Here is a 72089-nt window from a genome sequence, read left to right on the forward strand (position 1 = left end):
GTGTTTTAACAGAATACTCACTCAGCTTGCGATCTAACAGAATATTTACTCAGTCTAGGTTTAAAGTTCACTCACTGAGTCTGTGTTCTAACAGAATATAAACTCAGTCTATGTTTAAACAATACTCACTAAACCTGTGTTTTAACAAAGTACTCGCTCAGCCTGCGTTCTAATAGAATAGTTACTCAACCTGTGTTCTAACAGAATATGGACTTAGTTTATGTTTAAAAATAGTGACAGACTGCGTTCTAACAGAATACACACTCAGCCTTTGTTCTAACTGAATATGGACTCAGTCTATGTTTAAAGAATACTGCCTCAGCCTGTGTTTTAACAGATTATGAACTCAGCCTGTGTTCCGAATAAATATGGACTCAGTCTATGTTTAAAGAAAACTCACTCAGCAAGTGTTCTAACAGAATACTCAGTAAACCAGTGTTTTAACAGAATATGGACTCAGTCTATGTTTAAAACATACTCACTCTCCTGTGTTCTAACAGAAATTGGATTTAGTCTATGTTTGAAAAGAACTCACTCGGCCCGTGTTCTAAATGAATAAGGACTCAGTCTACGTTTAGAGAATACTCAATGAGTACATGTTTATAGAATACCCACTCAGCCTTTGTTCTAACAGAATATGGACTCAGTCTATGTTTCAAGAATACTAACTCAGCCTGTGTTCTAACAGAATATGAACTCAGGCTATGTTTAGGGAATACACGCTCAGCCTGTATTTTAACAGAATCTGGACTCAGTCTATGTTTAAAAAATACTGCCTCAGCCTGTGTTCTAACAGAATACACACTCAGCCGGTGTTCTAACAGAATATGTACTCAGCCTGTGTTCTACCAGTGTACGGACTCAGTCTAGGTTTAAAGTATACACATTCAGCCTGTGTTCTAACAGAATATGGACTCACTCTATTTTTAAAGAATACTCACTCATCCTGTGTTTTAACAGAATACTCACTCAGCTTGCGATCTAACAGAATATTTACTCAGTCTAGGTTTAAAGTTCACTCACTGAGTCTGTGTTCTAACAGAATATAAACTCAGTCTATGTTTAAACAATACTCACTAAACCTGTGTTTTAACAAAGTACTCGCTCAGCCTGCGTTCTAATAGAATAGTTACTCAACCTGTGTTCTAACAGAATATGGACTTAGTTTATGTTTAAAAATAGTGACAGACTGCGTTCTAACAGAATACACACTCAGCCTTTGTTCTAACTGAATATGGACTCAGTCTATGTTTAAAGAATACTGCCTCAGCCTGTGTTTTAACAGATTATGAACTCAGCCTGTGTTCCGAATAAATATGGACTCAGTCTATGTTTAAAGAAAACTCACTCAGCAAGTGTTCTAACAGAATACTCAGTAAACCAGTGTTTTAACAGAATATGGACTCAGTCTATGTTTAAAACATACTCACTCTCCTGTGTTCTAACAGAAATTGGATTTAGTCTATGTTTGAAAAGAACTCACTCGGCCCGTGTTCTAAATGAATAAGGACTCAGTCTACGTTTAGAGAATACTCAATGAGTACATGTTTATAGAATACCCACTCAGCCTTTGTTCTAACAGAATATGGACTCAGTCTATGTTTCAAGAATACTAACTCAGCCTGTGTTCTAACAGAATATGAACTCAGGCTATGTTTAGGGAATACACGCTCAGCCTGTATTTTAACAGAATCTGGACTCAGTCTATGTTTAAAAAATACTGCCTCAGCCTGTGTTCTAACAGAATACACACTCAGCCGGTGTTCTAACAGAATATGTACTCAGCCTGTGTTCTACCAGTGTACGGACTCAGTCTAGGTTTAAAGTATACACATTCCTCCTGTGTTCTAACAGAATATGGACTCACTCTATTTTTAAAGAATACTCACTCATCCTGTGTTTTAACAGAATACTCACTCAGCTTGCGATCTAACAGAATATCTACTCAGTCTAGGTTTAAAGTATACACATTCAGCCTGTGTTCTAACAGAATATGGGCTCACTCTATTTTTAAAGAATACTCACTCATCCTGTGTTTTAACAGAATACTCACTCAGCTTGCGATCTAACAGAATATTTACGCAGTCTAGGTTTAAAGTTCACTCACTGAGTCTGTGTTCTAACAGAATATAAACTCAGTCTATGTTTAAACAATACTCACTAAACCTGTGTTTTAACAAAGTACTCGCTCAGCCTGCGTTCTAATAAAATAGTTACTCAACCTGTGTTCTAACAGAATATGGACTTAGTTTATGTTTAAAAATAGTGACAGCCTGCGTTCTAACAGAATACACACTCAGCCTTTGTTCTAACTGAATATGGACTCAGTCTATGTTTAAAGAATACTGCCTCAGCCTGTGTTTTAACAGATTATGAACTCAGCCTGTGTTCCGAATAAATATGGACTCAGTCTATGTTTAAAGAAAACTCACTCAGCAAGTGTTCTAACAGAATACTCAGTAAACCAGTGTTTTAACAGAATATGGACTCCGTCTATGTTTAAAACATACTCACTCTCCTGTGTTCTAACAGAAATTGGATTTAGTCTATGTTTGAAAAGAACTCACTCGGCCCGTGTTCTAAATGAATAAGGACTCAGTCTACGTTTAGAGAATACTCAATGAGTACATGTTTATAGAATACCCACTCAGCCTTTGTTCTAACAGAATATGGACTCAGTCTATGTTTCAAGAATACTAACTCAGCCTGTGTTCTAACAGAATATGAACTCAGGCTATGTTTAGGGAATACACCCTCAGCCTGTATTTTAACAGAATCTGGACTCAGTCTATGTTTAAAAAATACTGCCTCAGCCTGTGTTCTAACAGAATACACACTCAGCCGGTGTTCTAACAGAATATGTACTCAGCCTGTGTTCTACCAGTGTACGGACTCAGTCTAGGTTTAAAGTATACACATTCCTCCTGTGTTCTAACAGAATATGGACTCACTCTATTTTTAAAGTATACTCACTCATCCTGTGTTTTAACAGAATACTCACTCAGCTTGCGATCTAACAGAATATCTACTCAGTCTAGGTTTAAAGTTTACACATTCAGCCTGTGTTCTAACAGAATATGGACTCACTCTATTTTTAAAGAATACTCACTCATCCTGTGTTTTAACAGAATACTCACTCAGCTTGCGATCTAACAGAATATTTACTCAGTCTAGGTTTAAAGTTCACTCACTGAGTCTGTGTTCTAACAGAATATAAACTCAGTCTATGTTTAAACAATACTCACTAAACCTGTGTTTTAACAAAGTACTCGCTCAGCCTGCGTTCTAATAGAATAGTTACTCAACCTGTGTTCTAACAGAATATGGACTTAGTTTATGTTTAAAAATAGTGACAGACTGCGTTCTAACAGAATACACACTCAGCCTTTGTTCTAACTGAATATGGACTCAGTCTATGTTTAAAGAATACTGCCTCAGCCTGTGTTTTAACAGATTATGAACTCAGCCTGTGTTCCGAATAAATATGGACTCAGTCTATGTTTAAAGAAAACTCACTCAGCAAGTGTTCTAACAGAATACTCAGTAAACCAGTGTTTTAACAGAATATGGACTCAGTCTATGTTTAAAACATACTCACTCTCCTGTGTTCTAACAGAAATTGGATTTAGTCTATGTTTGAAAAGAACTCACTCGGCCCGTGTTCTAAATGAATAAGGACTCAGTCTACGTTTAGAGAATACTCAATGAGTACATGTTTATAGAATACCCACTCAGCCTTTGTTCTAACAGAATATGGACTCAGTCTATGTTTCAAGAATACTAACTCAGCCTGTGTTCTAACAGAATATGAACTCAGGCTATGTTTAGGGAATACACGCTCAGCCTGTATTTTAACAGAATCTGGACTCAGTCTATGTTTAAAAAATACTGCCTCAGCCTGTGTTCTAACAGAATACACACTCAGCCGGTGTTCTAACAGAATATGTACTCAGCCTGTGTTCTACCAGTGTACGGACTCAGTCTAGGTTTAAAGTATACACATTCAGCCTGTGTTCTAACAGAATATGGACTCACTCTATTTTTAAAGAATACTCACTCATCCTGTGTTTTAACAGAATACTCACTCAGCTTGCGATCTAACAGAATATTTACTCAGTCTAGGTTTAAAGTTCACTCACTGAGTCTGTGTTCTAACAGAATATAAACTCAGTCTATGTTTAAACAATACTCACTAAACCTGTGTTTTAACAAAGTACTCGCTCAGCCTGCGTTCTAATAGAATAGTTACTCAACCTGTGTTCTAACAGAATATGGACTTAGTTTATGTTTAAAAATAGTGACAGACTGCGTTCTAACAGAATACACACTCAGCCTTTGTTCTAACTGAATATGGACTCAGTCTATGTTTAAAGAATACTGCCTCAGCCTGTGTTTTAACAGATTATGAACTCAGCCTGTGTTCCGAATAAATATGGACTCAGTCTATGTTTAAAGAAAACTCACTCAGCAAGTGTTCTAACAGAATACTCAGTAAACCAGTGTTTTAACAGAATATGGACTCAGTCTATGTTTAAAACATACTCACTCTCCTGTGTTCTAACAGAAATTGGATTTAGTCTATGTTTGAAAAGAACTCACTCGGCCCGTGTTCTAAATGAATAAGGACTCAGTCTACGTTTAGAGAATACTCAATGAGTACATGTTTATAGAATACCCACTCAGCCTTTGTTCTAACAGAATATGGACTCAGTCTATGTTTCAAGAATACTAACTCAGCCTGTGTTCTAACAGAATATGAACTCAGGCTATGTTTAGGGAATACACCCTCAGCCTGTATTTTAACAGAATCTGGACTCAGTCTATGTTTAAAAAATACTGCCTCAGCCTGTGTTCTAACAGAATACACACTCAGCCGGTGTTCTAACAGAATATGTACTCAGCCTGTGTTCTACCAGTGTACGGACTCAGTCTAGGTTTAAAGTATACACATTCCTCCTGTGTTCTAACAGAATATGGACTCACTCTATTTTTAAAGAATACTCACTCATCCTGTGTTTTAACAGAATACTCACTCAGCTTGCGATCTAACAGAATATCTACTCAGTCTAGGTTTAAAGTATACACATTCAGCCTGTGTTCTAACAGAATATGGGCTCACTCTATTTTTAAAGAATACTCACTCATCCTGTGTTTTAACAGAATACTCACTCAGCTTGCGATCTAACAGAATATTTACGCAGTCTAGGTTTAAAGTTCACTCACTGAGTCTGTGTTCTAACAGAATATAAACTCAGTCTATGTTTAAACAATACTCACTAAACCTGTGTTTTAACAAAGTACTCGCTCAGCCTGCGTTCTAATAAAATAGTTACTCAACCTGTGTTCTAACAGAATATGGACTTAGTTTATGTTTAAAAATAGTGACAGCCTGCGTTCTAACAGAATACACACTCAGCCTTTGTTCTAACTGAATATGGACTCAGTCTATGTTTAAAGAATACTGCCTCAGCCTGTGTTTTAACAGATTATGAACTCAGCCTGTGTTCCGAATAAATATGGACTCAGTCTATGTTTAAAGAAAACTCGCTCAGCAAGTGTTCTAAGAGAATACTCAGTAAACCAGTGTTTTAACAGAATATGGACTCAGTCTATGTTTAAAACATACTCACTCTCCTGTGTTCTAACAGAAATTGGATTTAGTCTATGTTTGAAAAGAACTCACTCGGCCCGTGTTCTAAATGAATAAGGACTCAGTCTACGTTTAGAGAATACTCAATGAGTACATGTTTATAGAATACCCACTCAGCCTTTGTTCTAACAGAATATGGACTCAGTCTATGTTTCAAGAATACTAACTCAGCCTGTGTTCTAACAGAATATGAACTCAGGCTATGTTTAGGGAATACACCCTCAGCCTGTATTTTAACAGAATCTGGACTCAGTCTATGTTTAAAAAATACTGCCTCAGCCTGTGTTCTAACAGAATACACACTCAGCCGGTGTTCTAACAGAATATGTACTCAGCCTGTGTTCTACCAGTGTACGGACTCAGTCTAGGTTTAAAGTATACACATTCCTCCTGTGTTCTAACAGAATATGGACTCACTCTATTTTTAAAGAATACTCACTCATCCTGTGTTTTAACAGAATACTCACTCAGCTTGCGATCTAACAGAATATCTACTCAGTCTAGGTTTAAAGTATACACATTCAGCCTGTGTTCTAACAGAATATGGGCTCACTCTATTTTTAAAGAATACTCACTCATCCTGTGTTTTAACAGAATACTCACTCAGCTTGCGATCTAACAGAATATTTACTCAGTCTAGGTTTAAAGTTCACTCACTGAGTCTGTGTTCTAACAGAATATAAACTCAGTCTATGTTTAAACAATACTCACTAAACCTGTGTTTTAACAAAGTACTCGCTCAGCCTGCGTTCTAATAGAATAGTTACTCAACCTGTGTTCTAACAGAATATGGACTTAGTTTATGTTTAAAAATAGTGACAGACTGCGTTCTAACAGAATACACACTCAGCCTTTGTTCTAACTGAATATGGACTCAGTCTATGTTTAAAGAATACTGCCTCAGCCTGTGTTTTAACAGATTATGAACTCAGCCTGTGTTCCGAATAAATATGGACTCAGTCTATGTTTAAAGAAAACTCACTCAGCAAGTGTTCTAACAGAATACTCAGTAAACCAGTGTTTTAACAGAATATGGACTCAGTCTATGTTTAAAACATACTCACTCTCCTGTGTTCTAACAGAAATTGGATTTAGTCTATGTTTGAAAAGAACTCACTCGGCCCGTGTTCTAAATGAATAAGGACTCAGTCTACGTTTAGAGAATACTCAATGAGTACATGTTTATAGAATACCCACTCAGCCTTTGTTCTAACAGAATATGGACTCAGTCTATGTTTCAAGAATACTAACTCAGCCTGTGTTCTAACAGAATATGAACTCAGGCTATGTTTAGGGAATACACCCTCAGCCTGTATTTTAACAGAATCTGGACTCAGTCTATGTTTAAAAAATACTGCCTCAGCCTGTGTTCTAACAGAATACACACTCAGCCGGTGTTCTAACAGAATATGTACTCAGCCTGTGTTCTACCAGTGTACGGACTCAGTCTAGGTTTAAAGTATACACATTCCTCCTGTGTTCTAACAGAATATGGACTCACTCTATTTTTAAAGAATACTCACTCATCCTGTGTTTTAACAGAATACTCACTCAGCTTGCGATCTAACAGAATATCTACTCAGTCTAGGTTTAAAGTTCACTCACTGAGCCTGTGTTCTAACAGAATATAAACTCAGTCTATGTTTAATCAGTACTCACTAAACCTGTGTTTTAACAAAGTACTCGCTCAGCCTGCGTTCTAACAGAATAGTTACTCAACCTGTGTTCTAACAGAATATGGACTTAGTTTATGTTGAAAAAATAGTGACAGCCTGCGTTCTAACAGAATACACACTCAGCCTTTGTTCTAACTGAATATGGACTCAGTCTATGTTTTAAGAATACTGCCTCAGCCTGTGTTTTAACAGATTATGAACTCAGCCTGTGTTCCGAATAAATCTGGACTCAGTCTATGTTTAAAGAAAACTCACTCAGCAAGTGTTCTAACAGAATACTCAGTAAACCAGTGTTTTAACAGAATATGGACTCAGTCTATGTTTAAAACATACTCACTCTCCTGTGTTCTAACAGAAATTGGATTTAGTCTATGTTTGAAAAGAACTCACTCGGCCCGTGTTCTAAATGAATAAGGACTCAGTCTACGTTTAGAGAATACTCAATGAGTACATGTTTATAGAATACCCACTCAGCCTTTGTTCTAACAGAATATGGACTCAGTCTATGTTTCAAGAATACTAACTCAGCCTGTGTTCTAACAGAATATGAACTCAGGCTATGTTTAGGGAATACACCCTCAGCCTGTATTTTAACAGAATCTGGACTCAGTCTATGTTTAAAAAATACTGCCTCAGCCTGTGTTCTAACAGAATACACACTCAGCCGGTGTTCTAACAGAATATGTACTCAGCCTGTGTTCTACCAGTGTACGGACTCAGTCTAGGTTTAAAGTATACACATTCCTCCTGTGTTCTAACAGAATATGGACTCACTCTATTTTTAAAGAATACTCACTCATCCTGTGTTTTAACAGAATACTCACTCAGCTTGCGATCTAACAGAATATCTACTCAGTCTAGGTTTAAAGTATACACATTCAGCCTGTATTCTAACAGAATATGGACTCAGTCTATGTTTCAAGAATACTAACTCAGCCTGTGTTCTAACAGAATATGAACTCAGGCTATGTTTAGGGAATACACGCTCAGCCTGTATTTTAACAGAATCTGGACTCAGTCTATGTTTAAAAAATACTGCCTCAGCCTGTGTTCTAACAGAATACACACTCAGCCGGTGTTCTAACAGAATATGTACTCAGCCTGTGTTCTACCAGGGTACGGACTCAGTCTAGGTTTAAAGTATACACATTCAGCCTGTGTTCTAACAGAATATGGACTCACTCTATTTTTAAAGAATACTCACTCATCCTGTGTTTTAACAGAATACTCACTCAGCTTGCGATCTAACAGAATATTTACGCAGTCTAGGTTTAAAGTTCACTCACTGAGTCTGTGTTCTAACAGAATATAAACTCAGTCTATGTTTAAACAATACTCACTAAACCTGTGTTTTAACAAAGTACTCGCTCAGCCTGCGTTCGAATAAAATAGTTACTCAACCTGTGTTCTAACAGAATATGGACTTAGTTTATGTTTAAAAATAGTGACAGCCTGCGTTCTAACAGAATACACACTCAGCCTTTGTTCTAACTGAATATGGACTCAGTCTATGTTTAAAGAATACTGCCTCAGCCTGTGTTTTAACAGATTATGAACTCAGCCTGTGTTCCGAATAAATATGGACTCAGTCTATGTTTAAAGAAAACTCGCTCAGCAAGTGTTCTAAGAGAATACTCAGTAAACCAGTGTTTTAACAGAATATGGACTCAGTCTATGTTTAAAACATACTCACTCTCCTGTGTTCTAACAGAAATTGGATTTAGTCTATGTTTGAAAAGAACTCACTCGGCCCGTGTTCTAAATGAATAAGGACTCAGTCTACGTTTAGAGAATACTCAATGAGTACATGTTTATAGAATACCCACTCAGCCTTTGTTCTAACAGAATATGGACTCAGTCTATGTTTCAAGAATACTAACTCAGCCTGTGTTCTAACAGAATATGAACTCAGGCTATGTTTAGGAAATACACCCTCAGCCTGTATTTTAACAGAATCTGGACTCAGTCTATGTTTAAAAAATACTGCCTCAGCCTGTGTTCTAACAGAATACACACTCAGCCGGTGTTCTAACAGAATATGTACTCAGCCTGTGTTCTACCAGTGTACGGACTCAGTCTAGGTTTAAAGTATACACATTCCTCCTGTGTTCTAACAGAATATGGACTCACTCTATTTTTAAAGAATACTCACTCATCCTGTGTTTTAACAGAATACTCACTCAGCTTGCGATCTAACAGAATATCTACTCAGTCTAGGTTTAAAGTTCACTCACTGAGCCTGTGTTCTAACAGAATATAAACTCAGTCTATGTTTAATCAGTACTCACTAAACCTGTGTTTTAACAAAGTACTCGCTCAGCCTGCGTTCTAACAGAATAGTTACTCAACCTGTGTTCTAACAGAATATGGACTTAGTTTATGTTGAAAAAATAGTGACAGCCTGCGTTCTAACAGAATACACACTCAGCCTTTGTTCTAACTGAATAGGGACTCAGTCTATGTTTTAAGAATACTGCCTCAGCCTGTGTTTTAACAGATTATGAACTCAGCCTGTGTTCCGAATAAATCTGGACTCAGTCTATGTTTAAAGAAAACTCACTCAGCAAGTGTTCTAACAGAATACTCAGTAAACCAGTGTTTTAACAGAATATGGACTCAGTCTATGTTTAAAACATACTCACTCTCCTGTGTTCTAACAGAAATTGGATTTAGTCTATGTTTGAAAAGAACTCACTCGGCCCGTGTTCTAAATGAATAAGGACTCAGTCTACGTTTAGAGAATACTCAATGAGTACATGTTTATAGAATACCCACTCAGCCTTTGTTCTAACAGAATATGGACTCAGTCTATGTTTCAAGAATACTAACTCAGCCTGTGTTCTAACAGAATATGAACTCAGGCTATGTTTAGGGAATACACCCTCAGCCTGTATTTTAACAGAATCTGGACTCAGTCTATGTTTAAAAAATACTGCCTCAGCCTGTGTTCTAACAGAATACACACTCAGCCGGTGTTCTAACAGAATATGTACTCAGCCTGTGTTCTACCAGTGTACGGACTCAGTCTAGGTTTAAAGTATACACATTCCTCCTGTGTTCTAACAGAATATGGACTCACTCTATTTTTAAAGAATACTCACTCATCCTGTGTTTTAACAGAATACTCACTCAGCTTGCGATCTAACAGAATATCTACTCAGTCTAGGTTTAAAGTATACACATTCAGCCTGTGTTCTAACAGAATATGGGCTCACTCTATTTTTAAAGAATACTCACTCATCCTGTGTTTTAACAGAATACTCACTCAGCTTGCGATCTAACAGAATATTTACTCAGTCTAGGTTTAAAGTTCACTCACTGAGTCTGTGTTCTAACAGAATATAAACTCAGTCTATGTTTAAACAATACTCACTAAACCTGTGTTTTAACAAAGTACTCGCTCAGCCTGCGTTCTAATAGAATAGTTACTCAACCTGTGTTCTAACAGAATATGGACTTAGTTTATGTTTAAAAATAGTGACAGACTGCGTTCTAACAGAATACACACTCAGCCTTTGTTCTAACTGAATATGGACTCAGTCTATGTTTAAAGAATACTGCCTCAGCCTGTGTTTTAACAGATTATGAACTCAGCCTGTGTTCCGAATAAATATGGACTCAGTCTATGTTTAAAGAAAACTCACTCAGCAAGTGTTCTAAGAGAATACTCAGTAAACCAGTGTTTTAACAGAATATGGACTCAGTCTATGTTTAAAACATACTCACTCTCCTGTGTTCTAACAGAAATTGGATTTAGTCTATGTTTGAAAAGAACTCACTCGGCCCGTGTTCTAAATGAATAAGGACTCAGTCTACGTTTAGAGAATACTCAATGAGTACATGTTTATAGAATACCCACTCAGCCTTTGTTCTAACAGAATATGGACTCAGTCTATGTTTCAAGAATACTAACTCAGCCTGTGTTCTAACAGAATATGAACTCAGGCTATGTTTAGGGAATACACCCTCAGCCTGTATTTTAACAGAATCTGGACTCAGTCTATGTTTAAAAAATACTGCCTCAGCCTGTGTTCTAACAGAATACACACTCAGCCGGTGTTCTAACAGAATATGTACTCAGCCTGTGTTCTACCAGTGTACGGACTCAGTCTAGGTTTAAAGTATACACATTCCTCCTGTGTTCTAACAGAATATGGACTCACTCTATTTTTAAAGAATACTCACTCATCCTGTGTTTTAACAGAATACTCACTCAGCTTGCGATCTAACAGAATATCTACTCAGTCTAGGTTTAAAGTTCACTCACTGAGCCTGTGTTCTAACAGAATATAAACTCAGTCTATGTTTAATCAGTACTCACTAAACCTGTGTTTTAACAAAGTACTCGCTCAGCCTGCGTTCTAACAGAATAGTTACTCAACCTGTGTTCTAACAGAATATGGACTTAGTTTATGTTGAAAAAATAGTGACAGCCTGCGTTCTAACAGAATACACACTCAGCCTTTGTTCTAACTGAATAGGGACTCAGTCTATGTTTTAAGAATACTGCCTCAGCCTGTGTTTTAACAGATTATGAACTCAGCCTGTGTTCCGAATAAATCTGGACTCAGTCTATGTTTAAAGAAAACTCACTCAGCAAGTGTTCTAACAGAATACTCAGTAAACCAGTGTTTTAACAGAATATGGACTCAGTCTATGTTTAAAACATACTCACTCTCCTGTGTTCTAACAGAAATTGGATTTAGTCTATGTTTGAAAAGAACTCACTCGGCCCGTGTTCTAAATGAATAAGGACTCAGTCTACGTTTAGAGAATACTCAATGAGTACATGTTTATAGAATACCCACTCAGCCTTTGTTCTAACAGAATATGGACTCAGTCTATGTTTCAAGAATACTAACTCAGCCTGTGTTCTAACAGAATATGAACTCAGGCTATGTTTAGGGAATACACCCTCAGCCTGTATTTTAACAGAATCTGGACTCAGTCTATGTTTAAAAAATACTGCCTCAGCCTGTGTTCTAACAGAATACACACTCAGCCGGTGTTCTAACAGAATATGTACTCAGCCTGTGTTCTACCAGTGTACGGACTCAGTCTAGGTTTAAAGTATACACATTCCTCCTGTGTTCTAACAGAATATGGACTCACTCTATTTTTAAAGAATACTCACTCATCCTGTGTTTTAACAGAATACTCACTCAGCTTGCGATCTAACAGAATATCTACTCAGTCTAGGTTTAAAGTATACACATTCAGCCTGTGTTCTAACAGAATATGGGCTCACTCTATTTTTAAAGAATACTCACTCATCCTGTGTTTTAACAGAATACTCACTCAGCTTGCGATCTAACAGAATATTTACTCAGTCTAGGTTTAAAGTTCACTCACTGAGTCTGTGTTCTAACAGAATATAAACTCAGTCTATGTTTAAACAATACTCACTAAACCTGTGTTTTAACAAAGTACTCGCTCAGCCTGCGTTCTAATAGAATAGTTACTCAACCTGTGTTCTAACAGAATATGGACTTAGTTTATGTTTAAAAATAGTGACAGACTGCGTTCTAACAGAATACACACTCAGCCTTTGTTCTAACTGAATATGGACTCAGTCTATGTTTAAAGAATACTGCCTCAGCCTGTGTTTTAACAGATTATGAACTCAGCCTGTGTTCCGAATAAATATGGACTCAGTCTATGTTTAAAGAAAACTCACTCAGCAAGTGTTCTAAGAGAATACTCAGTAAACCAGTGTTTTAACAGAATATGGACTCAGTCTATGTTTAAAACATACTCACACTCCTGTGTTCTAACAGAAATTGGATTTAGTCTATGTTTGAAAAGAACTCACTCGGCCCGTGTTCTAAATGAATAAGGACTCAGTCTACGTTTAGAGAATACTCAATGAGTACATGTTTATAGAATACCCACTCAGCCTTTGTTCTAACAGAATATGGACTCAGTCTATGTTTCAAGAATACTAACTCAGCCTGTGTTCTAACAGAATATGAACTCAGGCTATGTTTAGGGAATACACACTCAGCCTGTATTTTAACAGAATCTGGACTCAGTCTATGTTTAAAAAATACTGCCTCAGCCTGTGTTCTAACAGAATACACACTCAGCCGGTGTTCTAACAGAATATGTACTCAGCCTGTGTTCTACCAGTGTACGGACTCAGTCTAGGTTTAAAGTATACACATTCCTCCTGTGTTCTAACAGAATATGGACTCACTCTATTTTTAAAGTATACTCACTCATCCTGTGTTTTAACAGAATACTCACTCAGCTTGCGATCTAACAGAATATCTACTCAGTCTAGGTTTAAAGTTTACACATTCAGCCTGTGTTCTAACAGAATATGGACTCACTCTATTTTTAAAGAATACTCACTCATCCTGTGTTTTAACAGAATACTCACTCAGCTTGCGATCTAACAGAATATTTACTCAGTCTAGGTTTAAAGTTCACTCACTGAGTCTGTGTTCTAACAGAATATAAACTCAGTCTATGTTTAAACAATACTCACTAAACCTGTGTTTTAACAAAGTACTCGCTCAGCCTGCGTTCTAATAGAATAGTTACTCAACCTGTGTTCTAACAGAATATGGACTTAGTTTATGTTTAAAAATAGTGACAGACTGCGTTCTAACAGAATACCCACTCAGCCTTTGTTCTAACAGAATATGGACTCAGTCTATGTTTCAAGAATACTAACTCAGCCTGTGTTCTAACAGAATATGAACTCAGGCTATGTTTAGGGAATACACCCTCAGCCTGTATTTTAACAGAATCTGGACTCAGTCTATGTTTAAAAAATACTGCCTCAGCCTGTGTTCTAACAGAATACACACTCAGCCGGTGTTCTAACAGAATATGTACTCAGCCTGTGTTCTACCAGTGTACGGACTCAGTCTAGGTTTAAAGTATACACATTCCTCCTGTGTTCTAACAGAATATGGACTCACTCTATTTTTAAAGAATACTCACTCATCCTGTGTTTTAACAGAATACTCACTCAGCTTGCGATCTAACAGAATATCTACTCAGTCTAGGTTTAAAGTTCACTCACTGAGCCTGTGTTCTAACAGAATATAAACTCAGTCTATGTTTAATCAGTACTCACTAAACCTGTGTTTTAACAAAGTACTCGCTCAGCCTGCGTTCTAACAGAATAGTTACTCAACCTGTGTTCTAACAGAATATGGACTTAGTTTATGTTGAAAAAATAGTGACAGCCTGCGTTCTAACAGAATACACACTCAGCCTTTGTTCTAACTGAATAGGGACTCAGTCTATGTTTTAAGAATACTGCCTCAGCCTGTGTTTTAACAGATTATGAACTCAGCCTGTGTTCCGAATAAATCTGGACTCAGTCTATGTTTAAAGAAAACTCACTCAGCAAGTGTTCTAACAGAATACTCAGTAAACCAGTGTTTTAACAGAATATGGACTCAGTCTATGTTTAAAACATACTCACTCTCCTGTGTTCTAACAGAAATTGGATTTAGTCTATGTTTGAAAAGAACTCACTCGGCCCGTGTTCTAAATGAATAAGGACTCAGTCTACGTTTAGAGAATACTCAATGAGTACATGTTTATAGAATACCCACTCAGCCTTTGTTCTAACAGAATATGGACTCAGTCTATGTTTCAAGAATACTAACTCAGCCTGTGTTCTAACAGAATATGAACTCAGGCTATGTTTAGGGAATACACCCTCAGCCTGTATTTTAACAGAATCTGGACTCAGTCTATGTTTAAAAAATACTGCCTCAGCCTGTGTTCTAACAGAATACACACTCAGCCGGTGTTCTAACAGAATATGTACTCAGCCTGTGTTCTACCAGTGTACGGACTCAGTCTAGGTTTAAAGTATACACATTCCTCCTGTGTTCTAACAGAATATGGACTCACTCTATTTTTAAAGAATACTCACTCATCCTGTGTTTTAACAGAATACTCACTCAGCTTGCGATCTAACAGAATATCTACTCAGTCTAGGTTTAAAGTATACACATTCAGCCTGTGTTCTAACAGAATATGGACTCAGTCTATGTTTCAAGAATACTAACTCAGCCTGTGTTCTAACAGAATATGAACTCAGGCTATGTTTAGGGAATACACGCTCAGCCTGTATTTTAACAGAATCTGGACTCAGTCTATGTTTAAAAAATACTGCCTCAGCCTGTGTTCTAACAGAATACACACTCAGCCGGTGTTCTAACAGAATATGTACTCAGCCTGTGTTCTACCAGGGTACGGACTCAGTCTAGGTTTAAAGTATACACATTCAGCCTGTGTTCTAACAGAATATGGACTCACTCTATTTTTAAAGAATACTCACTCATCCTGTGTTTTAACAGAATACTCACTCAGCTTGCGATCTAACAGAATATTTATGCAGTCTAGGTTTAAAGTTCACTCACTGAGTCTGTGTTCTAACAGAATATAAACTCAGTCTATGTTTAAACAATACTCACTAAACCTGTGTTTTAACAAAGTACTCGCTCAGCCTGCGTTCGAATAAAATAGTTACTCAACCTGTGTTCTAACAGAATATGGACTTAGTTTATGTTTAAAAATAGTGACAGCCTGCGTTCTAACAGAATACACACTCAGCCTTTGTTCTAACTGAATATGGACTCAGTCTATGTTTAAAGAATACTGCCTCAGCCTGTGTTTTAACAGATTATGAACTCAGCCTGTGTTCCGAATAAATATGGACTCAGTCTATGTTTAAAGAAAACTCGCTCAGCAAGTGTTCTAAGAGAATACTCAGTAAACCAGTGTTTTAACAGAATATGGACTCAGTCTATGTTTAAAACATACTCACTCTCCTGTGTTCTAACAGAAATTGGATTTAGTCTATGTTTGAAAAGAACTCACTCGGCCCGTGTTCTAAATGAATAAGGACTCAGTCTACGTTTAGAGAATACTCAATGAGTACATGTTTATAGAATACCCACTCAGCCTTTGTTCTAACAGAATATGGACTCAGTCTATGTTTCAAGAATACTAACTCAGCCTGTGTTCTAACAGAATATGAACTCAGGCTATGTTTAGGGAATACACCCTCAGCCTGTATTTTAACAGAATCTGGACTCAGTCTATGTTTAAAAAATACTGCCTCAGCCTGTGTTCTAACAGAATACACACTCAGCCGGTGTTCTAACAGAATATGTACTCAGCCTGTGTTCTACCAGTGTACGGACTCAGTCTAGGTTTAAAGTATACACATTCCTCCTGTGTTCTAACAGAATATGGACTCACTCTATTTTTAAAGAATACTCACTCATCCTGTGTTTTAACAGAATACTCACTCAGCTTGCGATCTAACAGAATATCTACTCAGTCTAGGTTTAAAGTTCACTCACTGAGCCTGTGTTCTAACAGAATATAAACTCAGTCTATGTTTAATCAGTACTCACTAAACCTGTGTTTTAACAAAGTACTCGCTCAGCCTGCGTTCTAACAGAATAGTTACTCAACCTGTGTTCTAACAGAATATGGACTTAGTTTATGTTGAAAAAATAGTGACAGCCTGCGTTCTAACAGAATACACACTCAGCCTTTGTTCTAACTGAATAGGGACTCAGTCTATGTTTTAAGAATACTGCCTCAGCCTGTGTTTTAACAGATTATGAACTCAGCCTGTGTTCCGAATAAATCTGGACTCAGTCTATGTTTAAAGAAAACTCACTCAGCAAGTGTTCTAACAGAATACTCAGTAAACCAGTGTTTTAACAGAATATGGACTCAGTCTATGTTTAAAACATACTCACTCTCCTGTGTTCTAACAGAAATTGGATTTAGTCTATGTTTGAAAAGAACTCACTCGGCCCGTGTTCTAAATGAATAAGGACTCAGTCTACGTTTAGAGAATACTCAATGAGTACATGTTTATAGAATACCCACTCAGCCTTTGTTCTAACAGAATATGGACTCAGTCTATGTTTCAAGAATACTAACTCAGCCTGTGTTCTAACAGAATATGAACTCAGGCTATGTTTAGGGAATACACCCTCAGCCTGTATTTTAACAGAATCTGGACTCAGTCTATGTTTAAAAAATACTGCCTCAGCCTGTGTTCTAACAGAATACACACTCAGCCGGTGTTCTAACAGAATATGTACTCAGCCTGTGTTCTACCAGTGTACGGACTCAGTCTAGGTTTAAAGTATACACATTCCTCCTGTGTTCTAACAGAATATGGACTCACTCTATTTTTAAAGAATACTCACTCATCCTGTGTTTTAACAGAATACTCACTCAGCTTGCGATCTAACAGAATATCTACTCAGTCTAGGTTTAAAGTATACACATTCAGCCTGTGTTCTAACAGAATATGGGCTCACTCTATTTTTAAAGAATACTCACTCATCCTGTGTTTTAACAGAATACTCACTCAGCTTGCGATCTAACAGAATATTTACTCAGTCTAGGTTTAAAGTTCACTCACTGAGTCTGTGTTCTAACAGAATATAAACTCAGTCTATGTTTAAACAATACTCACTAAACCTGTGTTTTAACAAAGTACTCGCTCAGCCTGCGTTCTAATAGAATAGTTACTCAACCTGTGTTCTAACAGAATATGGACTTAGTTTATGTTTAAAAATAGTGACAGACTGCGTTCTAACAGAATACACACTCAGCCTTTGTTCTAACTGAATATGGACTCAGTCTATGTTTAAAGAATACTGCCTCAGCCTGTGTTTTAACAGATTATGAACTCAGCCTGTGTTCCGAATAAATATGGACTCAGTCTATGTTTAAAGAAAACTCACTCAGCAAGTGTTCTAAGAGAATACTCAGTAAACCAGTGTTTTAACAGAATATGGACTCAGTCTATGTTTAAAACATACTCACACTCCTGTGTTCTAACAGAAATTGGATTTAGTCTATGTTTGAAAAGAACTCACTCGGCCCGTGTTCTAAATGAATAAGGACTCAGTCTACGTTTAGAGAATACTCAATGAGTACATGTTTATAGAATACCCACTCAGCCTTTGTTCTAACAGAATATGGACTCAGTCTATGTTTCAAGAATACTAACTCAGCCTGTGTTCTAACAGAATATGAACTCAGGCTATGTTTAGGGAATACACCCTCAGCCTGTATTTTAACAGAATCTGGACTCAGTCTATGTTTAAAAAATACTGCCTCAGCCTGTGTTCTAACAGAATACACACTCAGCCGGTGTTCTAACAGAATATGTACTCAGCCTGTGTTCTACCAGTGTACGGACTCAGTCTAGGTTTAAAGTATACACATTCCTCCTGTGTTCTAACAGAATATGGACTCACTCTATTTTTAAAGTATACTCACTCATCCTGTGTTTTAACAGAATACTCACTCAGCTTGCGATCTAACAGAATATCTACTCAGTCTAGGTTTAAAGTTTACACATTCAGCCTGTGTTCTAACAGAATATGGACTCACTCTATTTTTAAAGAATACTCACTCATCCTGTGTTTTAACAGAATACTCACTCAGCTTGCGATCTAACAGAATATTTACTCAGTCTAGGTTTAAAGTTCACTCACTGAGTCTGTGTTCTAACAGAATATAAACTCAGTCTATGTTTAAACAATACTCACTAAACCTGTGTTTTAACAAAGTACTCGCTCAGCCTGCGTTCTAATAGAATAGTTACTCAACCTGTGTTCTAACAGAATATGGACTTAGTTTATGTTTAAAAATAGTGACAGCCTGCGTTCTAACAGAATACACACTCAGCCTTTGTTCTAACTGAATATGGACTCAGTCTATGTTTAAAGAATACTGCCTCAGCCTGTGTTTTAACAGATTATGAACTCAGCCTGTGTTCCGAATAAATATGGACTCAGTCTATGTTTAAAGAAAACTCGCTCAGCAAGTGTTCTAAGAGAATACTCAGTAAACCAGTGTTTTAACAGAATATGGACTCAGTCTATGTTTAAAACATACTCACTCTCCTGTGTTCTAACAGAAATTGGATTTAGTCTATGTTTGAAAAGAACTCACTCGGCCCGTGTTCTAAATGAATAAGGACTCAGTCTACGTTTAGAGAATACTCAATGAGTACATGTTTATAGAATACCCACTCAGCCTTTGTTCTAACAGAATATGGACTCAGTCTATGTTTCAAGAATACTAACTCAGCCTGTGTTCTAACAGAATATGAACTCAGGCTATGTTTAGGGAATACACGCTCAGCCTGTATTTTAACAGAATCTGGACTCAGTCTATGTTTAAAAAATACTGCCTCAGCCTGTGTTCTAACAGAATACACACTCAGCCGGTGTTCTAACAGAATATGTACTCAGCCTGTGTTCTACCAGTGTACGGACTCAGTCTAGGTTTAAAGTATACACATTCAGCCTGTGTTCTAACAGAATATGGACTCACTCTATTTTTAAAGAATACTCACTCATCCTGTGTTTTAACAGAATACTCACTCAGCTTGCGATCTAACAGAATATTTACGCAGTCTAGGTTTAAAGTTCACTCACTGAGTCTGTGTTCTAACAGAATATAAACTCAGTCTATGTTTAAACAATACTCACTAAACCTGTGTTTTAACAAAGTACTCGCTCAGCCTGCGTTCTAATAGAATAGTTACTCAACCTGTGTTCTAACAGAATATGGACTTAGTTTATGTTTAAAAATAGTGACAGACTGCGTTCTAACAGAATACACACTCAGCCTTTGTTCTAACTGAATATGGACTCAGTCTATGTTTAAAGAATACTGCCTCAGCCTGTGTTTTAACAGATTATGAACTCAGCCTGTGTTCCGAATAAATATGGACTCAGTCTATGTTTAAAGAAAACTCACTCAGCAAGTGTTCTAAGAGAATACTCAGTAAACCAGTGTTTTAACAGAATATGGACTCAGTCTATGTTTAAAACATACTCACACTCCTGTGTTCTAACAGAAATTGGATTTAGTCTATGTTTGAAAAGAACTCACTCGGCCCGTGTTCTAAATGAATAAGGACTCAGTCTACGTTTAGAGAATACTCAATGAGTACATGTTTATAGAATACCCACTCAGCCTTTGTTCTAACAGAATATGGACTCAGTCTATGTTTCAAGAATACTAACTCAGCCTGTGTTCTAACAGAATATGAACTCAGGCTATGTTTAGGGAATACACCCTCAGCCTGTATTTTAACAGAATCTGGACTCAGTCTATGTTTAAAAAATACTGCCTCAGCCTGTGTTCTAACAGAATACACACTCAGCCGGTGTTCTAACAGAATATGTACTCAGCCTGTGTTCTACCAGTGTACGGACTCAGTCTAGGTTTAAAGTATACACATTCCTCCTGTGTTCTAACAGAATATGGACTCACTCTATTTTTAAAGTATACTCACTCATCCTGTGTTTTAACAGAATACTCACTCAGCTTGCGATCTAACAGAATATCTACTCAGTCTAGGTTTAAAGTTTACACATTCAGCCTGTGTTCTAACAGAATATGGACTCACTCTATTTTTAAAGAATACTCACTCATCCTGTGTTTTAACAGAATACTCACTCAGCTTGCGATCTAACAGAATATTTACTCAGTCTAGGTTTAAAGTTCACTCACTGAGTCTGTGTTCTAACAGAATATAAACTCAGTCTATGTTTAAACAATACTCACTAAACCTGTGTTTTAACAAAGTACTCGCTCAGCCTGCGTTCTAATAGAATAGTTACTCAACCTGTGTTCTAACAGAATATGGACTTAGTTTATGTTTAAAAATAGTGACAGACTGCGTTCTAACAGAATACACACTCAGCCTTTGTTCTAACTGAATATGGACTCAGTCTATGTTTAAAGAATACTGCCTCAGCCTGTGTTTTAACAGATTATGAACTCAGCCTGTGTTCCGAATAAATATGGACTCAGTCTATGTTTAAAGAAAACTCACTCAGCAAGTGTTCTAACAGAATACTCAGTAAACCAGTGTTTTAACAGAATATGGACTCAGTCTATGTTTAAAACATACTCACTCTCCTGTGTTCTAACAGAAATTGGATTTAGTCTATGTTTGAAAAGAACTCACTCGGCCCGTGTTCTAAATGAATAAGGACTCAGTCTACGTTTAGAGAATACTCAATGAGTACATGTTTATAGAATACCCACTCAGCCTTTGTTCTAACAGAATATGGACTCAGTCTATGTTTCAAGAATACTAACTCAGCCTGTGTTCTAACAGAATATGAACTCAGGCTATGTTTTGGGAATACACGCTCAGCCTGTATTTTAACAGAATCTGGACTCAGTCTATGTTTAAAAAATACTGCCTCAGCCTGTGTTCTAACAGAATACACACTCAGCCGGTGTTCTAACAGAATATGTACTCAGCCTGTGTTCTACCAGTGTACGGACTCAGTCTAGGTTTAAAGTATACACATTCAGCCTGTGTTCTAACAGAATATGGACTCACTATATTTTTAAAGAATACTCACTCATCCTGTGTTTTAACAGAATACTCACTCAGCTTGCGATCTAACAGAATATTTACGCAGTCTACGTTTAAAGTTCACTCACTGAGTCTGTGTTCTAACAGAATATAAACTCAGTCTATGTTTAAACAATACTCACTAAACCTGTGTTTTAACAAAGTACTCGCTCAGCCTGCGTTCGAATAAAATAGTTACTCAACCTGTGTTCTAACAGAATATGGACTTAGTTTATGTTTAAAAATAGTGACAGCCTGCGTTCTAACAGAATACACACTCAGCCTTTGTTCTAACTGAATATGGACTCAGTCTATGTTTAAAGAATACTGCCTCAGCCTGTGTTTTAACAGATTATGAACTCAGCCTGTGTTCCGAATAAATATGGACTCAGTCTATGTTTAAAGAAAACTCGCTCAGCAAGTGTTCTAAGAGAATACTCAGTAAACCAGTGTTTTAACAGAATATGGACTCAGTCTATGTTTAAAACATACTCACTCTCCTGTGTTCTAACAGAAATTGGATTTAGTCTATGTTTGAAAAGAACTCACTCGGCCCGTGTTCTAAATGAATAAGGACTCAGTCTACGTTTAGAGAATACTCAATGAGTACATGTTTATAGAATACCCACTCAGCCTTTGTTCTAACAGAATATGGACTCAGTCTATGTTTCAAGAATACTAACTCAGCCTGTGTTCTAACAGAATATGAACTCAGGCTATGTTTAGGGAATACACCCTCAGCCTGTATTTTAACAGAATCTGGACTCAGTCTATGTTTAAAAAATACTGCCTCAGCCTGTGTTCTAACAGAATACACACTCAGCCGGTGTTCTAACAGAATATGTACTCAGCCTGTGTTCTACCAGTGTACGGACTCAGTCTAGGTTTAAAGTATACACATTCCTCCTGTGTTCTAACAGAATATGGACTCACTCTATTTTTAAAGAATACTCACTCATCCTGTGTTTTAACAGAATACTCACTCAGCTTGCGATCTAACAGAATATGTACTCAGTCTAGGTTTAAAGTATACACATTCAGCCTGTGTTCTAACAGAATATGGGCTCACTCTATTTTTAAAGAATACTCACTCATCCTGTGTTTTAACAGAATACTCACTCAGCTTGCGATCTAACAGAATATTTACTCAGTCTAGGTTTAAAGTTCACTCACTGAGTCTGTGTTCTAACAGAATATAAACTCAGTCTATGTTTAAACAATACTCACTAAACCTGTGTTTTAACAAAGTACTCGCTCAGCCTGCGTTCTAATAGAATAGTTACTCAACCTGTGTTCTAACAGAATATGGACTTAGTTTATGTTTAAAAATAGTGACAGACTGCGTTCTAACAGAATACACACTCAGCCTTTGTTCTAACTGAATATGGACTCAGTCTATGTTTAAAGAATACTGCCTCAGCCTGTGTTTTAACAGATTATGAACTCAGCCTGTGTTCCGAATAAATATGGACTCAGTCTATGTTTAAAGAAAACTCACTCAGCAAGTGTTCTAAGAGAATACTCAGTAAACCAGTGTTTTAACAGAATATGGACTCAGTCTATGTTTAAAACATACTCACTCTCCTGTGTTCTAACAGAAATTGGATTTAGTCTATGTTTGAAAAGAACTCACTCGGCCCGTGTTCTAAATGAATAAGGACTCAGTCTACGTTTAGAGAATACTCAATGAGTACATGTTTATAGAATACCCACTCAGCCTTTGTTCTAACAGAATATGGACTCAGTCTATGTTTCAAGAATACTAACTCAGCCTGTGTTCTAACAGAATATGAACTCAGGCTATGTTTAGGGAATACACGCTCAGCCTGTATTTTAACAGAATCTGGACTCAGTCTATGTTTAAAAAATACTGCCTCAGCCTGTGTTCTAACAGAATACACACTCAGCCGGTGTTCTAACAGAATATGTACTCAGCCTGTGTTCTACCAGTGTACGGACTCAGTCTAGGTTTAAAGTATACACATTCCTCCTGTGTTCTAACAGAATATGGACTCACTCTATTTTTAAAGTATACTCACTCATCCTGTGTTTTAACAGAATACTCACTCAGCTTGCGATCTAACAGAATATCTACTCAGTCTAGGTTTAAAGTTTACACATTCAGCCTGTGTTCTAACAGAATATGGACTCACTCTATTTTTAAAGAATACTCACTCATCCTGTGTTTTAACAGAATACTCACTCAGCTTGCGATCTAACAGAATATTTACTCAGTCTAGGTTTAAAGTTCACTCACTGAGTCTGTGTTCTAACAGAATATAAACTCAGTCTATGTTTAAACAATACTCACTAAACCTGTGTTTTAACAAAGTACTCGCTCAGCCTGCGTTCTAATAGAATAGTTACTCAACCTGTGTTCTAACAGAATATGGACTTAGTTTATGTTTAAAAATAGTGACAGACTGCGTTCTAACAGAATACACACTCAGCCTTTGTTCTAACTGAATATGGACTCAGTCTATGTTTAAAGAATACTGCCTCAGCCTGTGTTTTAACAGATTATGAACTCAGCCTGTGTTCCGAATAAATATGGACTCAGTCTATGTTTAAAGAAAACTCACTCAGCAAGTGTTCTAACAGAATACTCAGTAAACCAGTGTTTTAACAGAATATGGACTCAGTCTATGTTTAAAACATACTCACTCTCCTGTGTTCTAACAGAAATTGGATTTAGTCTATGTTTGAAAAGAACTCACTCGGCCCGTGTTCTAAATGAATAAGGACTCAGTCTAGGTTTAGAGAATACTCAATGAGTACATGTTTATAGAATACCCACTCAGCCTTTGTTCTAACAGAATATGGACTCAGTCTATGTTTCAAGAATACTAACTCAGCCTGTGTTCTAACAGAATATGAACTCAGGCTATGTTTAGGGAATACACCCTCAGCCTCTATTTTAAGAGAATCTGGACTCAGTCTATGTTTAAAAAATACTGCCTCAGCCTGTGTTCTAACAGAATACACACTCAGCCGGTGTTCTAACAGAATATGTACTCAGCCTGTGTTCTACCAGTGTACGGACTCAGTCTAGGTTTAAAGTATACACGTTCAGCCTGTGTTCTAACAGAATATGGACTCACTCTATTTTTAAAGAATACTCACTCATCCTGTGTTTTAACAGAATACTCACTCAGCATGCGATCTAACAGAATATTTACGCAGTCTAGGTTTAAAGTTCATTCACTGAGTCAGTGTTCTAACAGAATATAAACTCAGTCTATGTTTAAACAATACTCACAAAACCTGTGTTTTAACAAAGTACTCGCTCAGCCTGCGTTCTAATAGAATAGTTACTCAACCTGTGTTCTAACAGAATATGGACTTAGTTTATGTTTAAAAATAGTGACAGACTGCGTTCTAACAGAATACACACTCAGCCTTTGTTCTAACTGAATACGGACTCAGTCTATGTTTAAAGAATACTGCCTCAGCCTGTGTTTTAACAGATTATGAACTCAGCCTGTGTTCCGAATAAATATGGACTCAGTCTATGTTTAAAGAAAACTCACTCAGCAAGTGTTCTAAGAGAATACTCAGTAAACCAGTGTTTTAACAGAATATGGACTCAGTCTATGTTTAAAACATACTCACTCTCCTGTGTTCTAACAGAAATTGGATTTAGTCTATGTTTGAAAAGAACTCACTCGGCCCGTGTTCTAAATGAATAAGGACTCAGTCTACGTTTAGAGAATGCTCAATGAGTACATGTTTATAGAATACCCACTCAGCCTTTGTTCTAACAGAATATGGACTCAGTCTATGTTTCAAGAATACTAACTCAGCCTGTGTTCTAACAGAATATGAACTCAGGCTATGTTTAGGGAATACACCCTCAGCCTGTATTTTAACAGAATCTGGACTCAGTCTATGTTTAAAAAATACTGCCTCAGCCTGTGTTCTAACAGAATACACACTCAGCCGGTGTTCTAACAGAATATGTACTCAGCCTGTGTTCTACCAGTGTACGGACTCAGTCTAGGTTTAAAGTATACACATTCCTCCTGTGTTCTAACAGAATATGGACTCACTCTATTTTTAAAGTATACTCACTCATCCTGTGTTTTAACAGAATACTCACTCAGCTTGCGATCTAACAGAATATCTACTCAGTCTAGGTTTAAAGTTTACACGTTCAGCCTGTGTTCTAACAGAATATGGACTCACTCTATTTTTAAAGAATACTCACTCATCCTGTGTTTTAACAGAATACTCACTCAGCTTGCGATCTAACAGAATATTTACTCAGTCTAGGTTTAAAGTTCACTCACTGAGTCTGTGTTCTAACAGAATATAAACTCAGTCTATGTTTAAACAATACTCACTAAACCTGTGTTTTAACAAAGTACTCGCTCAGCCTGCGTTCTAATAGAATAGTTACTCAACCTGTGTTCTAACAGAATATGGACTTAGTTTATGTTTAAAAATAGTGACAGACTGCGTTCTAACAGAATACACACTCAGCCTTTGTTCTAACTGAATATGGACTCAGTCTATGTTTAAAGAATACTGCCTCAGCCTGTGTTTTAACAGATTATGAACTCAGCCTGTGTTCCGAATAAATATGGACTCAGTCTATGTTTAAAGAAAACTCACTCAGCAAGTGTTCTAACAGAATACTCAGTAAACCAGTGTTTTAACAGAATATGGACTCAGTCTATGTTTAAAACATACTCACTCTCCTGTGTTCTAACAGAAATTGGATTTAGTCTATGTTTGAAAAGAACTCACTCGGCCCGTGTTCTAAATGAATAAGGACTCAGTCTACGTTTAGAGAATACTCAATGAGTACATGTTTATAGAATACCCACTCAGCCTTTGTTCTAACAGAATATGGACTCAGTCTATGTTTCAAGAATACTAACTCAGCCTGTGTTCTAACAGAATATGAACTCAGGCTATGTTTAGGGAATACACGCTCAGCCTGTATTTTAACAGAATCTGGACTCAGTCTATGTTTAAAAAATACTGCCTCAGCCTGTGTTCTAACAGAATACACACTCAGCCGGTGTTCTAACAGAATATGTACTCAGCCTGTGTTCTACCAGTGTACGGACTCAGTCTAGGTTTAAAGTATACACATTCCTCCTGTGTTCTAACAGAATATGGACTCACTCTATTTTTAAAGTATACTCACTCATCCTGTGTTTTAACAGAATACTCACTCAGCTTGCGATCTAACAGAATATCTACTCAGTCTAGGTTTAAAGTTTACACATTCAGCCTGTGTTCTAACAGAATATGGACTCACTCTATTTTTAAAGAATACTCACTCATCCTGTGTTTTAACAGAATACTCACTCAGCTTGCGATCTAACAGAATATTTACTCAGTCTAGGTTTAAAGTTCACTCACTGAGTCTGTGTTCTAACAGAATATAAACTCAGTCTATGTTTAAACAATACTCACTAAACCTGTGTTTTAACAAAGTACTCGCTCAGCCTGCGTTCTAATAGAATAGTTACTCAACCTGTGTACTAACAGAATATGGACTTAGTTTATGTTTAAAAATAGTGACAGACTGCGTTCTAACAGAATACACACTCAGCCTTTGTTCTAACTGAATATGGACTCAGTCTATGTTTAAAGAATACTGCCTCAGCCTGTGTTTTAACAGATTATGAACTCAGCCTGTGTTCCGAATAAATATGGACTCAGTCTATGTTTAAAGAAAACTCACTCAGCAAGTGTTCTAACAGAATACTCAGTAAACCAGTGTTTTAACAGAATATGGACTCAGTCTATGTTTAAAACATACTCACTCTCCTGTGTTCTAACAGAAATTGGATTTAGTCTATGTTTGAAAAGAACTCACTCGGCCCGTGTTCTAAATGAATAAGGACTCAGTCTACGTTTAGAGAATACTCAATGAGTACATGTTTATAGAATACCCACTCAGCCTTTGTTCTAACAGAATATGGACTCAGTCTATGTTTCAAGAATACTAACTCAGCCTGTGTTCTAACAGAATATGAACTCAGGCTATGTTTAGGGAATACACGCTCAGCCTGTATTTTAACAGAATCTGGACTCAGTCTATGTTTAAAAAATACTGCCTCAGCCTGTGTTCTAACAGAATACACACTCAGCCGGTGTTCTAACAGAATATGTACTCAGCCTGTGTTCTACCAGTGTACGGACTCAGTCTAGGTTTAAAGTATACACATTCAGCCTGTGTTCTAACAGAATATGGACTCACTCTATTTTTAAAGAATACTCACTCATCCTGTGTTTTAACAGAATACTCACTCAGCTTGCGATCTAACAGAATATTTACGCAGTCTAGGTTTAAAGTTCACTCACTGAGTCTGTGTTCTAACAGAATATAAACTCAGTCTATGTTTAAACAATACTCACTAAACCTGTGTTTTAACAAAGTACTCGCTCAGCCTGCGTTCTAATAAAATAGTTACTCAACCTGTGTTCTAACAGAATATGGACTTAGTTTATGTTTAAAAATAGTGACAGCCTGCGTTCTAACAGAATACACACTCAGCCTTTGTTCTAACTGAATATGGACTCAGTCTATGTTTAAAGAATACTGCCTCAGCCTGTGTTTTAACAGATTATGAACTCAGCCTGTGTTCCGAATAAATATGGACTCAGTCTATGTTTAAAGAAAACTCGCTCAGCAAGTGTTCTAAGAGAATACTCAGTAAACCAGTGTTTTAACAGAATATGGACTCAGTCTATGTTTAAAACATACTCACTCTCCTGTGTTCTAACAGAAATTGGATTTAGTCTATGTTTGAAAAGAACTCACTCGGCCCGTGTTCTAAATGAATAAGGACTCAGTCTACGTTTAGAGAATACTCAATGAGTACATGTTTATAGAATACCCACTCAGCCTTTGTTCTAACAGAATATGGACTCAGTCTATGTTTCAAGAATACTAACTCAGCCTGTGTTCTAACAGAATATGAACTCAGGCTATGTTTAGGGAATACACCCTCAGCCTGTATTTTAACAGAATCTGGACTCAGTCTATGTTTAAAAAATACTGCCTCAGCCTGTGTTCTAACAGAATACACACTCAGCCGGTGTTCTAACAGAATATGTACTCAGCCTGTGTTCTACCAGTGTACGGACTCAGTCTAGGTTTAAAGTATACACATTCCTCCTGTGTTCTAACAGAATATGGACTCACTCTATTTTTAAAGAATACTCACTCATCCTGTGTTTTAACAGAATACTCACTCAGCTTGCGATCTAACAGAATATCTACTCAGTCTAGGTTTAAAGTTCACTCACTGAGCCTGTGTTCTAACAGAATATAAACTCAGTCTATGTTTAATCAGTACTCACTAAACCTGTGTTTTAACAAAGTACTCGCTCAGCCTGCGTTCTAACAGAATAGTTACTCAACCTGTGTTCTAACAGAATATGGACTTAGTTTATGTTGAAAAAATAGTGACAGCCTGCGTTCTAACAGAATACACACTCAGCCTTTGTTCTAACTGAATAGGGACTCAGTCTATGTTTTAAGAATACTGCCTCAGCCTGTGTTTTAACAGATTATGAACTCAGCCTGTGTTCCGAATAAATATGGACTCAGTCTATGTTTAAAGAAAACTCACTCAGCAAGTGTTCTAACAGAATACTCAGTAAACCAGTGTTTTAACAGAATATGGACTCAGTCTATGTTTAAAACATACTCACTCTCCTGTGTTCTAACAGAAATTGGATTTAGTCTATGTTTGAAAAGAACTCACTCGGCCCGTGTTCTAAATGAATAAGGACTCAGTCTACGTTTAGAGAATACTCAATGAGTACATGTTTATAGAATACCCACTCAGCCTTTGTTCTAACAGAATATGGACTCAGTCTATGTTTCAAGAATACTAACTCAGCCTGTGTTCTAACAGAATATGAACTCAGGCTATGTTTAGGGAATACACGCTCAGCCTGTATTTTAACAGAATCTGGACTCAGTCTATGTTTAAAAAATACTGCCTCAGCCTGTGTTCTAACAGAATACACACTCAGCCGGTGTTCTAACAGAATATGTACTCAGCCTGTGTTCTACCAGTGTACGGACTCAGTCTAGGTTTAAAGTATACACATTCCTCCTGTGTTCTAACAGAATATGGACTCACTCTATTTTTAAAGTATACTCACTCATCCTGTGTTTTAACAGAATACTCACTCAGCTTGCGATCTAACAGAATATCTACTCAGTCTAGGTTTAAAGTTTACACATTCAGCCTGTGTTCTAACAGAATATGGACTCACTCTATTTTTAAAGAATACTCACTCATCCTGTGTTTTAACAGAATACTCACTCAGCTTGCGATCTAACAGAATATTTACTCAGTCTAGGTTTAAAGTTCACTCACTGAGTCTGTGTTCTAACAGAATATAAACTCAGTCTATGTTTAAACAATACTCACTAAACCTGTGTTTTAACAAAGTACTCGCTCAGCCTGCGTTCTAATAGAATAGTTACTCAACCTGTGTACTAACAGAATATGGACTTAGTTTATGTTTAAAAATAGTGACAGACTGCGTTCTAACAGAATACACACTCAGCCTTTGTTCTAACTGAATATGGACTCAGTCTATGTTTAAAGAATACTGCCTCAGCCTGTGTTTTAACAGATTATGAACTCAGCCTGTGTTCCGAATAAATATGGACTCAGTCTATGTTTAAAGAAAACTCACTCAGCAAGTGTTCTAACAGAATACTCAGTAAACCAGTGTTTTAACAGAATATGGACTCAGTCTATGTTTAAAACATACTCACTCTCCTGTGTTCTAACAGAAATTGGATTTAGTCTATGTTTGAAAAGAACTCACTCGGCCCGTGTTCTAAATGAATAAGGACTCAGTCTACGTTTAGAGAATACTCAATGAGTACATGTTTATAGAATACCCACTCAGCCTTTGTTCTAACAGAATATGGACTCAGTCTATGTTTCAAGAATACTAACTCAGCCTGTGTTCTAACAGAATATGAACTCAGGCTATGTTTAGGGAATACACGCTCAGCCTGTATTTTAACAGAATCTGGACTCAGTCTATGTTTAAAAAATACTGCCTCAGCCTGTGTTCTAACAGAATACACACTCAGCCGGTGTTCTAACAGAATATGTACTCAGCCTGTGTTCTACCAGTGTACGGACTCAGTCTAGGTTTAAAGTATACACATTCAGCCTGTGTTCTAACAGAATATGGACTCACTCTATTTTTAAAGAATACTCACTCATCCTGTGTTTTAACAGAATACTCACTCAGCTTGCGATCTAACAGAATATTTACGCAGTCTAGGTTTAAAGTTCACTCACTGAGTCTGTGTTCTAACAGAATATAAACTCAGTCTATGTTTAAACAATACTCACTAAACCTGTGTTTTAACAAAGTACTCGCTCAGCCTGCGTTCTAATAAAATAGTTACTCAACCTGTGTTCTAACAGAATATGGACTTAGTTTATGTTTAAAAATAGTGACAGCCTGCGTTCTAACAGAATACACACTCAGCCTTTGTTCTAACTGAATATGGACTCAGTCTATGTTTAAAGAATACTGCCTCAGCCTGTGTTTTAACAGATTATGAACTCAGCCTGTGTTCCGAATAAATATGGACTCAGTCTATGTTTAAAGAAAACTCGCTCAGCAAGTGTTCTAAGAGAATACTCAGTAAACCAGTGTTTTAACAGAATATGGACTCAGTCTATGTTTAAAACATACTCACTCTCCTGTGTTCTAACAGAAATTGGATTTAGTCTATGTTTGAAAAGAACTCACTCGGCCCGTGTTCTAAATGAATAAGGACTCAGTCTACGTTTAGAGAATACTCAATGAGTACATGTTTATAGAATACCCACTCAGCCTTTGTTCTAACAGAATATGGACTCAGTCTATGTTTCAAGAATACTAACTCAGCCTGTGTTCTAACAGAATATGAACTCAGGCTATGTTTAGGGAATACACCCTCAGCCTGTATTTTAACAGAATCTGGACTCAGTCTATGTTTAAAAAATACTGCCTCAGCCTGTGTTCTAACAGAATACACACTCAGCCGGTGTTCTAACAGAATATGTACTCAGCCTGTGTTCTACCAGTGTACGGACTCAGTCTAGGTTTAAAGTATACACATTCCTCCTGTGTTCTAACAGAATATGGACTCACTCTATTTTTAAAGAATACTCACTCATCCTGTGTTTTAACAGAATACTCACTCAGCTTGCGATCTAACAGAATATCTACTCAGTCTAGGTTTAAAGTTCACTCACTGAGCCTGTGTTCTAACAGAATATAAACTCAGTCTATGTTTAATCAGTACTCACTAAACCTGTGTTTTAACAAAGTACTCGCTCAGCCTGCGTTCTAACAGAATATTTACTCAACCTGTGTTCTAACAGAATATGGACTTAGTTTATGTTGAAAAAATAGTGACAGCCTGCGTTCTAACAGAATACACACTCAGCCTTTGTTCTAACTGAATAGGGACTCAGTCTATGTTTTAAGAATACTGCCTCAGCCTGTGTTTTAACAGATTATGAACTCAGCCTGTGTTCCGAATAAATATGGACTCAGTCTATGTTTAAAGAAAACTCACTCAGCAAGTGTTCTAACAGAATACTCAGTAAACCAGTGTTTTAACAGAATATGGACTCAGTCTATGTTTAAAACATACTCACTCTCCTGTGTTCTAACAGAAATTGGATTTAGTCTATGTTTGAAAAGAACTCACTCGGCCCGTGTTCTAAATGAATAAGGACTCAGTCTACGTTTAGAGAATACTCAATGAGTACATGTTTATAGAATACCCACTCAGCCTTTGTTCTAACAGAATATGGACTCAGTCTATGTTTCAAGAATACTAACTCAGCCTGTGTTCTAACAGAATATGAACTCAGGCTATGTTTAGGGAATACACCCTCAGCCTGTATTTTAACAGAATCTGGACTCAGTCTATGTTTAAAAAATACTGCCTCAGCCTGTGTTCTAACAGAATACACACTCAGCCGGTGTTCTAACAGAATATGTACTCAGCCTGTGTTCTACCAGTGTACGGACTCAGTCTAGGTTTAAAGTATACACATTCCTCCTGTGTTCTAACAGAATATGGACTCACTCTATTTTTAAAGAATACTCACTCATCCTGTGTTTTAACAGAATACTCACTCAGCTTGCGATCTAACAGAATATCTACTCAGTCTAGGTTTAAAGTATACACGTTCAGCCTGTGTTCTAACAGAATATGGGCTCACTCTATTTTTAAAGAATACTCACTCATCCTGTGTTTTAACAGAATACTCACTCAGCTTGCGATCTAACAGAATATTTACTCAGTCTAGGTTTAAAGTTCACTCACTGAGTCTGTGTTCTAACAGAATATAAACTCAGTCTATGTTTAAACAATACTCACTAAACCTGTGTTTTAACAAAGTACTCGCTCAGCCTGCGTTCTAATAGAATAGTTACTCAACCTGTGTTCTAACAGAATATGGACTTAGTTTATGTTTAAAAATAGTGACAGACTGCGTTCTAACAGAATACACACTCAGCCTTTGTTCTAACTGAATATGGACTCAGTCTATGTTTAAAGAATACTGCCTCAGCCTGTGTTTTAACAGATTATGAACTCAGCCTGTGTTCCGAATAAATATGGACTCAGTCTATGTTTAAAGAAAACTCACTCAGCAAGTGTTCTAACAGAATACTCAGTAAACCAGTGTTTTAACAGAATATGGACTCAGTCTATGTTTAAAACATACTCACTCTCCTGTGTTCTAACAGAAATTGGATTTAGTCTATGTTTGAAAAGAACTCACTCGGCCCGTGTTCTAAATGAATAAGGACTCAGTCTACGTTTAGAGAATACTCAATCAGTACATGTTTATAGAATACCCACTCAGCCTTTGTTCTAACAGAATATGGACTCAGTCTATGTTTCAAGAATACTAACTCAGCCTGTGTTCTAACAGAATATGAACTCAGGCTATGTTTAGGGAATACACCCTCAGCCTCTATTTTAAGAGAATCTGGACTCAGTCTATGTTTAAAAAATACTGCCTCAGCCTGTGTTCTAACAGAATACACACTCAGCCGGGGTTCTAACAGAATATGTACTCAGCCTGTGTTCTACCAGTGTACGGACTCAGTCTAGGTTTAAAGTATACACGTTCAGCCTGTGTTCTAACAGAATATGGACTCACTCTATTTTTAAAGAATACTCACTCATCCTGTGTTTTAACAGAATACTCACTCAGCATGCGATCTAACAGAATATTTACGCAGTCTAGGTTTAAAGTTCATTCACTGAGTCAGTGTTCTAACAGAATATAAACTCAGTCTATGTTTAAACAATACTCACAAAACCTGTGTTTTAACAAAGTACTCGCTCAGCCTGCGTTCTAATAGAATAGTTACTCAACCTGTGTTCTAACAGAATATGGACTTAGTTTATGTTTAAAAATAGTGACAGACTGCGTTCTAACAGAATACACACTCAGCCTTTGTTCTAACTGAATACGGACTCAGTCTATGTTTAAAGAATACTGCCTCAGCCTGTGTTTTAACAGATTATGAACTCAGCCTGTGTTCCGAATAAATATGGACTCAGTCTATGTTTAAAGAAAACTCACTCAGCAAGTGTTCTAACAGAATACTCAGTAAACCAGTGTTTTAACAGAATATGGACTCAGTCTATGTTTAAAACATACTCACTCTCCTGTGTTCTAACAGAAATTGGATTTAGTCTATGTTTGAAAAGAACTCACTCGGCCCGTGTTCTAAATGAATAAGGACTCAGTCTACGTTTAGAGAATGCTCAATGAGTACATGTTTATAGAATACCCACTCAGCCTTTGTTCTAACAGAATATGGACTCAGTCTATGTTTCAAGAATACTAACTCAGCCTGTGTTCTAACAGAATATGAACTCAGGCTATGTTTAGGGAATACACCCTCAGCCTGTATTTTAACAGAATCTGGACTCAGTCTATGTTTAAAAAATACTGCCTCAGCCTGTGTTCTAACAGAATACACACTCAGCCGGTTTTCTAACAGAATATGTACTCAGCCTGTGTTCTACCAGTGTACGGACTCAGTCTAGGTTTAAAGTATACACATTCCTCCTGTGTTCTAACAGAATATGGACTCACTCTATTTTTAAAGTATACTCACTCATCCTGTGTTTTAACAGAATACTCACTCAGCTTGCGATCTAACAGAATATCTACTCAGTCTAGGTTTAAAGTTTACACGTTCAGCCTGTGTTCTAACAGAATATGGACTCACTCTATTTTTAAAGAATACTCACTCATCCTGTGTTTTAACAGAATACTCACTCAGCTTGCGATCTAACAGAATATTTACTCAGTCTAGGTTTAAAGTTCACTCACTGAGTCTGTGTTCTAACAGAATATAAACTCAGTCTATGTTTAAACAATACTCACTAAACCTGTGTTTTAACAAAGTACTCGCTCAGCCTGCGTTCTAATAGAATAGTTACTCAACCTGTGTTCTAACAGAATATGGACTTAGTTTATGTTTAAAAATAGTGACAGACTGCGTTCTAACAGAATACACACTCAGCCTTTGTTCTAACTGAATATGGACTCAGTCTATGTTTAAAGAATACTGCCTCAGCCTGTGTTTTAACAGATTATGAACTCAGCCTGTGTTCCGAATAAATATGGACTCAGTCTATGTTTAAAGAAAACTCACTCAGCAAGTGTTCTAACAGAATACTCAGTAAACCAGTGTTTTAACAGAATATGGACTCAGTCTATGTTTAAAACATACTCACTCTCCTGTGTTCTAACAGAAATTGGATTTAGTCTATGTTTGAAAAGAACTCACTCGGCCCGTGTTCTAAATGAATAAGGACTCAGTCTACGTTTAGAGAATACTCAATGAGTACATGTTTATAGAATACCCACTCAGCCTTTGTTCTAACAGAATATGGACTCAGTCTATGTTTCAAGAATACTAACTCAGCCTGTGTTCTAACAGAATATGAACTCAGGCTATGTTTAGGGAATACACGCTCAGCCTGTATTTTAACAGAATCTGGACTCAGTCTATGTTTAAAAAATACTGCCTCAGCCTGTGTTCTAACAGAATACACACTCAGCCGGTGTTCTAACAGAATATGTACTCAGCCTGTGTTCTACCAGTGTACGGACTCAGTCTAGGTTTAAAGTATACACATTCCTCCTGTGTTCTAACAGAATATGGACTCACTCTATTTTTAAAGTATACTCACTCATCCTGTGTTTTAACAGAATACTCACTCAGCTTGCGATCTAACAGAATATCTACTCAGTCTAGGTTTAAAGTTTACACATTCAGCCTGTGTTCTAACAGAATATGGACTCACTCTATTTTTAAAGAATACTCACTCATCCTGTGTTTTAACAGAATACTCACTCAGCTTGCGATCTAACAGAATATTTACTCAGTCTAGGTTTAAAGTTCACTCACTGAGTCTGTGTTCTAACAGAATATAAACTCAGTCTATGTTTAAACAATACTCACTAAACCTGTGTTTTAACAAAGTACTCGCTCAGCCTGCGTTCTAATAGAATAGTTACTCAACCTGTGTACTAACAGAATATGGACTTAGTTTATGTTTAAAAATAGTGACAGACTGCGTTCTAACAGAATACACACTCAGCCTTTGTTCTAACTGAATATGGACTCAGTCTATGTTTAAAGAATACTGCCTCAGCCTGTGTTTTAACAGATTATGAACTCAGCCTGTGTTCCGAATAAATATGGACTCAGTCTATGTTTAAAGAAAACTCACTCAGCAAGTGTTCTAACAGAATACTCAGTAAACCAGTGTTTTAACAGAATATGGACTCAGTCTATGTTTAAAACATACTCACTCTCCTGTGTTCTAACAGAAATTGGATTTAGTCTATGTTTGAAAAGAACTCACTCGGCCCGTGTTCTAAATGAATAAGGACTCAGTCTACGTTTAGAGAATACTCAATGAGTACATGTTTATAGAATACCCACTCAGCCTTTGTTCTAACAGAATATGGACTCAGTCTATGTTTCAAGAATACTAACTCAGCCTGTGTTCTAACAGAATATGAACTCAGGCTATGTTTAGGGAATACACGCTCAGCCTGTATTTTAACAGAATCTGGACTCAGTCTATGTTTAAAAAATACTGCCTCAGCCTGTGTTCTAACAGAATACACACTCAGCCGGTGTTCTAACAGAATATGTACTCAGCCTGTGTTCTACCAGTGTACGGACTCAGTCTAGGTTTAAAGTATACACATTCAGCCTGTGTTCTAACAGAATATGGACTCACTCTATTTTTAAAGAATACTCACTCATCCTGTGTTTTAACAGAATACTCACTCAGCTTGCGATCTAACAGAATATTTACGCAGTCTAGGTTTAAAGTTCACTCACTGAGTCTGTGTTCTAACAGAATATAAACTCAGTCTATGTTTAAACAATACTCACTAAACCTGTGTTTTAACAAAGTACTCGCTCAGCCTGCGTTCTAATAAAATAGTTACTCAACCTGTGTTCTAACAGAATATGGACTTAGTTTATGTTTAAAAATAGTGACAGCCTGCGTTCTAACAGAATACACACTCAGCCTTTGTTCTAACTGAATATGGACTCAGTCTATGTTTAAAGAATACTGCCTCAGCCTGTGTTTTAACAGATTATGAACTCAGCCTGTGTTCCGAATAAATATGGACTCAGTCTATGTTTAAAGAAAACTCGCTCAGCAAGTGTTCTAAGAGAATACTCAGTAAACCAGTGTTTTAACAGAATATGGACTCAGTCTATGTTTAAAACATACTCACTCTCCTGTGTTCTAACAGAAATTGGATTTAGTCTATGTTTGAAAAGAACTCACTCGGCCCGTGTTCTAAATGAATAAGGACTCAGTCTACGTTTAGAGAATACTCAATGAGTACATGTTTATAGAATACCCACTCAGCCTTTGTTCTAACAGAATATGGACTCAGTCTATGTTTCAAGAATACTAACTCAGCCTGTGTTCTAACAGAATATGAACTCAGGCTATGTTTAGGGAATACACCCTCAGCCTGTATTTTAACAGAATCTGGACTCAGTCTATGTTTAAAAAATACTGCCTCAGCCTGTGTTCTAACAGAATACACACTCAGCCGGTGTTCTAACAGAATATGTACTCAGCCTGTGTTCTACCAGTGTACGGACTCAGTCTAGGTTTAAAGTATACACATTCCTCCTGTGTTCTAACAGAATATGGACTCACTCTATTTTTAAAGAATACTCACTCATCCTGTGTTTTAACAGAATACTCACTCAGCTTGCGATCTAACAGAATATCTACTCAGTCTAGGTTTAAAGTTCACTCACTGAGCCTGTGTTCTAACAGAATATAAACTCAGTCTATGTTTAATCAGTACTCACTAAACCTGTGTTTTAACAAAGTACTCGCTCAGCCTGCGTTCTAACAGAATAGTTACTCAACCTGTGTTCTAACAGAATATGGACTTAGTTTATGTTGAAAAAATAGTGACAGCCTGCGTTCTAACAGAATACACACTCAGCCTTTGTTCTAACTGAATAGGGACTCAGTCTATGTTTTAAGAATACTGCCTCAGCCTGTGTTTTAACAGATTATGAACTCAGCCTGTGTTCCGAATAAATATGGACTCAGTCTATGTTTAAAGAAAACTCACTCAGCAAGTGTTCTAACAGAATACTCAGTAAACCAGTGTTTTAACAGAATATGGACTCAGTCTATGTTTAAAACATACTCACTCTCCTGTGTTCTAACAGAAATTGGATTTAGTCTATGTTTGAAAAGAACTCACTCGGCCCGTGTTCTAAATGAATAAGGACTCAGTCTACGTTTAGAGAATACTCAATGAGTACATGTTTATAGAATACCCACTCAGCCTTTGTTCTAACAGAATATGGACTCAGTCTATGTTTCAAGAATACTAACTCAGCCTGTGTTCTAACAGAATATGAACTCAGGCTATGTTTAGGGAATACACCCTCAGCCTGTATTTTAACAGAATCTGGACTCAGTCTATGTTTAAAAAATACTGCCTCAGCCTGTGTTCTAACAGAATACACACTCAGCCGGTGTTCTAACAGAATATGTACTCAGCCTGTGTTCTACCAGTGTACGGACTCAGTCTAGGTTTAAAGTATACACATTCCTCCTGTGTTCTAACAGAATATGGACTCACTCTATTTTTAAAGAATACTCACTCATCCTGTGTTTTAACAGAATACTCACTCAGCTTGCGATCTAACAGAATATCTACTCAGTCTAGGTTTAAAGTATACACGTTCAGCCTGTGTTCTAACAGAATATGGGCTCACTCTATTTTTAAAGAATACTCACTCATCCTGTGTTTTAACAGAATACTCACTCAGCTTGCGATCTAACAGAATATTTACTCAGTCTAGGTTTAAAGTTCACTCACTGAGTCTGTGTTCTAACAGAATATAAACTCAGTCTATGTTTAAACAATACTCACTAAACCTGTGTTTTAACAAAGTACTCGCTCAGCCTGCGTTCTAATAGAATAGTTACTCAACCTGTGTTCTAACAGAATATGGACTTAGTTTATGTTTAAAAATAGTGACAGACTGCGTTCTAACAGAATACACACTCAGCCTTTGTTCTAACTGAATATGGACTCAGTCTATGTTTAAAGAATACTGCCTCAGCCTGTGTTTTAACAGATTATGAACTCAGCCTGTGTTCCGAATAAATATGGACTCAGTCTATGTTTAAAGAAAACTCACTCAGCAAGTGTTCTAACAGAATACTCAGTAAACCAGTGTTTTAACAGAATATGGACTCAGTCTATGTTTAAAACATACTCACTCTCCTGTGTTCTAACAGAAATTGGATTTAGTCTATGTTTGAAAAGAACTCACTCGGCCCGTGTTCTAAATGAATAAGGACTCAGTCTACGTTTAGAGAATACTCAATCAGTACATGTTTATAGAATACCCACTCAGCCTTTGTTCTAACAGAATATGGACTCAGTCTATGTTTCAAGAATACTAACTCAGCCTGTGTTCTAACAGAATATGAACTCAGGCTATGTTTAGGGAATACACCCTCAGCCTCTATTTTAAGAGAATCTGGACTCAGTCTATGTTTAAAAAATACTGCCTCAGCCTGTGTTCTAACAGAATACACACTCAGCCGGGGTTCTAACAGAATATGTACTCAGCCTGTGTTCTACCAGTGTACGGACTCAGTCTAGGTTTAAAGTATACACGTTCAGCCTGTGTTCTAACAGAATATGGACTCACTCTATTTTTAAAGAATACTCACTCATCCTGTGTTTTAACAGAATACTCACTCAGCATGCGATCTAACAGAATATTTACGCAGTCTAGGTTTAAAGTTCATTCACTGAGTCAGTGTTCTAACAGAATATAAACTCAGTCTATGTTTAAACAATACTCACTAAACCTGTGTTTTAACAAAGTACTCGCTCAGCCTGCGTTCTAATAGAATAGTTACTCAACCTGTGTTCTAACAGAATATGGACTTAGTTTATGTTTAAAAATAGTGACAGACTGCGTTCTAACAGAATACACACTCAGCCTTTGTTCTAACTGAATACGGACTCAGTCTATGTTTAAAGAATACTGCCTCAGCCTGTGTTTTAACAGATTATGAACTCAGCCTGTGTTCCGAATAAATATGGACTCAGTCTATGTTTAAAGAAAACTCACTCAGCAAGTGTTCTAAGAGAATACTCAGTAAACCAGTGTTTTAACAGAATATGGACTCAGTCTATGTTTAAAACATACTCACTCTCCTGTGTTCTAACAGAAATTGGATTTAGTCTATGTTTGAAAAGAACTCACTCGGCCCGTGTTCTAAATGAATAAGGACTCAGTCTACGTTTAGAGAATGCTCAATGAGTACATGTTTATAGAATACCCACTCAGCCTTTGTTCTAACAGAATATGGACTCAGTCTATGTTTCAAGAATACTAACTCAGCCTGTGTTCTAACAGAATATGAACTCAGGCTATGTTTAGGGAATACACCCTCAGCCTGTATTTTAACAGAATCTGGACTCAGTCTATGTTTAAAAAATACTGCCTCAGCCTGTGTTCTAACAGAATACACACTCAGCCGGTGTTCTAACAGAATATGTACTCAGCCTGTGTTCTACCAGTGTACGGACTCAGTCTAGGTTTAAAGTATACACATTCCTCCTGTGTTCTAACAGAATATGGACTCACTCTATTTTTAAAGTATACTCACTCATCCTGTGTTTTAACAGAATACTCACTCAGCTTGCGATCTAACAGAATATCTACTCAGTCTAGGTTTAAAGTTTACACGTTCAGCCTGTGTTCTAACAGAATATGGACTCACTCTATTTTTAAAGAATACTCACTCATCCTGTGTTTTAACAGAATACTCACTCAGCTTGCGATCTAACAGAATATTTACTCAGTCTAGGTTTAAAGTTCACTCACTGAGTCTGTGTTCTAACAGAATATAAACTCAGTCTATGTTTAAACAATACTCACTAAACCTGTGTTTTAACAAAGTACTCGCTCAGCCTGCGTTCTAATAGAATAGTTACTCAACCTGTGTTCTAACAGAATATGGACTTAGTTTATGTTTAAAAATAGTGACAGACTGCGTTCTAACAGAATACACACTCAGCCTTTGTTCTAACTGAATATGGACTCAGTCTATGTTTAAAGAATACTGCCTCAGCCTGTGTTTTAACAGATTATGAACTCAGCCTGTGTTCCGAATAAATATGGACTCAGTCTATGTTTAAAGAAAACTCACTCAGCAAGTGTTCTAACAGAATACTCAGTAAACCAGTGTTTTAACAGAATATGGACTCAGTCTATGTTTAAAACATACTCACTCTCCTGTGTTCTAACAGAAATTGGATTTAGTCTATGTTTGAAAAGAACTCACTCGGCCCGTGTTCTAAATGAATAAGGACTCAGTCTACGTTTAGAGAATACTCAATGAGTACATGTTTATAGAATACCCACTCAGCCTTTGTTCTAACAGAATATGGACTCAGTCTATGTTTCAAGAATTCTAACTCAGCCTGTGTTCTAACAGAATATGAACTCAGGCTATGTTTAGGGAATACACGCTCAGCCTGTATTTTAACATAATCTGGACTCAGTCTATGTTTAAAAAATACTGCCTCAGCCTGTGTTCTAACAGAATACACACTCAGCCGGTGTTCTAACAGAATATGTACTCAGCCTGTGTTCTACCAGTGTACGGACTCAGTCTAGGTTTAAAGTATACACATTCCTCCTGTGTTCTAACAGAATATGGACTCACTCTATTTTTAAAGTATACTCACTCATCCTGTGTTTTAACAGAATACTCACTCAGCTTGCGATCTAACAGAATATCTACTCAGTCTAGGTTTAAAGTTTACACATTCAGCCTGTGTTCTAACAGAATATGGACTCACTCTATTTTTAAAGAATACTCACTCATCCTGTGTTTTAACAGAATACTCACTCAGCTTGCGATCTAACAGAATATTTACTCAGTCTAGGTTTAAAGTTCACTCACTGAGTCTGTGTTCTAACAGAATATAAACTCAGTCTATGTTTAAACAATACTCACTAAACCTGTGTTTTAACAAAGTACTCGCTCAGCCTGCGTTCTAATAGAATAGTTACTCAACCTGTGTTCTAACAGAATATGGACTTAGTTTATGTTTAAAAATAGTGACAGACTGCGTTCTAACAGAATACACACTCAGCCTTTGTTCTAACTGAATATGGACTCAGTCTATGTTTAAAGAATACTGCCTCAGCCTGTGTTTTAACAGATTATGAACTCAGCCTGTGTTCCGAATAAATATGGACTCAGTCTATGTTTAAAGAAAACTCACTCAGCAAGTGTTCTAACAGAATACTCAGTAAACCAGTGTTTTAACAGAATATGGACTCAGTCTATGTTTAAAACATACTCACTCTCCTGTGTTCTAACAGAAATTGGATTTAGTCTATGTTTGAAAAGAACTCACTCGGCCCGTGTTCTAAATGAATAAGGACTCAGTCTACGTTTAGAGAATACTCAATCAGTACATGTTTATAGAATACCCACTCAGCCTTTGTTCTAACAGAATATGGACTCAGTCTATGTTTCAAGAATACTAACTCAGCCTGTGTTCTAACAGAATATGAACTCAGGCTATGTTTAGGGAATACACCCTCAGCCTCTATTTTAAGAGAATCTGGACTCAGTCTATGTTTAAAAAATACTGCCTCAGCCTGTGTTCTAACAGAATACACACTCAGCCGGGGTTCTAACAGAATATGTACTCAGCCTGTGTTCTACCAGTGTACGGACTCAGTCTAGGTTTAAAGTATACACGTTCAGCCTGTGTTCTAACAGAATATGGACTCACTCTATTTTTAAAGAATACTCACTCATCCTGTGTTTTAACAGAATACTCACTCAGCATGCGATCTAACAGAATATTTACGCAGTCTAGGTTTAAAGTTCATTCACTGAGTCAGTGTTCTAACAGAATATAAACTCAGTCTATGTTTAAACAATACTCACAAAACCTGTGTTTTAACAAAGTACTCGCTCAGCCTGCGTTCTAATAGAATAGTTACTCAACCTGTGTTCTAACAGAATATGGACTTAGTTTATGTTTAAAAATAGTGACAGACTGCGTTCTAACAGAATACACACTCAGCCTTTGTTCTAACTGAATACGGACTCAGTCTATGTTTAAAGAATACTGCCTCAGCCTGTGTTTTAACAGATTATGAACTCAGCCTGTGTTCCGAATAAATATGGACTCAGTCTATGTTTAAAGAAAACTCACTCAGCAAGTGTTCTAAGAGAATACTCAGTAAACCAGTGTTTTAACAGAATATGGACTCAGTCTATGTTTAAAACATACTCACTCTCCTGTGTTCTAACAGAAATTGGATTTAGTCTATGTTTGAAAAGAACTCACTCGGCCCGTGTTCTAAATGAATAAGGACTCAGTCTACGTTTAGAGAATGCTCAATGAGTACATGTTTATAGAATACCCACTCAGCCTTTGTTCTAACAGAATATGGACTCAGTCTATGTTTCAAGAATACTAACTCAGCCTGTGTTCTAACAGAATATGAACTCAGGCTATGTTTAGGGAATACACCCTCAGCCTCTATTTTAACAGAATCTGGACTCAGTCTATGTTTAAAAAATACTGCCTCAGCCTGTGTTCTAACAGAATACACACTCAGCCGGTGTTCTAACAGAATATGTACTCATCCTGTGTTCTACCAGTGTACGGACTCAGTCTAGGTTTAAAGTATACACATTCCTCCTGTGTTCTAACAGAATATGGACTCACTCTATTTTTAAAGTATACTCACTCATCCTGTGTTTTAACAGAATACTCACTCAGCTTGCGATCTAACAGAATATCTACTCAGTCTAGGTTTAAAGTTTACACGTTCAGCCTGTGTTCTAACAGAATATGGACTCACTCTATTTTTAAAGAATACTCACTCATCCTGTGTTTTAACAGAATACTCACTCAGCTTGCGATCTAACAGAATATTTACTCAGTCTAGGTTTAAAGTTCACTCACTGAGTCTGTGTTCTAACAGAATATAAACTCAGTCTATGTTTAAACAATACTCACTAAACCTGTGTTTTAACAAAGTACTCGCTCAGCCTGCGTTCTAATAGAATAGTTACTCAACCTGTGTTCTAACAGAATATGGACTTAGTTTATGTTTAAAAATAGTGACAGACTGCGTTCTAACAGAATACACACTCAGCCTTTGTTCTAACTGAATATGGACTCAGTCTATGTTTAAAGAATACTGCCTCAGCCTGTGTTTTAACAGATTATGAACTCAGCCTGTGTTCCGAATAAATATGGACTCAGTCTATGTTTAAAGAAAACTCACTCAGCAAGTGTTCTAACAGAATACTCAGTAAACCAGTGTTTTAACAGAATATGGACTCAGTCTATGTTTAAAACATACTCACTCTCCTGTGTTTTAACAGAAATTGGATTTAGTCTATGTTTGAAAAGAACTCACTCGGCCCGTGTTCTAAATGAATAAGGACTCAGTCTACGTTTAGAGAATACTCAATGAGTACATGTTTATAGAATACCCACTCAGCCTTTGTTCTAACAGAATATGGACTCAGTCTATGTTTCAAGAATACTAACTCAGCCTGTGTTCTAACAGAATATGAACTCAGGCTATGTTTAGGGAATACACGCTCAGCCTGTATTTTAACAGAATCTGGACTCAGTCTATGTTTAAAAAATATTGCCTCAGCCTGTGTTCTAACAGAATACACACTCAGCCGGTGTTCTAACAGAATATGTACTCAGCCTGTGTTCTACCAGTGTACGGACTCAGTCTAGGTTTAAAGTATACACATTCAGCCTGTGTTCTAACAGAATATGGACTCACTCTATTTTTAAAGAATACTCACTCATCCTGTGTTTTAACAGAATACTCACTCAGCTTGCGATCTAACAGAATATTTACGCAGTCTAGGTTTAAAGTTCACTCACTGAGCCTGTGTTCTAACAGAATATAAACTCAGTCTATGTTTAATCAGTACTCACTAAACCTGTGTTTTAACAAAGTACTCGCTCAGCCTGCGTTCTAACAGAATAGTTACTCAACCTGTGTTCTAACAGAATATGGACTTAGTTTATGTTGAAAAAATAGTGACAGCCTGCGTTCTAACAGAATACACACTCAGCCTTTGTTCTAACTGAATAGGGACTCAGTCTATGTTTTAAGAATACTGCCTCAGCCTGTGTTTTAACAGATTATGAACTCAGCCTGTGTTCCGAATAAATATGGACTCAGTCTATGTTTAAAGAAAACTCACTCAGCAAGTGTTCTAAGAGAATACTCAGTAAACCAGTGTTTTAACAGAATATGGACTCAGTCTATGTTTAAAACATACTCACTCTCCTGTGTTCTAACAGAAATTGGATTTAGTCTATGTTTGAAAAGAACTCACTCGGCCCGTGTTCTAAATGAATAAGGACTCAGTCTACGTTTAGAGAATACTCAATGAGTACATGTTTATAGAATACCCACTCAGCCTTTGTTCTAACAGAATATGGACTCAGTCTATGTTTCAAGAATACTAACTCAGCCTGTGTTCTAACAGAATATGAACTCAGGCTATGTTTAGGGAATACACCCTCAGCCTGTATTTTAACAGAATCTGGACTCAGTCTATGTTTAAAAAATACTGCCTCAGCCTGTGTTCTAACAGAATACACACTCAGCCGGTGTTCTAACAGAATATGTACTCAGCCTGTGTTCTACCAGTGTACGGACTCAGTCTAGGTTTAAAGTATACACATTCCTCCTGTGTTCTAACAGAATATGGACTCACTCTATTTTTAAAGAATACTCACTCATCCTGTGTTTTAACAGAATACTCACTCAGCTTGCGATCTAACAGAATATCTACTCAGTCTAGGTTTAAAGTTTACACATTCAGCCTGTGTTCTAACAGAATATGGACTCACTCTATTTTTAAAGAATACTCACTCATCCTGTGTTTTAACAGAATACTCACTCAGCTTGCGATCTAACAGAATATTTACTCAGTCTAGGTTTAAAGTTCACTCACTGAGTCTGTGTTCTAACAGAATATAAACTCAGTCTATGTTTAAACAATACTCACTAAACCTGTGTTTTAACAAAGTACTCGCTCAGCCTGCGTTCTAATAGAATAGTTACTCAACCTGTGTTCTAACAGAATATGGACTTAGTTTATGTTTAAAAATAGTGACAGACTGCGTTCTAACAGAATACACACTCAGCCTTTGTTCTAACTGAATAGGGACTCAGTCTATGTTTTAAGAATACTGCCTCAGCCTGTGCTTTAACAGATTATGAACTCAGCCTGTGTTCCGAATAAATATGGACTCAGTCTATGTTTAAAGAAAACTCACTCAGCAAGTGTTCTAAGAGAATACTCAGTAAACCAGTGTTTTAACAGAATATGGACTCAGTCTATGTTTAAAACATACTCAGTCTCCTGTGTTCTAACATAAATTGGATTTAGTCTATGTTTGAAAAGAACTCACTCGGCCCGTGTTCTAAATGAATAAGGACTCAGTCTACGTTTAGAGAATACTCAATCAGTACATGTTTATAGAATACCCACTCAGCCTTTGTTCTAACAGAATATGGACTCAGTCTATGTTTCAAGAATACTAACTCAGCCTGTGTTCTAACAGAATATGAACTCAGGCTATGTTTAGGGAATACACCCTCAGCCTGTATTTTAACAGAATCTGGACTCAGTCTATGTTTAAAAAATACTGCCTCAGCCTGTGTTCTAACAGAATACACACTCAGCCGGTGTTCTAACAGAATATGTACTCAGCCTGTGTTCTACCAGTGTACGGACTCAGTCTAGGTTTAAAGTATACACATTCCTCCTGTGTTCTAACAGAATATGGACTCACTCTATTTTTAAAGAATACTCACTCATCCTGTGTTTTAACAGAATACTCACTCAGCTTGCGATCTAACAGAATATCTACTCAGTCTAGGTTTAAAGTTTACACATTCAGCCTGTGTTCTAACAGAATATGGACTCACTCTATTTTTAAAGAATACTCACTCATCCTGTGTTTTAACAGAATACTCACTCAGCTTGCGATCTAACAGAATATTTACTCAGTCTAGGTTTAAAGTTCACTCACTGAGTCTGTGTTCTAACAGAATATAAACTCAGTCTATGTTTAAACAATACTCACTAAACCTGTGTTTTAACAAAGTACTCGCTCAGCCTGCGTTCTAATAGAATAGTTACTCAACCTGTGTTCTAACAGAATATGGACTTAGTTTATGTTTAAAAATAGTGACAGACTGCGTTCTAACAGAATACACACTCAGCCTTTGTTCTAACTGAATATGGACTCAGTCTATGTTTAAAGAATACTGCCTCAGCCTGTGTTTTAACAGATTATGAACTCAGCCTGTGTTCCGAATAAATATGGACTCAGTCTATGTTTAAAGAAAACTCACTCAGCAAGTGTTCTAAGAGAATACTCAGTAAACCAGTGTTTTAACAGAATATGGACTCAGTCTATGTTTAAAACATACTCACTCTCCTGTGTTCTAACAGAAATTGGATTTAGTCTATGTTTGAAAAGAACTCACTCGGCCCGTGTTCTAAATGAATAAGGACTCAGTCTACGTTTAGAGAATACTCAATGAGTACATGTTTATAGAATACCCACTCAGCCTTTGTTCTAACAGAATATGGACTCAGTCTATGTTTCAAGAATACTAACTCAGCCTGTGTTCTAACAGAATATGAACTCAGGCTATGTTTAGGGAATACACGCTCAGCCTGTATTTTAACAGAATCTGGACTCAGTCTAGGTTTAAAAAATACTGCCTCAGCCTGTGTTCTAACAGAATACACACTCAGCCGGTGTTCTAACAGAATATGTACTCAGCCTGTGTTCTACCAGTGTACGGACTCAGTCTAGGTTTAAAGTATACACATTCCTCCTGTGTTCTAACAGAATATGGACTCACTCTATTTTTAAAGAATACTCACTCATCCTGTGTTTTAACAGAATACTCACTCAGCTTGCGATCTAACAGAATATCTACTCAGTCTAGGTTTAAAGTTTACACATTCAGCCTGTGTTCTAACAGAATATGGACTCACTCTATTTTTAAAGAATACTCACTCATCCTGTGTTTTAACAGAATACTCACTCAGCTTGCGATCTAACAGAATATTTACTCAGTCTAGGTTTAAAGTTCACTCACTGAGTCTGTGTTCTAACAGAATATAAACTCAGTCTATGTTTAAACAATACTCACTAAACCTGTGTTTTAACAAAGTACTCGCTCAGCCTGCGTTTTAATAGAATAGTTACTCAACCTGTGTTCTAACAGAATATGGACTTAGTTTATGTTTAAAAATAGTGACAGACTGCGTTCTAACAGAATACACACTCAGCCTTTGTTCTAACTGAATAGGGACTCAGTCTATGTTTTAAGAATACTGCCTCAGCCTGTGCTTTAACAGATTAGGAACTCAGCCTGTGTTCCGAATAAATATGGACTCAGTCTATGTTTAAAGAAAACTCACTCAGCAAGTGTTCTAAGAGAATACTCAGTAAACCAGTGTTTTAACAGAATATGGACTCAGTCTATGTTTAAAACATACTCAGTCTCCTGTGTTCTAACATAAATTGGATTTAGTCTATGTTTGAAAAGAACTCACTCGGCCCGTGTTCTAAATGAATAAGGACTCAGTCTACGTTTAGAGAATACTCAATCAGTACATGTTTATAGAATACCCACTCAGCCTTTGTTCTAACAGAATATGGACTCAGTCTATGTTTCAAGAATACTAACTCAGCCTGTGTTCGAACAGAATATGAACTCAGGCTATGTTTAGGGAATACACCCTCAGCCTGTATTTTAACAGAATCTGGACTCAGTCTATGTTTAAAAAATACTGCCTCAGCCTGTGTTCTAACAGAATACACACTCAGCCGGTGTTCTAACAGAATATGTACTCAGCCTGTGTTCTACCAGTGTACGGACTCAGTCTAGGTTTAAAGTATACACATTCCTCCTGTGTTCTAACAGAATATGGACTCACTCTATTTTTAAAGAATACTCACTCATCCTGTGTTTTAACAGAATACTCACTCAGCTTGCGATCTAACAGAATATCTACTCAGTCTAGGTTTAAAGTATACACATTCAGCCTGTGTTCTAACAGAATATGGACTCACTCTATTTTTAAAGAATACTCACTCATCCTGTGTTTTAACAGAATACTCACTCAGCTTGCGATCTAACAGAATATTTACTCAGTCTAGGTTTAAAGTTCACTCACTGAGTCTGTGTTCTAACAGAATATAAACTCAGTCTATGTTTAAACAATACTCACTAAACCTGTGTTTTAACAAAGTACTCGCTCAGCCTGCGTTCTAATAGAATAGTTACTCAACCTGTGTTCTAACAGAATATGGACTTAGTTTATGTTTAAAAATAGTGACAGACTGCGTTCTAACAGAATACACACTCAGCCTTTGTTCTAACTGAATATGGACTCAGTCTATGTTTAAAGAATACTGCCTCAGCCTGTGTTTTAACAGATTATGAACTCAGCCTGTGTTCCGAATAAATATGGACTCAGTCTATGTTTAAAGAAAACTCACTCAGCAAGTGTTCTAAGAGAATACTCAGTAAACCAGTGTTTTAACAGAATATGGACTCAGTCTATGTTTAAAACATACTCACTCTCCTGTGTTCTAACAGAAATTGGATTTAGTCTATGTTTGAAAAGAACTCACTCGGCCCGTGTTCTAAATGAATAAGGACTCAGTCTACGTTTAGAGAATACTCAATGAGTACATGTTTATAGAATACCCACTCAGCCTTTGTTCTAACAGAATATGGACTCAGTCTATGTTTCAAGAATACTAACTCAGCCTGTGTTCTAACAGAATATGAACTCAGGCTATGTTTAGGGAATACACGCTCAGCCTGTATTTTAACAGAATCTGGACTCAGTCTAGGTTTAAAAAATACTGCCTCAGCCTGTGTTCTAACAGAATACACACTCAGCCGGTGTTCTAACAGAATATGTACTCAGCCTGTGTTCTACCAGTGTACGGACTCAGTCTAGGTTTAAAGTATACACATTCAGCCTGTGTTCTAACAGAATATGGACTCACTCTATTTTTAAAGAATACTCACTCATCCTGTGTTTTAACAGAATACTCACTGAGCTTGCGATCTAACAGAATATCTACTCAGTCTAGGTTTAAAGTTCACTCACTGAGCCTGTGTTCTAACAGAATATAAACTCAGTCTATGTTTAATCAGTACTCACTAAACCTGTGTTTTAACAAAGTACTCGCTCAGCCTGCGTTCTAACAGAATAGTTACTCAACCTGTGTTCTAACAGAATATGGACTTAGTTTATGTTGAAAAAATAGTGACAGCCTGCGTTCTAACAGAATACACACTCAGCCTTTGTTCTAACTGAATAGGGACTCAGTCTATGTTTTAAGAATACTGCCTCAGCCTGTGTTTTAACAGATTATGAACTCAGCCTGTGTTCCGAATAAATATGGACTCAGTCTATGTTTAAAGAAAACTCACTCAGCAAGTGTTCTAACAGAATACTCAGTAAACCAGTGTTTTAACAGAATATGGACTCAGTCTATGTTTAAAACATACTCACTCTCCTGTGTTCTAACAGAAATTGGATTTAGTCTATGTTTGAAAAGAACTCACTCGGCCCGTGTTCTAAATGAATAAGGACTCAGTCTACGTTTAGAGAATACTCAATCAGTACATGTTTATAGAATACCCACTCAGCCTTTGTTCTAACAGAATATGGACTCAGTCTATGTTTCAAGAATACTAACTCAGCCTGTGTTCTAACAGAATATGAACTCAGGCTATGTTTAGGGAATACACCCTCAGCCTGTATTTTAACAGAATCTGGACTCAGTCTATGTTTAAAAAATACTGCCTCAGCCTGTGTTCTAACAGAATACACACTCAGCCGGTGTTCTAACAGAATATGTACTCATCCTGTGTTCTACCAGTGTACGGACTCAGTCTAGGTTTAAAGTATACACATTCCTCCTGTGTTCTAACAGAATATGGACTCACTTTATTTTTAAAGAATACTCACTCATCCTGTGTTTTAACAGAATACTCACTCAGCTTGCGATCTAACAGAATATTTACGCAGTCTAGGTTTAAAGTTCACTCACTGAGTCTGTGTTCTAACAGAATATAAACTCAGTCTATGTTTAAACAATACTCACTAAACCTGTGTTTTAACAAAGTACTCGCTCAGCCTGCGTTCTAACAGAATAGTTACTCAACCTGTGTTCTAACAGAATATGGACTTAGTTTATGTTTAAAAATAGTGACAGACTGCGTTCTAACAGAATACACACTCAGCCTTTGTTCTATCTGAATATGGACTCTGTCTATGTTTAAAGAATACTGCCTCAGCCTGTGCTTTAACAGATAATGAACTCAGCCTGTGTTCCGAATAAATATGGACTCAGTCTATGTTTAAAGAAACCTCACTCAGCAAGTGTTCTAACAGAATACTCAGTAAACCAGTGTTTTAACAGAATATGGACTCAGTCTATGTTTAAAACATACTCACTCTCCTGTGTTCTAACAGAAATTGGATTTAGTCTATGTTTGAAAAGAACTCACTCGGCCCGTGTTCTAAATGAATAAGGACTCAGTCTAGGTTTAGAGAATACTCAATGAGTACATGTTTATAGAATACCCACTCAGCCTTTGTTCTAACAGAATATGGACTCAGTCTATGTTTCAAGAATACTAACTCAGCCTGTGTTCTAACAGAATATGAACTCAGGCTATGTTTAAGGAATACACCCTCAGCCTGTATTTTAACAGAATCTGGACTCAGTCTAGGTTTAAAAAATACTGCCTCAGCCTGTGTTCTAACAGAATACACACTCAGCCTGTGTTCTAACAGAATATGTACTCAGCCTGTGTTCTACCAGTGTACGGACTCAGTCTAGGTTTAAAGTATACACATTCAGCCTGTGTTCTAACAGAATATGGACTCACTCTATTTTTAAAGAATACTCACTCATCCTGTGTTTTAACAGAATACTCACTCAGCTTGCGATCTAACAGAATATCTACTCAGTCTAGGTTTAAAGTTCACTCACTGAGCCTGTGTTCTAACAGAATATAAACTCAGTCTATGTTTAATCAGTACTCACTAAACCTGTGTTTTAACAAAGTACTCGCTCAGCCTGCGTTCTAACAGAATAGTTACTCAACCTGTGTTCTAACAGAATATGGACTTAGTTTATGTTGAAAAAATAGTGACAGCCTGCGTTCTAACAGAATACACACTCAGCCTTTGTTCTAACTGAATAGGGACTCAGTCTATGTTTTAAGAATACTGCCTCAGCCTGTGTTTTAACAGATTATGAAATCAGCCTGTGTTCCGAATAAATATGGACTCAGTCTATGTTTAAAGAAAACTCACTCAGCAAGTGTTCTAACAGAATACTCAGTAAACCAGTGTTTTAACAGAATATGGACTCAGTCTATGTTTAAAACATACTCACTCTCCTGTGTTCTAACAGAAATTGGATTTAGTCTATGTTCGAAAAGAACTCACTCGGCCCGTGTTCTAAATGAATAAGGACTCAGTCTACGTTTAGAGAATACTCAATGAGTACATGTTTATAGAATACCCACTCAGCCTTTGTTCTAACAGAATATGGACTCAGTCTATGTTTCAAGAATACTAACTCAGCCTGTGTTCTAACAGAATATGAACTCAGGCTATGTTTAGGGAATACACCCTCAGCCTGTATTTTAACAGAATCTGGACTCAGTCTATGTTTAAAAAATACTGCCTCAGCCTGTGTTCTAACAGAATACACACTCAGCCGGTGTTCTAACAGAATATGTACTCAGCCTGTGTTCTACCAGTGTACGGACTCAGTCTAGGTTTAAAGTATACACATTCCTCCTGTGTTCTAACAGAATATGGACTCACTTTATTTTTCAAGAATACTCACTCATCCTGTGTTTTAACAGAATACTCACTCAGCTTGCGATCTAACAGAATATTTACGCAGTCTAGGTTTAAAGTTCACTCACTGAGTCTGTGTTCTAACAGAATATAAACTCAGTCTATGTTTAAACAATACTCACTAAACCTGTGTTTTAACAAAGTACTCGCTCAGCCTGCGTTCTAATAGAATAGTTACTCAACCTGTGTTCTAACAGAATATGGACTTAGTTTATGTTTAAAAATAGTGACAGACTGCGTTCTAACAGAATACACACTCAGCCTTTGTTCTAACTGAATAGGGACTCAGTCTATGTTTTAAGAATACTGCCTCAGCCTGTGTTTTAACAGATTATGAACTCAGCCTGTGTTCCGAATAAATATGGACTCAGTCTATGTTTAAAGAAAACTCACTCAGCAAGTGTTCTAACAGAATACTCAGTAAACCAGTGTTTTAACAGAATATGGACTCAGTCTATGTTTAAAACATACTCACTCTCCTGTGTTCTAACAGAAATTGGATTTAGTCTATGTTTGAAAAGAACTCACTCGGCCCGTGTTCTAAATGAATAAGGACTCAGTCTACGTTTAGAGAATACTCAATCAGTACATGTTTATAGAATACCCACTCAGCCTTTGTTCTAACAGAATATGGACTCAGTCTATGTTTCAAGAATACTAACTCAGCCTGTGTTCTAACAGAATGTGAACTCAGGCTATGTTTAGGGAATACACCCTCAGCCTGTATTTTAACAGAATCTGGACTCAGTCTATGTTTAAAAAATACTGCCTCAGCCTGTGTTGTAACAGAATACACACTCAGCCGGTGTTCTAACAGAATATGTACTCAGCCTGTGTTCTACCAGTGTACGGACTCAGTCTAGGTTTAAAGTATACACATTCCTCCTGTGTTCTAACAGAATATGGACTCACTCTATTTTTAAAGAATACTCACTCATCCTGTGTTTTAACAGAATACTCACTCAGCTTGCGATCTAACAGAATATCTACTCAGTCTAGGTTTAAAGTATACACATTCAGCCTGTGTTCTAACAGAATATGGACTCACTCTATTTTTAAAGAATACTCACTCATCCTGTGTTTTAACAGAATACTCACTCAGCTTGCGATCTAACAGAATATTTACGCAGTCTAGGTTTAAAGTTCACTCACTGAGTCTGTGTTCTAACAGAATATAAACTCAGTCTATGTTTAAACAATACTCACTAAACCTGTGTTTTAACAAAGTACTCGCTCAGCCTGCGTTCTAACAGAATAGTTACTCAACCTGTGTTCTAACAGAATATGGACTTAGTTTATGTTTAAAAATAGTGACAGCCTGCGTTCTAACAGAATACACACTCAGCCTTTGTTCTAACTGAATATGGACTCACTCTATGTTTAAAGAATACTGCCTCAGCCTGTGTTTTAACAGATTATGAACTCAGCCTGTGTTCCGAATAAATATGGACTCAGTCTATGTTTAAACAAAACTCACTCAGCAAGTGTTCTAAGAGAATACTCAGTAAACCAGTGTTTTATCAGAATATGGACTCAGTCTATGTTTAAAACATACTCACTCTCCTGTGTTCTAACAGAAATTGGATTTAGTCTATGTTTGAAAAGAACTCACTCGGCCCGTGTTCTAAATGAATAAGGACTCAGTCTAGGTTTAGAGAATACTCAATGAGTACATGTTTATAGAATACCCACTCAGCCTTTGTTCTAACAGAATATGGACTCAGTCTATGTTTCAAGAATACTAACTCAGCCTGTGTTCTAACAGAATATGAACTCAGGCTATGTTTAGGGAATACACCCTCAGCCTGTATTTTAACAGAATCTGGACTCAGTCTATGTTTAAAAAATACTGCCTCAGCCTGTGTTCTAACAGAATACACACTCAGCCGGTGTTCTAACAGAATATGTACTCAGCCTGTGTTCTACCAGTGTACGGACTCAGTCTAGGTTTAAAGTATACACATTCCTCCTGTGTGCTAACAGAATATGGACTCACTTTATTTTTAAAGAATACTCACTCATCCTGTGTTTTAACAGAATACTCACTCAGCTTGCGATCTAACAGAATATCTACTCAGTCTAGCTTTAAAGTATACATATTCAGCCTGTGTTCTAACAGAATATGGACTCACTCTATTTTTAAAGAATACTCATTCATCCTGTGTTTTAACAGAATACTCACTCAGCTTGCGATCTAACAGAATATTTACTCAGTCTAGGTTTAAAGTTCACTCACTGAGTCTGTGTTCTAACAGAATATAAACTCAGTCTATGTTTAAACAATACTCAATAATCCTGTGTTTTAACAAAGTACTCGCTCAGCCTGCGTTCTAATAGAATAGTTACTCAACCTGTGTTCTAACAGAATATGGACTTAGTTTATGTTTAAAAATAGTGACAGACTGCGTTCTAACAGAATACACACTCAGCCTTTGTTCTAACTGAATATGGACTCAGTCTATGTTTAAAGAATACTGCCTCAGCCTGTGTTTTAACAGATTATGAACTCAGCCTGTGTTCCGAATAAATATGGACTCAGTCTATGTTTAAAGAAAACTCACTCAGCAAGTGTTCTAACAGAATACTCAGTAAACCAGTGTTTTAACAGAATATGGACTCAGTCTATGTTTAAAACATACTCACTCTCCTGTGTTCTAACAGAAATTGGATTTAGTCTATGTTTGAAAAGAACTCACTCGGCCCGTGTTCTAAATGAATAAGGACTCAGTCTACGTTTAGAGAATACTCAATGAGTACATGTTTATAGAATACCCACTCAGCCTTTGTTCTAACAGAATATGGACTCAGTCTAAGTTTCAAGAATACTAACTCAGCCTGTGTTCTAACAGAATATGAACTCAGGCTATGTTTAGGGAATACACCCTCAGCCTGTATTTTAACAGAATCTGGACTCAGTCTATGTTTAAAAAATACTGCCTCAGCCTGTGTTCTAACAGAATACACACTCAGCCGGTGTTCTGACAGAATATGTACTCAGCCTGTGTTCTACCAGTGTACGGACTCAGTCTAGGTTTAAAGCATACACATTCCTCCTGTGTTCTAACAGAATATGGACTCACTCTATTTTTAAAGAATACTCACTCATCCTGTGTTTTAACAGAATACTCACTCAGCTTGCGATCTAACAGAATATCTACTCAGTCTAGGTTTAAAGTTCACTCACTGAGTCTGTGTTCTAACAGAATATAAACTCAGTCTATGTTTAAACAATACTCACTAAACCTGTGTTTTAACAAAGTACTCGCTCAGCCTGCGTTCTAATAGAATAGTTACTCAACCTGTGTTCTAACAGAATATGGACTTAGTTTATGTTTAAAAATAGTGACAGACTGCGTTCTAACAGAATACACACTCAGCCTTTGTTCTAACTGAATATGGACTCAGTCTATGTTTAAAGAATACTGCCTCAGCCTGTGTTTTAACAGATTATGAACTCAGCCTGTGTTCCGAATAAATATGGACTCAGTCTATGTTTAAAGAAAACTCACTCAGCAAGTGTTCTAACAGAATACTCAGTAAACCAGTGTTTTAACAGAATATGGACTCAGTCTATGTTTAAAACATACTCACTCTCCTGTGTTCTAACAGAAATTGGATTTAGTCTATGTTTGAAAAGAACTCACTCGGCCCGTGTTCTAAATGAATAAGGACTCAGTCTACGTTTAGAGAATACTCAATGAGTACATGTTTATAGAATACCCACTCAGCCTTTGTTCTAACAGAATATGGACTCAGTCTAAGTTTCAAGAATACTAACTCAGCCTGTGTTCTAACAGAATATGAACTCAGGCTATGTTTAGGGAATACACCCTCAGCCTGTATTTTAACAGAATCTGGACTCAGTCTATGTTTAAAGAATACTGCCTCAGCCTGTGTTTTAACAGATTATGAACTCAGCCTGTGTTCCGAATAAATATGGACTCAGTCTATGTTTAAAGAAAACTCACTCAGCAAGTGTTCTAAGAGAATACTCAGTAAACCAGTGTTTTAACAGAATATGGACTCAGTCTATGTTTAAAACATACTCACTCTCCTGTGTTCTAACAGAAATTGAATTTAGTCTATGTTTGAAAAGAACTCACTCGGCCCGTGTTCTAAATGAATAAGGACTCAGTCTACGTTTAGAGAATACTCAATGAGTACATGTTTATAGAATACCCACTCAGCCTTTGTTCTAACAGAATATGGACTCAGTCTATGTTTCAAGAATACTAACTCAGCCTGTGTTCTAACAGAATATGAACTCAGGCTATGTTTAGGGAATACACCCTCAGCCTGTATTTTAACAGAATCTGGACTCAGTCTATGTTTAAAAAATACTGCCTCAGCCTGTGTTCTAACAGAATACACACTCAGCCGGTGTTCTAACAGAATATGTACTCAGCCTGTGTTCTACCAGTGTACGGACTCAGTCTAGGTTTAAAGTATACACATTCCTCCTGTGTTCTAACAGAATATGGACTCACTCTATTTTTAAAGAATACTCACTCATCCTGTGTTTTAACAGAATACTCACTCAGCTTGCGATCTAACAGAATATCTACTCAGTCTAGGTTTAAAGTATACACATTCAGCCTGTGTCCTAACAGAATATGGACTCACTCTATTTTTAAAGAATACTCACTCATCCTGTGTTTTAACAGAATACTCACTCAGCTTGCGATCTAACAGAATATTTACTCAGTCTAGGTTTAAAGTTCACTCACTGAGTCTGTGTTCTAACACAATATAAACTCAGTCTATGTTTAAACAATACTCACCAAACCTGTGTTTTAACAAAGTACTCGCTCAGCCTCCGTTCTAATAGAATAGTTACTCAACCTGTGTTCTAACAGAATATGGACTTAGTTTATGTTTAAAAATAGTGACAGCCTGCGTTCTAACAGAATACACACTCAGCCTTTGTTCTAACTGAATATGGACTCAGTCTATGTTTAAAGAATACTGCCTCAGCCTGTGTTTTAACAGATTATGAACTCAGCCTGTGTTCCGAATAAATATGGACTCAGTCTATGTTTAAAGAAAACTCACTCAGCAAGTGTTCTAACAGAATACTCAGTAAACCAGTGTTTTAACAGAATATGGACTCAGTCTATGTTTAAAACATACTCACTCTCCTGTGTTCTAACAGAAATTGGATTTAGTCTATGTTTGAAAAGAACTCACTCGGCCCGTGTTCTAAATGAATAAGGACTCAGTCTACGTTTAGAGAATACTCAATGAGTACATGTTTATAGAATACCCACTCAGCCTTTGTTCTAACAGAATATGGACTCAGTCTAAGTTTCAAGAATACTAACTCAGCCTGTGTTCTAACAGAATACACACTCAGCCGGTGTTCTAACAGAATATGTACTCAGCCTGTGTTCTACCAGTGTACGGACTCAGTCTAGGTTTAAAGTATACACATTCAGCCTGTGTTCTAACAGAATATGGACTCACTCTATTTTTAAAGAATACTCACTCATCCTGTGTTTTAACAGAATACTCACTCAGCTTGCGATCTAACAGAATATTTACGCAGTCTAGGTTTAAAGTTCACTCACTGAGTCTGTGTTCTAACAGAATATAAACTCAGTCTATGTTTAAACAATACTCACTAAACCTGTGTTTTAACAAAGTACTCGCTCAGCCTGCGTTCTAACAGAATAGTTACTCAACCTGTGTTCTAACAGAATATGGACTTAGTTTATGTTTAAAAATAGTGACAGCCTGCGTTCTAACAGAATACACACTCAGCCTTTGTTCTAACTGAATATGGACTCACTCTATGTTTAAAGAATACTGCCTCAGCCTGTGTTTTAACAGATTATGAACTCAGCCTGTGTTCCGAATAAATATGGACTCAGTCTATGTTTAAACAAAACTCACTCAGCAAGTGTTCTAAGAGAATACTCAGTAAACCAGTGTTTTATCAGAATATGGACTCAGTCTATGTTTAAAACATACTCACTCTCCTGTGTTCTAACAGAAATTGGATTTAGTCTATGTTTGAAAAGAACTCACTCGGCCCGTGTTCTAAATGAATAAGGACTCAGTCTACGTTTAGAGAATACTCAATGAGTACATGTTTATAGAATACCCACTCAGCCTTTGTTCTAACAGAATATGGACTCAGTCTATGTTTCAAGAATACTAACTCAGCCTGTGTTCTAACAGAATATGAACTCAGGCTATGTTTAGGGAATACACCCTCAGCCTGTATTTTAACAGAATCTGGACTCAGTCTATGTTTAAAAAATACTGCCTCAGCCTGTGTTCTAACAGAATACACACTCAGCCGGTGTTCTAACAGAATATGTACTCAGCCTGTGTTCTACCAGTGTACGGACTCAGTCTAGGTTTAAAGTATACACATTCCTCCTGTGTGCTAACAGAATATGGACTCACTTTATTTTTAAAGAATACTCACTCATCCTGTGTTTTAACAGAATACTCACTCAGCTTGCGATCTTACAGAATATCTACTCAGTCTAGCTTTAAAGTATACATATTCAGCCTGTGTTCTAACAGAATATGGACTCACTCTATTTTTAAAGAATACTCATTCATCCTGTGTTTTAACAGAATACTCACTCAGCTTGCGATCTAACAGAATATTTACTCAGTCTAGGTTTAAAGTTCACTCACTGAGTCTGTGTTCTAACAGAATATAAACTCAGTCTATGTTTAAACAATACTCAATAATCCTGTGTTTTAACAAAGTACTCGCTCAGCCTGCGTTCTAATAGAATAGTTACTCAACCTGTGTTCTAACAGAATATGGACTTAGTTTATGTTTAAAAATAGTGACAGACTGCGTTCTAACAGAATACACACTCAGCCTTTGTTCTAACTGAATATGGACTCAGTCTATGTTTAAAGAATACTGCCTCAGCCTGTGTTTTAACAGATTATGAACTCAGCCTGTGTTCCGAATAAATATGGACTCAGTCTATGTTTAAAGAAAACTCACTCAGCAAGTGTTCTAACAGAATACTCAGTAAACCAGTGTTTTAACAGAATATGGACTCAGTCTATGTTTAAAACATACTCACTCTCCTGTGTTCTAACAGAAATTGGATTTAGTCTATGTTTGAAAAGAACTCACTCGGCCCGTGTTCTAAATGAATAAGGACTCAGTCTACGTTTAGAGAATACTCAATGAGTACATGTTTATAGAATACCCACTCAGCCTTTGTTCTAACAGAATATGGACTCAGTCTAAGTTTCAAGAATACTAACTCAGCCTGTGTTCTAACAGAATATGAACTCAGGCTATGTTTAGGGAATACACCCTCAGCCTGTATTTTAACAGAATCTGGACTCAGTCTATGTTTAAAAAATACTGCCTCAGCCTGTGTTCTAACAGAATACACACTCAGCCGGTGTTCTAACAGAATATGTACTCAGCCTGTGTTCTACCAGTGTACGGACTCAGTCTAGGTTTAAAGCATACACATTCCTCCTGTGTTCTAACAGAATATGGACTCACTCTATTTTTAAAGAATACTCACTCATCCTGTGTTTTAACAGAATACTCACTCAGCTTGCGATCTAACAGAATATCTACTCAGTCTAGGTTTAAAGTTCACTCACTGAGTCTGTGTTCTAACAGAATATAAACTCAGTCTATGTTTAAACAATACTCACTAAACCTGTGTTTTAACAAAGTACTCGCTCAGCCTGCGTTCTAATAGAATAGTTACTCAACCTGTGTTCTAACAGAATATGGACTTAGTTTATGTTTAAAAATAGTGACAGACTGCGTTCTAACAGAATACACACTCAGCCTTTGTTCTAACTGAATATGGACTCAGTCTATGTTTAAAGAATACTGCCTCAGCCTGTGTTTTAACAGATTATGAACTCAGCCTGTGTTCCGAATAAATATGGACTCAGTCTATGTTTAAAGAAAACTCACTCAGCAAGTGTTCTAAGAGAATACTCAGTAAACCAGTGTTTTAACAGAATATGGACTCAGTCTATGTTTAAAACATACTCACTCTCCTGTGTTCTAACAGAAATTGGATTTAGTCTATGTTTGAAAAGAACTCACTCGGCCCGTGTTCTAAATGAATAAGGACTCAGTCTACGTTTAGAGAATACTCAATGAGTACATGTTTATAGAATACCCACTCAGCCTTTGTTCTAACAGAATATGGACTCAGTCTAAGTTTCAAGAATACTAACTCAGCCTGTGTTCTAACAGAATATGAACTCAGGCTATGTTTAGGGAATACACCCTCAGCCTGTATTTTAACAGAATCTGGACTCAGTCTATGTTTAAAAAATACTGCCTCAGCCTGTGTTCTAACAGAATACACACTCAGCCGGTGTTCTAACAGAATATGTACTCATCCTGTGTTCTACCAGTGTACGGACTCAGTCTAGGTTTAAAGTATACACATTCAGTCCGTGTTCTAACAGAATATGGACTCACTCTATTTTTAAAGAATACTCACTCATCCTGTGTTTTAACAGAATACTCACTCAGCTTGCGATCTAACAGAATATCTACTCAGTCTAGGTTTAAAGTTCACTCACTGATTCTGTGTTCTAACAGAATATAAACTCAGTCTATATTTAAACAATACTCACTAAACCTGTGTTTTAACAAAGTACTCGCTCAGCCTGCGTTCTAATAGAATAGTTACTCAACCTGTGTTCTAACAGAATATGGACTTAGTTTATGTTTAAAAATAGTGACAGCCTGCGTTCTAACAGAATACACACTCAGCCTTTGTTCTAACTGAATATGGACTCAGTCTATGTTTAAAGAATACTGCCTCAGCCTGTGTTTTAACAGATTATGAACTCAGCCTGTGTTCCGAATAAATATGGACTCAGTCTATGTTTAAAGAAAACTCACTTAGCAAGTGTTCTAACAGAATACTCAGTAAACCAGTGTTTTAACAGAATATGGACTCAGTCTATGTTTAAAACATACTCACTCTCCTGTGTTCTAACAGAAATTGGATTTAGTCTATGTTTGAAAAGAACTCACTCGGCCCGTGTTCTAAATGAATAAGGACTCAGTCTACGTTTAGAGAATACTCAATGAGTACATGTTTATAGAATACCCACTCAGCCTTTGTTCTAACAGAATATGGACTCAGTCTATGTTTCAAGAATACTAACTCAGCCTGTGTTCTAACAGAATATGAACTCAGGCTATGTTTAGGGAATACACCCTCAGCCTGTATTTTAACAGAATCTGGACTCAGTCTATGTTTAAAAAATACTGCCTCAGCCTGTGTTCTAACAGAATACACACTCAGCCGGTGTTCTAACAGAATATGTACTCATCCTGTGTTCTACCAGTGTACGGACTCAGTCTAGGTTTAAAGTATACACATTCAGCCTGTGTCCTAACAGAATATGGACTCACTCTATTTTTAAAGAATACTCACTCATCCTGTGTTTTAACAGAATACTCACTCAGCTTGCGATCTATCAGAATATTTACTCAGTCTAGGTTTAAAGTTCACTCACTGAGCCTGTGTTCTAACAGAATATAAACTCAGTCTATGTTTAATCAGTACTCACTAAACCTGTGTTTTAACAAAGTACTCGCTCAGCCTGCGTTCTAACAGAATAGTTACTCAACCTGTGTTCTAACAGAATATGGACTTAATTTATGTTTAAAAAATAGTGACAGCCTGCGTTCTAACAGAATACACACTCAGCCTTTGTTCTAACTGAATATGGACTCAGTCTATGTTTAAAGAATACTGCCTCAGCCTGTGTTTTAACAGATTATGAACTCAGCCTGTGTTCCGAAGAAATATGGACTCAGTCTATGTTTAAAGAAAACTCACTCAGCAAGTGTTCTAACAGAATACTCAGAAAACCAGTGTTTTAACAGAATATGGACTCAGTCTATGTTTAAAACATATTCACTCTCCTGTGTTCTAACAGGATTTGGATTTAGTCTATGTTCGAAAAGAACTCACTCGGCCCGTGTTCTAAATGAATAAGGACTCAGTCTACGTTTAGAGAATACTCAATGAGTACATGTTTATAGAATACCCACTCAGCCTTTGTTCTAACAGAATATGGACTCAGTCTATGTTTCAAGAATACTAACTCAGCCTGTGTTCTAACAGAATATGAACTCAGGCTATGTTTAGGGAATACACCCTCAGACTGTATTTTAACAGAATCTGGACTCAGTCTATGTTTAAAAAATACTGCCTCAGCCTGTGTTCTAACAGAATACACACTCAGACGGTGTTCTAACAGAATATGTACTCAGCCTGTGTTCTACCAGTGTACTGACTCAGTCTAGGTTTAAAGTATACACATTCAGCCTGTGTTCTAACAGAATATGTACTCATCCTGTGTTCTACCAGTGTACGGACTCAGTCTAGGTTTAAAGTATACACATTCCTCCTGTGTTCTAACAGAATATGGACTCACTCTATTTTTAAAGAATACTCACTCATCCTGTGTTTTAACAGAATACTCACTCAGCTTGCGATCTAACAGAATATTTACTCAGTCTAGGTTTAAAGTTCACTCACTGAGTCTGTGTTCTAACAGAATATAAACTCAGTCTATGTTTAAACAATACTCACTAAACCTGTGTTTTAACAAAGTACTCGCTCAGCCTGCGTTCTAATAGAATAGTTACTCAACCTGTGTTCTAACAGAATATGGACTTAGTTTATGTTTAAAAATAGTGACAGACTGCGTTCTAACAGAATACACACTCAGCCTTTGTTCTAACTGAATATGGACTCAGTCTATGTTTAAAGAATACTGCCTCAGCCTGTGTTTTAACAGATTATGAACTCAGCCTGTGTTCCGAATAATATGGACTCAGTCTATGTTTAAAGAAAACTCACTCAGCAAGTGTTCTAAGAGAATACTCAGTAAACCAGTGTTTTAACAGAATATGGACTCAGTCTATGTTTAAAACATACTCACTCTCCTGTGTTCTAACAGAAATTGGATTTAGTCTATGTTTGAAAAGAACTCACTCGGCCCGTGTTCTAAATGAATAAGGACTCAGTCTAGGTTTAGAGAATACTCAATGAGTACATGTTTATAGAATACCCACTCAGCCTTTGTTCTAACAGAATATGGACTCAGTCTATGTTTCAAGAATACTAACTCAGTCTGTGTTCTAACAGAATATGAACTCAGGCTATGTTTAGGGAATACACCCTCAGCCTGTATTTTAACAGAATCTGGACTCAGTCTATGTTTAAAAAATACTGCCTCAGCCTGTGTTCTAACAGAATACACACTCAGCCGGTGTTCTAACAGAATATGTACTCAGCCTGTGTTCTACCAGTGTACGGACTCAGTCTAGGTTTAAAGTATACACATTCAGCCTGTGTCCTAACAGAATATGGACTCACTCTATTTTTAAAGAATACTCACTCATCCTGTGTTTTAACAGAATACTCACTCAGCTTGCGATCTAACAGAATATTTACTCAGTCTAGGTTTAAAGTTCACTCACTGAGCCTGTGTTCTAACAGAATATAAACTCAGTCTATGTTTAATCAGTACTCACTAAACCTGTGTTTTAACAAAGTACTCGCTCAGCCTGCGTTCTAATAGAATAGTTACTCAACCTGTGTTCTAACAGAATATGGACTTAGTTTATGTTTAAAAATAGTGACAGCCTGCGTTCTAACAGAATACACACTCAGCCTTTGTTCTAACTGAATATGGACTCAGTCTATGTTTAAAGAATACTGCCTCAGCCTGTGTTTTAACAGATTATGAACTCAGCCTGTGTTCCGAATAAATATGGACTCAGTCTATGTTTAAAGAAAACTCACTCAGCAAGTGTTCTAACAGAATACTCAGTAAACCAGTGTTTTAACAGAATATGGACTCAGTCTATGTTTAAAACATATTCACTCTCCTGTGTTCTAACAGGATTTGGATTTAGTCTATGTTCGAAAAGAACTCACTCGGCCCGTGTTCTAAATGAATAAGGACTCAGTCTACGTTTAGAGAATACTCAATGAGTACATGTTTATAGAATACCCACTCAGCCTTTGTTCTAACAGAATATGGACTCAGTCTATGTTTCAAGAATACTAACTCAGCCTGTGTTCTAACAGAATATGAACTCAGGCTATGTTTAGGGAATACACACTCAGCCTGTATTTTAACAGAATCTGGACTCAGTCTATGTTTAAAAAATACTGCCTCAGCCTGTGTTCTAACAGAATACACACTCAGCCGGTGTTCTAACAGAATATGTACTCAGCCTGTGTTCTACCAGTGTACTGACTCAGTCTAGGTTTAAAGTATACACATTCAGCCTGTGTTCTAACAGAATATGTACTCATCCTGTGTTCTACCAGTGTACGGACTCAGTCTAGGTTTAAAGTATACACATTCCTCCTGTGTTCTAACAGAATATGGACTCACTCTATTTTTAAAGAATACTCACTCATCCTGTGTTTTAACAGAATACTCACTCAGCTTGCGATCTAACAGAATATCTACTCAGTCTAGGTTTAAAGTATACACATTCAGCCTGTGTTCTAACAGAATATAAACTCAGTCTATGTTTAATCAGTACTAACTAAACCTGTGTTTTAACAAAGTACTCGCTCAGCCTGCGTTCTAATAGAATAGTTACTCAACCTGTGTTCTAACAGAATATGGACTTAGTTTATGTTTAAAAATAGTGACAGACTGCGTTCTAACAGAATACACACTCAGCCTTTGTTCTAACTGAATATGGACTCAGTCTATGTTTAAAGAATACTGCCTCAGCCTGTGTTTTAACAGATTATGAACTCAGCCTGTGTTCCGAATAATATGGACTCAGTCTATGTTTAAAGAAAACTCACTCAGCAAGTGTTCTAAGAGAATACTCAGTAAACCAGTGTTTTAACAGAATATGGACTCAGTCTATGTTTAAAACATACTCACTCTCCTGTGTTCTAACAGAAATTGGATTTAGTCTATGTTTGAAAAGAACTCACTCGGCCCGTGTTCTAAATGAATAAGGACTCAGTTTACGTTTAGAGAATACCCAATGAGTACATGTTTATAGAATACCCACTCAGCCTTTGTTCTAACAGAATATGGACTCAGTCTATGTTTCAAGAATACTAACTCAGCCTGTGTTCTAACAGAATATGAACTCAGGCTATGTTTAGGGAATACACCCTCAGCCTGTATTTTAACAGAATCTGGACTCAGTCTATGTTTAAAAAATACTGCCTCAGCCTGTGTTCTAACAGAATACACACTCAGCCGGTGTTCTAACAGAATATGTACTCAGCCTGTGTTCTACCAGTGTACGGACTCAGTCTAGGTTTAAAGCATACACATTCCTCCTGTGTTCTAACAGAATATGGACTCACTCTATTTTTAAAGAATACTCACTCAACCTGTGTTTTAACAGAATACTCACTCAGCTTGCGATCTAACAGAATATCTACTCAGTCTAGGTTTAAAGTATACACATTCAGCCTGTGTTCTAACAGAATATAAACTCAGTCTATGTTTAATCAGTACTCACTAAACCTGTGTTTTAACAAAGTACTCGCTCAGCCTGCGTTCTAATAGAATAGTTACTCAACCTGTGTTCTAACAGAATATGGACTTAGTTTATGTTTAAAAATAGTGACAGCCTGCGTTCTAACAGAATACACACTCAGCCTTTGTTCTAACTGAATATGGACTCAGTCTATGTTTAAAGAATACTGCCTCAGCCTGTGTTTTAACAGATTATGAACTCAGCCTGTGTTCCGAATAAATATGGACTCAGTCTATGTTTAAAGAAAACTCACTCAGCAAGTGTTCTAACAGAATACTCAGTAAACCAGTGTTTTAACAGAATATGGACTCAGTCTATGTTTAAAACATACTCACTCTCCTGTGTTCTAACAGAAATTGGATTTAGTCTATGTTTGAAAAGAACTCACTCGGCCCGTGTTCTAAATGAATAAGGACTCAGTCTACGTTTAGAGAATACTCAATGAGTACATGTTTATAGAATACCCACTCAGCCTTTGTTCTAACAGAATATGGACTCAGTCTATGTTTCAAGAGTACTAACTCAGCCTGAGTTCTAACAGAATATGAACTCAGGCTATGTTTAGGGAATACACCCTCAGCCTGTATTTTAACAGAATCTGGACTCAGTCTATGTTTAAAAAATACTGCCTCAGCCTGTGTTCTAACAGAATACACACTCAGCCGGTGTTCTAACAGAATATGTACTCAGCCTGTGTTCTACCAGTGTACGGACTCAGTCTAGGTTTAAAGTATACACATTCAGCCTGTGTCCTAACAGAATATGGACTCACTCTATTTTTAAAGAATACTCACTCATCCTGTTTTTTAACAGAATACTCACTCAGCTTGCGATCTAACAGAATATTTACTCAGTCTAGGTTTAAAGTTCACTCACTGAGCCTGTGTTCTAACAGAATATAAACTCAGTCTATGTTTAATCAGTACTCACTAAACCTGTGTTTTAACAAAGTACTCGCTCAGCCTGCGTTCTAACAGAATAGTTACTCAACCTGTGTTCTAACAGAATATGGACTTAATTTATGTTTAAAAAATAGTGACAGCCTGCGTTCTAACAGAATACACACTCAGCCTTTGTTTTAACTGAATATGGACTCAGTCTATGTTTAAAGAATACTGCCTCAGCCTGCGTTTTAACAGATTATGAACTCAGCCTGTGTTCCGAATAAATATGGACTCAGTCTATGTTTAAAGAAAACTCACTCAGCAAGTGTTCTAACAGAATACTCAGAAAACCAGTGTTTTAACAGAATATGGACTCAGTCTAGGTTTAAAACATATTCACTCTCCTGTGTTCTAACAGGATTTGGATTTAGTCTATGTTCGAAAAGAACTCACTCGGCCCGTGTTCTAAATGAATAAGGACTCAGTCTACGTTTAGAGAATACTCAATGAGTACATGTTTATAGAATACCCACTCAGCCTTTGTTCTAACAGAATATGGACTCAGTCTATGTTTCAAGAATACTAACTCAGCCTGTGTTCTAACAGAATATGAACTCAGGCTATGTTTAGGGAATACACCCTCAGCCTGTATTTTAACAGAATCTGGACTCAGTCTATGTTTAAAAAATACTGCCTCAGCCTGTGTTCTAACAGAATACACACTCAGCCGGTGTTCTAACAGAATATGTACTCAGCCTGTGTTCTACCAGTGTACTGACTCAGTCTAGGTTTAAAGTATACACATTCAGCCTGTGTTCTAACAGAATATGTACTCATCCTGTGTTCTACCAGTGTACGGACTCAGTCTAGGTTTAAAGTATACACATTCCTCCTGTGTTCTAACAGAATATGGACTCACTCTATTTTTAAAGAATACTCACTCATCCTGTGTTTTAACAGAATACTCACTCAGCTTGCGATCTAACAGAATATCTACTCAGTCTAGGTTTAAAGTTCACTCACTGAGTCTGTGTTCTAACAGAATATAAACTCAGTCTATGTTTAAACAATACTCACTAAACCTGTGTTTTAACAAAGTACTCGCTCAGCCTGCGTTCTAATAGAATAGTTACTCAACCTGTGTTCTAACAGAATATGGACTTAGTTTATGTTTAAAAATAGTGACAGACTGCGTTCTAACAGAATACACACTCAGCCTTTGTTCTAACTGAATATGGACTCAGTCTATGTTTAAAGAATACTGCCTCAGCCTGTGTTTTAACAGATTATGAACTCAGCCTGTGTTCCGAATAATATGGACTCAGTCTATGTTTAAAGAAAACTCACTCAGCAAGTGTTCTAAGAGAATACTCAGTAAACCAGTGTTTTAACAGAATATGGACTCAGTCTATGTTTAAAACATACTCACTCTCCTGTGTTCTAACAGAAATTGGATTTAGTCTATGTTTGAAAAGAACTCACTCGGCCCGTGTTCTAAATGAATAAGGACTCAGTCTAGGTTTAGAGAATACTCAATGAGTACATGTTTATAGAATACCCACTCAGCCTTTGTTCTAACAGAATATGGACTCAGTCTATGTTTCAAGAATACTAACTCAGTCTGTGTTCTAACAGAATATGAACTCAGGCTATGTTTAGGGAATACACCCTCAGCCTGTATTTTAACAGAATCTGGACTCAGTCTATGTTTAAAAAATACTGCCTCAGCCTGTGTTCTAACAGAATACACACTCAGCCGGTGTTCTAACAGAATATGTACTCAGCCTGTGTTCTACCAGTGTACGGACTCAGTCTAGGTTTAAAGTATACACATTCAGCCTGTGTCCTAACAGAATATGGACTCACTCTATTTTTAAAGAATACTCACTCATCCTGTGTTTTAACAGAATACTCACTCAGCTTGCGATCTAACAGAATATTTACTCAGTCTAGGTTTAAAGTTCACTCACTGAGCCTGTGTTCTAACAGAATATAAACTCAGTCTATGTTTAATCAGTACTCACTAAACCTGTGTTTTAACAAAGTACTCGCTCAGCCTGCGTTCTAATAGAATAGTTACTCAACCTGTGTTCTAACAGAATATGGACTTAGTTTATGTTTAAAAATAGTGACAGCCTGCGTTCTAACAGAATACACACTCAGCCTTTGTTCTAACTGAATATGGACTCACTCTATGTTTAAAGAATACTGCCTCAGCCTGTGTTTTAACAGATTATGAACTCAGCCTGTGTTCCGAATAAATATGGACTCAGTCTATGTTTAAAGAAAACTCACTCAGCAAGTGTTCTAACAGAATACTCAGTAAACCAGTGTTTTAACAGAATATGGACTCAGTCTATGTTTAAAACATACTCACTCTCCTGTGTTCTAACAGAAATTGGATTTAGTCTATGTTTGAAAAGAACTCACTCGGCCCGTGTTCTAAATGAATGAGGACTCAGTCTAGGTTTAGAGAATACTCAATGAGTACATGTTTATAGAATACCCACTCAGCCTTTGTTCTAACAGAATATGGACTCAGTCTATGTTTCAAGAGTACTAACTCAGCCTGTGTTCTAACAGAATATGAACTCAGGCTATGTTTAGGGAATACACCCTCAGCCTGTATTTTAACAGAATCTGGACTCAGTCTATGTTTAAAAAATACTGCCTCAGCCTGTGTTCTAACAGAATACACACTCAGCCGGTGTTCTAACAGAATATGTACTCAACCTGTGTTCTACCAGTGTACGGACTCAGTCTAAGTTTAAAGTATACACATTCAGCCTGTGTTCTAACAGAATATGGACTCACTCTATTTTTAAAGAATACTCACTCATCCTGTGTTTTAACAGAATACTCACTCAGCTTGCGATCTAAAAGAATATCTACTCAGTCTAGCTTTAAAGTATACACATTCAGCCTGTGTTCTAACAGAATATGGACTCACTCTATTTTTAAAGAATACTCACTCATCCTGTGTTTTAAAAGAATACTCACTCAGCTTGCGATCTAACAGAATATTTACGCAGTCTAGGTTTAAAGTTCACTCACTGAGTCTGTGTTCTAACAGAATATAAACTCAGTCTATGTTTAAACAATACTCACTAAACCTGTGTTTTAACAAAGTACTCGCTCAGCCTGCGTTCTAATAGAATAGTTACTTAACCTGTGTTCTAACAGAATATGGACTTAGTTTATGTTTAAAAATAGTGACAGCCTGCGTTCTAACAGAATACACACTCAGCCTTTGTTCTAACTGAATATGGACTCAGTCTATGTTTAAAGAATACTGCCTCAGCCTGTGTTTTAACAGATTATGAACTCAGCCTGTGTTCCGAATAAATATGGACTCAGTCTATGTTTAAAGAAAACTCACTCAGCAAGTGTTCTAACAGAATACTCAGTAAACCAGTGTTTTAACAGAATATGGACTCAGTCTATGTTTAAAACATACTCACTCTCCTGTGTTCTAACAGAAATTGGATTTAGTCTATGTTTGAAAAGAACTCACTCGGCCCGTGTTCTAAATGAATAAGGACTCAGTCTACGTTTAGAGAATACTCAATGAGTACATGTTTATAGAATACCCACTCAGCCTTTGTTCTAACAGAATATGGACTCAGTCTATGTTTCAAGAATACTAACTCAGCCTGTGTTCTAACAGAATATGAACTCAGGCTATGTTTAGGGAATACACCCTCAGCCTCTATTTTAACAGAATCTGGACTCAGTCTATGTTTAAAAAATACTGCCTCAGCCTGTGTTCTAACAGAATACACACTCAGCCGGTGTTCTAACAGAATATGTACTCATCCTGTGTTCTACCAGTGTACGGACTCAGTCTAGGTTTAAAGTATACACATTCCTCCTGTGTTCTAACAGAATATGGACTCACTCTATTTTTAAAGAATACTCACTCATCCTGTGTTTTAACAGAATACTCACTCAGCTTGCGATCTAAAAGAATATCTACTCAGTCTAGGTTTAAAGTATACACATTCAGCCTGTGTTCTAACAGAATATGGACTCACTCTATTTTTAAAGAATACTCACTCATCCTGTGTTTTAACAAAATACTAACTCAGCTTGCGATCTAACAGAATATTTACTCAGTCTAGGTTTAAAGTTCACTCACTGAGTCTGTGTTCTAACAGAATATAAACTCAGTCTATGTTTAAACAATACTCACTAAACCTGTGTTTTAACAAAGTACTCGCTCAGCCTCCGTTCTAATAGAATAGTTACTCAACCTGTGTTCTAACAGAATATGGACTTAGTTTATGTTTAAAAATAGTGACAGCCTGCGTTCTAACAGAATACACACTCAGCCTTTGTTCTAACTGAATATGGACTCAGTCTATGTTT

Source organism: Furipterus horrens, unplaced genomic scaffold (genome assembly GCF_987537825.1).
Source record: "Furipterus horrens unplaced genomic scaffold, mFurHor1.1.pri manual_scaffold_11, whole genome shotgun sequence".
NCBI classification, from domain to species: domain Eukaryota; kingdom Metazoa; phylum Chordata; class Mammalia; order Chiroptera; family Furipteridae; genus Furipterus; species Furipterus horrens.